This window comes from Aethalodelphis obliquidens, unplaced genomic scaffold, assembly GCF_003676395.1.
Source record: "Aethalodelphis obliquidens isolate GAN/ISIS:26980383/991018 unplaced genomic scaffold, ASM367639v1 scaffold33, whole genome shotgun sequence".
Classification (NCBI taxonomy): domain Eukaryota; kingdom Metazoa; phylum Chordata; class Mammalia; order Artiodactyla; family Delphinidae; genus Aethalodelphis; species Aethalodelphis obliquidens.
Window position 1 is genome coordinate 4,616,277 of NW_020837977.1, and position 60,948 is coordinate 4,677,224.

At 43.9% G+C, this 60,948-nt stretch overlaps 1 protein-coding gene across 1 annotated transcript; it reads left to right on the forward strand.

The window, feature by feature from the left end:
• The first annotated feature begins 26,695 nt into the window (after positions 1-26,695).
• Positions 26,696-55,111, forward strand: SBSPON (somatomedin B and thrombospondin type 1 domain containing). Its single transcript, XM_027127915.1, has 5 exons — positions 26,696-26,915; positions 37,620-37,814; positions 46,612-46,702; positions 48,218-48,394; positions 53,398-55,111. Exons 1-5 carry the CDS (start codon positions 26,702-26,704, stop codon positions 53,513-53,515), a joined length of 795 nt encoding a protein of 264 aa, XP_026983716.1. The 5' UTR covers positions 26,696-26,701; the 3' UTR covers positions 53,516-55,111.
• Positions 55,112-60,948: the final 5,837 nt, after the last annotated feature.

A 60,948-nucleotide genomic window follows, 5' to 3' on the forward strand; every position in this document is an offset into this window, starting at 1 on the left:
AAAACTATCCCCAGACATTGCCAAATGTCTCCTGGGACGGGTAAAGTCACCCCGGGTTTGAGAACCATTGCTCTACGCATTGGACTTCTACCCCTCTTTTTGCCAACCCAATACATCACAGAGATGGGGACGATACTTAGCCTGTGTAGATCGATGTTGCATTGAAGGTCTCTAACATCTGCTGACTCAAAACAAAACTTGCTTCAAAGGACAGACCTTGTCAAGGTTATCTGCAGGCTTTCACTCACACTCTTAGCAGCACAATGCTCTTGTTTTTTTTGAGGCCAAGTGCTGCTTCCGGAGCAATCTCACTCTCCAGGCTTTCTGACCCGGGCACACCTCTCTTTCCTGCTCAGGAGTCCGCTCCCTTCTCTGCATTTGTGCATGAGACATTGTGACGCTCTCATCGGGCTCCTTTTCTCTTTTTTCCCAAGCAGACACACTCTTGACCTCTCCCTTGTTCCTCAGGATGTCTCTGTTCTCACCCCAACCCGGGCTGAAAGAGCCTCCCACATCCTTCCTGCCTGATCGCCCTGTCTCTTCCTTACGGATCCTCTTCCAAACCCTACTCTGCAGGGACAGCTTTCCTAACTCTGTCTAGCAATCTCTCTTCCCTCCAGCAACTTTCCCATGGATCATATCTATCCACCCCTCAATGAAACAGACTCTGAAAAGAGCATCATTTGACAACATGCCTAACGGACTAACAAGTGATTTCATGAAATGCAGGGAAATTTCACTGCTCTTTGCGCTTTTCCTGAGCCATATTTGCTCGGCAGTTGTGAATTTCATAGCTGTCTGTAATATTTATCTGGGTCAAACATCCACTTCTTCTAGGTCTACTGATATTTCAAAAATTAATGTCTGTACATTAGACGACTGGCTATTTACAAAGTCCATTCAATATCAGACATGAACCACAGACTCAAACCCTTGGGCAATTTGCACTCAACCTGTTCTTTGCGAATTTTGCTCTCTGCTTTGCTCCAAATCAGTTTTGTTTTCCAAACTCCTCTCTTTTTCCTGGCATTTAGCTCTCTGGTTTATGATAGTTTCTTATAGACCTCAATTCTTGCTATAAAGTTATAAGTATTTTTTTTTTTTTTTTGCGGTACGCGGGCCTCTCACTGTTGTGGCCTCTCCCGTTGCGGAGCACAGGCTCCGGACGCGCAGGCTCAGCGGCCATGGCTCACGGGCCCAGCCGCTCCGCGGCATGTGGGATCTTCCCGGACCGGGGCACGAACCTGTGTCCCCTGCATCGGCAGGCAGACTCCCAACCACTGCGCCACCGGGGAAGCCCATATAAGTAATTTTTAATGAAAGGAAAAGTTAAAAGAAAGGGATAGGAAGGAAATAAAGGGATGGAAGTGGGTGGGAAAATGAAGGCTTTGGGGGGAATAGGCTGTATCTCATGCTCATGACTCACTCATGTTAAAACGTATTAATGTTTTTAGGTTTATTAATGCATTTCATTGAGCCAATAACATCTTCAAAGACTACTTAGCATACTTTTGGGAAGAAGTTTGGGCACATCCTGTGCTTAATGAATGCGGTTACATAAAACCTTACTCAGTGTAATTGGACTGACGTTTTCTTCTGTTAAAATATAGAACAGATCACTGAGGGTTTGTTTGTTTGTTTGTTTTTTTAACTCCCTGGTGAGCAAATTTTGGTGCCCTGGTTTTCTTTAGGTTACACCCGATGACTTTTCTAAGAGGCATTCCGCATATTTTCCTCATGACAAGGGATTGAACAGCCCATGGCTCTCTTTATGGAGTCCAGGGTCTCAGCCCTCCTAAAACTGCTCCAATTCCTCATATGTCCTCTATCTCTGATCCCATTCATTAGTGGAAATTCTTAGTTTTTCACTGCAATTTGTCCATTTTACCCACGGGGTGCTTATTTTTGTCAACATCTTTCTATTTGTGCAGATAAAATTTTAAGACTTTCACATGCTTGCTATTCTCTGGAGAAAGTTTAGTTTTGCACAGAGTAGTTCGTCTTCCTGTCCTCCTAGCTTTCTAGAACTCTGGAGTAAAATAAGAGATATAAAAAGTCAGGATGCTGACCCTCATTGCCCCCCAAAAGTTAGAAAATACCAACTATGAATAGTTCTGTGAAACAATAAACACCACTTTTTTAAAGTGAATTACTCGCAAACAACCCCATTAAAATTTAGGCAAAGAACTTGAACAGACATTTCTCCAAAGAAGATATAGATTTAACTCTTGAAGGACAAGGATTTGAACTGTGGAGTCCACATATAGGTGCATTTTTTTTTTCAATAAATACCTACTACAGTACTACATGATCTGAGGTTAGTGAATCTGCATATGCAGAATCTCAGGGTCAGCTGTACAAATGGGTACATGAAAAGACTTTCAAAATCATTAGTCATTAGGGAAATGCAAATCACAACCACCATGAGCTCACTTCACATTCACTAGGCTGGCTATAACCAAACCAAGCCCAAACTAAACGACACCAACATGAAAGGAAAATAACAAGTATTAGTGAGGCTGGCAAGAAATTGAGACGTGATGGGAATGTAAAATGGTGCAGCTCCTGTGAAAAACCGTTTGACAGTTCCTCAGAAAGTTAAACGTAGAATTACCCTATGATCCTATAATTCCACTCCCAAGGTATATACCCCAAAGAATTGAAAATAGGCATTCATACAAATACATGTACACCCATGTTCATAGTAGTGCTATTCACAATGGCCAGAACAACCCACATGTCCATCAACAGATGAATAAGTAAGCAAAGTGCAGTGTATCCGTACAATGGAATATTATTCAGTCATTAAAAAAGAATGAATTACACACACATACCACAACCTGGATGAACCTTGAAGACATTATGCTAAGTGAAAGAAGCTAGACCCAAAAATTCACACATAGTATGATTCCATTTATATGAAATGATCAGAATAGGTAAATCCGTAGAGACAGAACACAGGTTGGTAGTTGCCGGGAGCTAAGGGTAGGAATATTTAGGAGTAACTGCTTAGTAGGTACAGCGTCTCCTTTTGGAGTTATGAAAATGTTTTGGAACTAGATAGAAGTGATGTTTCACGATATCATGAATGTACTACATACCACTGTGGTCTAGCTTTCATTACCCCGTTATAGCCTTAAATATTCTGGTGACAACTAAATGTTGTTCTTTTTCTTCATTATCTGTTCAGCTCAGTAAAACCAAATTGCGTTGAGTCTGACTTTTGCCAGTTGGCTGAATTGTTCGTGTTAAAATGGTTAATTTTATGTTATGCAAATTTCACCTCAATTAAGAAAAAACTGAGGTGAATTACTCACTTGCGAGTGAGCACGATTTTTCAGGGCATTTAATACTTCATTGAAATGGAAGGTATATTTTCTTTTCTAATGTATTTCGGTCAACCTAAGAAAAGTTTGCAGAAATACCTTCTCTGAAAATTGAAAATCCAAAACAAAACTGGTAGTCCACTTTGGACTTTAAGTTGCTTTGCAATTCTATCTGCTATGGTAGAGCAGTAATGAGTATGTGGCCCCTCTCGCTGTGAGAGCTGTCGTAGCGCTGGAATCTTCCGACGTGTTCTTTTTTTAAAAAAAATAATAAATTTATGTATGTATTTATTTATTTTTGGCTGCTTTGGGTCTTTGTTGCTGCGCACAGGCTTTCTCTAGTTGCGGTGAGCGGGGGCTACTCTTCGTTGCGGTGCGCGGGCTTCTCATTGTGGTGGCTTCTCTTGTTGTGGAGCATGGGCTCTAGGCGCACGGGCTTCAGTAGTTGTGGCATGGAGGCTCAGTAGTTGTGGCTCACGGGCTCCAGAGCACAGGCTCAGTAGTTGCGGCGCTCAGGCTTAGTTGTGCTGTGACATGTGGGATCTTCCCGGGCCAAGGATGGAACCCGTGTCCCCTGCATTGGCAGGCGGATTCTTAACCACTGCACCACCAGGGAAGTCCCCATTCCAACATCTTCTTAAGGTACACATTATAATAGACACCTCGAGGGCTCTGATCCAGAAGGGTAACTAGTGGGGAGAATTTGGTTGTGTATTTGTGAGGGTGGGACTTTCCACTCATTTCCTACTCATTTCATCATGCCTGTGGGTGCAGCCAGCACTACTGGAATAGAACTGATTTCAGAACGATTGTTAGCTAATCCAAATGTCCCTTTTGACTGCCAACATAGAACCTAAAACTCACAGATCAGTGAGATCTGTGGTTTTAACCATATAAAGCCTCTCACTGTGTAAAGGCCACATCATATTTTCCACTATGTCCCACCTCCAACTCATGTGTCTCTTCAGCTTAGCTGTCCTTTGTTCACATTGCTACTTGCAATTTCCTATCTCCTTTCTTTTGTTATTGTCCAGATTTTATCACCCTACTAAAGCCCAAATACTCCGGTGGTGACTAAATGTTCTTTTCTTTATTATTTGTCCAGCTCCATGAAACCAAATTACATTGATTTTGGCTTTGATGCCAGTTGGCTGGCTCCTTTCCAGGTTTAATTATTGAAGAATTTGTCTTATTCTTCAATATTAATTACTCTGTGTGGGCTTCAGTGGAAAAAATAGCCCAGAGATGGAATGTGACATTGGAAACAGGTCCAAATCCTGACTACTCTCCCCACCAGACTAGGATGTGCTGAGCTTAATAACCTGGGAGGAATGATGCAATGCTCAAGGATGCCTTTAGAAGACTTAAGACACATAAAGAAAAGTGGGAAGAGCAAAAAATAGGAGGACCAAGGAGAGCGGATGGGTGTGGAGGACACAGGAAGGCAATGCCTTTTGGGGCACCACATGAACCATAAATGGTCACTTTTCATGGACTTGCTATTAGGAGGCATAATGGTTAATTAAGACCATGAACTTGGGAATCAGAAGAGTGTGGGTTTTAACTGAAACCCTACACGCAGGCTATCTAACACCTTTGATCCCTAGTTTCCTCATCTGTAAAAGGAGGATAAAATTGACTACAGCATATCTTTATTACGAGGAACACTTCAGCTAATGTATGCAGGATCTCACCACACAGTAAGTAATCAATAACTGAAGCCTGTTACCATACTTATTGTAGTAGCTGCTATTTGTGTAGCCCTTTACCTTTTCTCTCCCTCTTTATGGATAACTTTATAGAAAAGGAGCCTTGCTAAGGTACCTAAGATAACCTCCTTTTTTCATTTTGAGCTATTAATACTGAGCTAAGCAAGTATTCTTAAAACAAATGTTTGTTGGTGTATTGGGCTTTTGCTGGTTTTGCACCAGACTCAGGCTGAGTTCTGAGCTGCTGGGCTGGAAAAGAGGAAAGGGATCAAACTGACCCTCAGAGAGTCACTGTGGAGCCGAGAGACCACACAGGAGACTGGGCAGCAGGCAGATGCCAGGGAAGGTGCCATGGAGCAGAAACAAGAGGTAACAGGAGGGGCTGGGCTTCCCTGGTGGCGCAGTGGTTAAGAATCCGCCTGCCAATGCCGGGGACACGGGTTCGAGCCCTGGTCCGGGAAGATCCCACATGCCGCGGAGCAACTAAGCCCGTGCGCCACAACTACTGAGCCTGTGCTCTGGAGCCCGTGAGCCACAACTGCTGAGCCTCCATGCCACAACTACTGAAGCCCGTGCGCCTAGAGCCCGTGCACCACAATGAAGAGTAGCCCGCACTCGCCGCAACTAGAGAAAGTTCGTGTGCAACAACAAAGACCCAGTGCAACCAAAAACATAATAATAATAATGTTTTAATTATTATTATATAATAATATTATATTATATATAATATAATTATATATATATAATTAATAATAAAAATTTAATAATAATTTTTTTTTAAAGGGTAACAGGATAGAGAAGTGTGAGGGATGGTGGAGCCTGAAAGATTCCCCGGGCAGCGGTCTGCAAGCTGGAACACGGTAATGGAAAAACTCCATTTTCCACCTGTGTGTTTCTTCCCTGTGTGTTTCCTTTACTGCTCGCACAGGACACTTCCTTTCTGACACTTTGGTCACCAAATGTGTGGAGGGTTTTCTCCACAACAGCAAGCAAGTCTTCGTGACACCAGCTTGTGTCCTACAATTTAACTCAGCTCTGACACTATCTACCCAGAGATGGCATCATATTCCACAGAGTAAGGGCTTTAGTCCTACAAGACTCTCTCTCCCGCCCCACACCACTGCCCCCAACACACACACACTTCAGACGCCAGTTGCAAGCCCAGGTTGTCACCTGGGCTTCTGACCAACCAGCTGTAGATTGGAGGTTCCAACCACACCCTCCTTGGCTTTGATTACTTTGCTAGAGCAACTCACAGAACCCAGAAAAAAAGTTTACTTACATTCACCAGTTCATTATAAAAGGATAGGATAAAAGATACAGATGAACATGGAGATGGAAGAGGGGCATAGGGCAAGGTATTTGGGAAGGGACATGGAGCACCCATGCTCTGTCTGTGTACCACTCTCCCAACACCAAAACCTGTTCATCAACCCAGAAGCTCTCTGAAACCTGTGCTTTTGGGACATTATGGAAGCTTCATCATAGAGGCATGATCAATCATTAACTTCATTTTCAGACCTTCTCCCTTCTCAAGAGAAAGGGGAGCAGAGCTGAAAATTCCAAACTTCTAATCATGGCTCCAGCCCTCATCCAGGAGCCCACCCAGGGTCGCCTCATCAGAATAAAAGACACTCCTATCACCCAGGAAACTCCTATCTATGCCAGGAACTGGGGGCAGAGACAAATATACATTTTCCATTATTTCACAAACATATTACCCTGGGATACACAAAATCTTTCCAAAAGTTGTGCAGCTTACAGATAGCCTTAAGAGAATCAGATTCAACCATCAACATCCATATATATAATTCTTTATATGTCTTTGCCCAGCAAGGTACCTGTAGGCCAGAAAATGCTCATTTTCCACCTCTGCTTTTATAACTGTCCTTCTTCTATCTTTCAAAAGAAAGATATCATCCATCTCTAATCTAGTTACGTTGCATTGTACTGGGTCTGACAAACCTCTAGAGACCTAACAAAGGACCATTTGACAGATGGCATTGGCAATGATGTGGAGAAAGTGAATGATTCCTTTTCTTTTTTTTTAATATAGTTTAAGGGTCTTTTTAAAAATCTCATTGTTTTTAACTGTGTTCTGTTCTTTTTTTAAAATAAATTATTTAGTTATTTTTGGCTGCAATGGGTCTTTGCTGCTGCATGCAGGCTCTCTCCAGTTACAGCGAGGGGGGCCAGTCTTTGTCACGGTGCACGGGCTTCTCATTGCGGTGGCTTCTCTTGTTGCTGAGCACGGGCTCTAGGTGCGTGGGCTTCAGTAGTTGTGGCACGTGGGCTCAGTAGTTGTGGCTCGCGGGCTCTAGAGCACAGGCTCAGGAGTTGTGGTGCATGGGCTTAGTTGCTCCGTGGCATGTGGGATCTTCCTAGACCAGGACTTGAACCTGTGTCCCCTGCATTGGCAGGCGGACTCTTAACCACTGCACCAACAGGGAAGCCCTTTTTTATTTTTTTATTTTATTTTATTTTATTTTTTCGGTACGCGGGCCTCTCACTGTTGTGGCCTCTCCTGCCGCGGAGCACAGGCTCTGGACGCGCAGGCTCAGCGGCCATGGCTCACGGGCCCAGCCGCTCTGTGGCATGTGGGATCTTCCCGGACCAGGGCACGAACCCGTGTCCCCTGCATCGGCAGGCGGACTCTCAACCACTGCACTGCACCACCAGGGAAGCCTTATTTTTTAATTTATTTTTTAATTTTTTAAAAATTTTATTATTTATTTGGTTGTGCCAGGTCTTAGTTGCAGCTTGTCAGCTCCTTAGTTGCGGCACATGGGCTCCTTAGTTGTGGCATGCGAACTCTTGGTTGCGGCATGCATGTGACATCTAGTTCCCTGACCAGAGATCCAACCCGGGCCCCCTTCATTGGGAGCATGGAGTCTTAACCACTGTGCCACCAGGGAAGTCCCGAAAATGAGTGATTCTAATGATCAAGGAACACATATTTTTGTAACTCAGATGGTTTCCAAATACTTCCAACGAAATTGAAGGATGACCTTTTTAAGTTGTAAACTGATGATCAAAAATAACTTGATTACAGAATGCTCTAAAGGAGTTCAAGGAGTTGAGGGACTGGCTATATCAAAATATCTTTCATTTCCATATACTTATTTATATGAACATTTTCCCAGTGCTCATATAAAAACTGGAATAAAATGTATACCAACCCTATCTCATTATAGCAATAAGTGTATTTATTCATGGCTACATGAATGAATTTTTTAAAATCCCAGCTACCTCATTAAGTGATGTAATTCAGGCTGCCTCAATTTACAGGCAACCCACTGTGGTTCTCCTTAGCCCTTTCACACAGTTCAGCTGCATTAATTAAAGGAAAAGTCCTGTTTATTCAGTGGAAAGATATTATATAAGTGGTTTACTGAACAGTCAGAACTTGGTTAATTACAAACACAAAATAGTTCAATTTTTTTTAAATTCAATTGATGCCTTTAAAAAAATACTCTGTCAAATCCCCGATCCCACAGCTTTTGGGTAACTTTCAGCTTTTAAAAAGTTGGATCTACTTTAGTCCAAAATGAAGTCTCATAACCAAATTGGCATTGATCGGTGTTACTCCATTAAAAGTTTCTCTCGCCCTTTAAATAGTTCATTAAGACACACACCTTTCACTGCTCCTCTCACCCTCAGATGAGGCAACGGGTGCTCTAATGTGTTCGTTTTCAAAATATTTCTTTTCTTTTTTTTTTTTTTTTTTTGCGGTACGCGGGCCTCTCACTGTTGTGGCCTCTCCCGTTGCGGAGCACAGGCTCCGGACGCGCAGGCTCAGCGGCCATGGCTCACGGGCCCAGCCGCTCCGCGGCATGTGGGATCCTCCCGGACCGGGGCACAAACCCGTGTCCCCTGCATCGGCAGGCGGACTCTCAACCACTGCGCCACCAGGGAAGCCCCAAAATTTTTCTTTATGCTCACCCCTTACCCAAAGAATGTTATAAACTTGGGGTAACGCTCATGCTTAAAAAAAATTTGACTTCTAAAATTTTTTATCAGTGATGTAATTTGATGCAATGGATACAATTTCTATTGTAGTATAAATATTGGTACTTAAACATAATGCTATTATATTACTCTCTTAAATACATTCAATAAACTACAGATGCCATAGTTATTTTATAACCACTGTCATCCATTTGTAAAACATGGAAAAACCCTTCTCTAACCGTGGGAAAGTTTGCAATGTTTCTTTGCTTCCTTGAATTTGTATTTCCAACCCACTTCTCCCATAGAATTTTATCCTATTATCTGGTTATGCTTGAAAGTTTAATAACCACCCTATCATAATGTTTTACAATAAAAATATGCATATAAACTTAAATGCCTAGGTTTCCCACGTCTCTAAGACTGTACCTATTAAAATTTTATTCTGGAGTGAGTTTTCAAATATTATAAGGATTGATCAAAATGACATATACATGTTGGGCTTCCCTGGTGGCGCAGTGGTTGAGAGTCCGCCTGCCGATGCAGGGGACATGGGTTCGTGCCCCGATCTGGGAGGATCCCACATGCCTCGGGGTGGCTGGGCCCGTGAGCCATGGCCGCTGAGCCTGCGCGTCCGGAGCCTGTGCTCCGCAAGGGGAGAGGACACAACAGTGAGAGGCCCGCGTACCCGCCCCCCTCCAAAAATGACATATACATGTTAAAACATTTTAATAAATGACGTTATTAAACATAAAACATACAAGTTTATTGGAGATACACTTTATTTATTTTTATTATTTTTCTCCCACTCCCCCCAGCCCAGTATTGCCCCCTCACCCCATACCACTGGTAACCATTAGTTTGTTCTCTACATCTGGAGTCTGCTCTTTTCATTATATTCAGTAGTTTGTTGTATTTTTTAGATTTTGCATATAAGTGAAATCTTTGTCTTTCTCTGTCTGACTGATTTCACTTAGCATAATGCCCTTCAAGTCCATCCCTGTTGCTGCAAATGGCAAAATTTCATTCTTTTTTGTGGCTGAGTAGTATTCCATTATATATATATATATATGTTATATATATATATATATGTAATATATATATATACACCACATCTTAATCCATTCATCTGTTGATGGACACTTAGGTGGCTTCCATATCTTGGCTATTGTAAATAATACTGCTATTAGCATTGGGGTGCATGCATCTTTTTGAATTAGTGTTTTTGTTTTTTTCAGATACCCAGGAGTGGAATAGCTGGGTCATATGGTAGTTCTATTTTAGTGTTTTGAGAACCCTCCATAAGGTTTTCCACAGTGGCTGCACCAATTTACTTTCCCACCAACAGTGTACAAGGGAAATGGTGTCCACATCCTTGCCAACATTTATTATTTGTGTTCTTTTTGATGATAGCCATTCTGACCGGTGTGAGGTGATATCTCATTGTGGTTTTGATTTACATTTCCTTGATGATTAATGATGTTGAGCATCTTTTCATGTGCCTGTTGGCCATCTGCATTTCCTCTTTGGAAAAAATGTGAAACATACAATTTTATTGGAAATCTATTTTAGAGAGCCTCCAAATTCTTCCCCAGCACCATCCTGACCATGCATGCACTGCAGACAGTGAAATAAATTCCAGGAAAGGAGCTTCTGTCTCTTTGAGACCGGACTGAGTGGTGGTAGGCAAGGAAAAATTGTGCCTCAGTCCTGTCCCAGGGGCTACCTTCTTCCAACAGTCACTTAATTTCTTTTAATTTTTGTTTCCCACCTTTGTTAACTGGAGATAATACAATACATGCCCTGTTTCCTGCTCAGGGTTGTAGAAAGGTTCACCTAAGATAATGTAGAAATGCCTTGTGTGCATTACAAACAAAATACAATGGTTAATTACTGTTATTAGTAAAGGAGGGAAATGCCCATCTCTGAAATGTTGGCCTCTGAGGCCTGGAATTTTAATTGCAGTTTTGATAATTATAAAGCTCATTTAATCTTGACCTGTCTGATATTGCTTTAGGCTTATTGGTATCCAAGATATTAAAATAAATTTATCTTTCTAAAGAAAAATACAAGAGCCATTTAGGGATCCTCCAAATAATCTTAAAAATAAAATTAAAAGGATTCCTGTAAGCTGAAATGACGCAATGTTCACGCTAGTGAGAAGTTAGCTCTGGGTTAGCCCCCAGCTAGGGCCTGGGACCCAGGAAGGCAAACCACCCACTCGTCAACCAGGAATGAACTGTGAGTCACAGACTCAACACCCTGTGTGCACACAGCCAGGCAGCTTCTGGTTTTAAGGACCTTTCATCCTAGGCTCTTGGATAAGAGAGAAAGAAAGAGAGAGAGAGAGGTCTCTAAAGAGTAAACAGACACAAGGAAATAAGCAAGTGAGGAAAAAAGGAAAAGAAAAATACAGAAGAGCAGCATGGGTGAAGTCTCCCATCTTGATTCCATCAGTTAAATCCCCTGGAGAACCTACAATGTGAGTGGGCAGGTGGGGCAAGGAGGTGGAAGTGAGGTGAGGCCAGCTCTCCACTGATAGATCTCCCGTCTCAGCTCCGCTTTGAAGTTGACTTGAAAGATCCTTTCATCGGGTTCTCAATATCGCTGTGGCTATAATTTAAACTTGAAACAGGAACAAAGTGTTTTTACTATTGAGTAAATCCTCTGTCCGAAGAGCAGCTTCCCCCCATGCAGATGGTTTGTCTCTGCTCCCCTCTTCTTGGGGGTGCATTTCGCCTCCACACTTCACACACACAGTTTGGGAAAGCATCACTTTGTAGAGCAAGTGGACACATACATCAGGACTGAGCATGGGTCCAAACAATAACATTACATTTTCTGAAGTTTTTCTTCCTCCTCCCGCCCCGTCTCCCCTCCTTCCTTCCTTTCTTTCTTGCCTTTTTTCTTTTCTTTTTTTCTTAGAAAAAAATTTTTTTAGTCTTCTGGTTTCTTTCCATACTAGTACAGTACTATTGCAAATGTAATGCTCATTACAAAACATTAAGACAAATACAAATAAGCAAACACACACAAAAATCAAAACAAAGCCATGGACTGCCTCATCCAAAAATAACCTCAATTAACATTCTGGTGGAAATTCTTCCAGACTACCCATCTCCCTCTCTCTCTCTAACTTTGTGTGTGTTTGTATGTGTGTATACACATATTAAGAATTACTTGACTAGAAATAGAGTTTCTTGAGGTTGATAACTCTTCTTCCCCTCAATTTGACCCATTTTTGAATAGAAGCTTCCACTTGTCTTCCTCCGTGGTAGTACCTTTAGTTTTATCTACAAGGAGCTCCTTCTTGGACCACGTAATACAACATGATTTTCAGATTGGAGCTATCTGAGGAGGTCAGGACTAAAGTTTCTGTTCATGAGGGTGGGTGACATGGGGTTGAATTTTAAACAGTCTGAGTAGATGCTGAAATCAGAGCTTCCTGGGCAGGCTTGTCTGATCTCAATCACATGGTGTGATTGAAAACTGGGAAGAAAGGATCCCCCAGCATGTCCATCATAAGTAGCCTCCTCCACAGCCCTCTCTGGTCCCTACACTTTCCAAAAACCCATCATTCTTTGTGCTACAGGAATCCTGAGAAGATTCTCAAATAGAAATGTGCTTGCTTATAGGCATCACACCAAACGCTTATCAGGCTTTTAGTAACATCATCAGTTTCTGGGAAGAGAGGAAGGCTTTGACCAAGGTCTGGGTTGGGGTGGAGGAAATGAGGAAGAATAGAAAGTTAAGGGAAGAAAAGGTTAGGGAAGATTCTGAGCCTAGGGACCTCCTCCAACGTGATGGATGTTCCAATAGCAAGCACACACACACACACACACACACACACAGGACAGAGGAAGGAAGGATTAGTGTGAAGATCCAATGTTATTAGATGTTATGGGAATATGAAATGAAGTATAGAAGATCCCTCTCTTTCTTCTCTGCCTCTCTTGTTCCTCTACCCCTCAGGCAATGTCTTCTAAGCACTCAGTCAGCATTTGGCCCCAAAGGGTCTCAAGCTCCAACATCACAAGGATCCTGGTTCAGTACCCACCACAGCCAACAGTTGTTTCTGTGTCTCTTAACTCAAATTCCCTAGAGTAGTGGCCCCAAATCTGGCTGATGATTGAAATCACTTGCGGCTTTCTAAACACAGATTCCTGGGGGTCCATCCCAGGGACTCAATCAGCATCTCTGGCGAGAGAGTAGTAGGCCAATATCTCTCTCTTTGGGTGGACTCTGTTAGAGCTGCTGATTGGTTGCCCTGGGATCAGGTGTCCATCCAAGGACACTGAGCTGTGGCTGGGGTCGGTGGAATCCAAGACACACATGTGGGGTCATTTCAGGGGTGGGATGGGGACAAACACAGTAACACATCTTTGTAACAATGCTCCTTCCAACCCATCCTCTACTGGCCACTGGAAGTTTTAAAAATTTTTACCTCTCAGATCATGCTCACTCAGTGGATTCCCTATCTTTTTTTGGATAAGGATAAAAATCCTTAACATGGTTCACATAAGAGAGAGAGGTGAGGGCTGGAACAGAAACAAACAAAAACACACAGGAAACACTAATTGCAAAACTGAGTATCTAAGGACCTGGATTATGGTTTGGATTCTGCATCATCTTGTCAGTCCTATAACGTCTCTGGCCTTAGTTTTCTCACTGTAAAAGTATGTGGTTGGATAAGATAATCTCTAATTCGCTCAGCTTTAACATTTTGATATTTCTTGGATCTGCACCACGGTTTGGGCGATAAGAAGCCATTCTGGGGTCGGTGGAAGGAGTTGGTTGGAGCAACATGGGTCATGAGTACTTCCACCTCATATTAACTGGGGAGAAGTAACAGTGAGAAGTCAGTGGTAATAAGGGACTCTGTTTGCAAGATCCTGATCAAATCTTGGCATCAAAGACAACAAACAAACAAAACATATTCCTTCTGGCTTTTAAGGACACAATCAAATGATGCAAGTGAAAATCGGGGTTCTGAGACTGTTCTTGCAAAAGACTCATTCTAAAGCCTGCTTATGAGTGTGTCCAGGTTTCAGCTTGGAGAGTATATGGCAAATGCTGAAATAATTTAGTCCCAAACAAACTGAAGAATTGATACAAGAGAAATGATATGAAAATAACTACCAAGAGAAAATTGAAAATTACTGTGGATGACTGGTCACGTTGCAGCTCATAATAGTCATCTGAGGGTAGATGAAATAGCATGTCAACAATTCATTGGTTGGATGAGTATAGTGACTCTTGTAAGTTGATGAAGAGGCTTGAGTTGCAATGTTTTAAGGAAGTTCAGAAATACTTCACTCATTTCCACTGATCAATGTGTGTGTCCCTGAGGTCAAAGATGGCATCCATCACTTTAACTTGCTTGGACCTTTAACAATTTCCAACTAATCCATAGCAGTAGATGGAGGCCAGTGGTTGGATGGAAGATGCTCAAAGACTCTTTCATCCATTATCCCACTTGCATCTTCCGTCTACTTTGGAATTTGCCCCCAGTGTACCAGAATGCCCTTCTCTTCTGCAGGCCAGCCTTTCTCTCTCATCATTCAACCTATTATGAAATTTTATCTTCACCAAGAATGCTGTCTTTTACTAGATGGATCGGGGCTGATGACTTTTGATTCCTAATGCTTAATTAATCACTCCATCTTCTGTGCTGCCACATCATTTTATAAATACTACCATTATAAGACTTAGAGTATTAGTTATGTCTATCTGCCCATCTAGGTTGTATGTTTCTTTATAGCAGACCTCATGACCACTTGTGTTTGTATCTCCCACACCTACTGTAGTGGCCAGCACACAAATACTTAGAGAAAGAGAATTATATCAATGATGGGGACGGGGGGATGGGGAAGGGGAGTTGCCATCTCAGAGGGACTTTTACTCCAATATATTTTATAACAGTTAAAATGCTACACATCAACAATAAAAATATAGCAGAACACAATGCGGTTTGAATATTAGTGATTCAAACAGAAAAAATGCTGTGTAGGAAATATTTATTTATATTTATTTATTTATTTATTTATATTTTTATTTATTTATTTTTTTTTTTTGCGGTACGCGGGCCTCTCACTGTTGTGGCCTCTCCCGTTGCGGAGCACAGGCTCCTGATGCGCAGGCTCAGCGGCCATGGCTCACGGGCCCAGCCGCTCCGTGGCATGTGGGCATGTGGGATCTTCCCGGACCGGGGCACGAACTCGCGTCCCCTGTATCGGCAGGCGGACTCCCAACCACTGCGCCACCAGGGAAACCCGGAAATATTTATTTTGAATGGTGGTGCTTAAGGAAAAGAGAACAAGCTAGTTTAAATAAAGGAGGGTGATCTGCGGGGGTGTTCATATCTCCACCCAGGTCAGGTTTCACAGCACATGGCCTTCTTTTTCCTAGACATGCCCATGCTTACGAGTTTCCGTCATATAAGATAATGTGCAGGCTAATGAGGTAGGAGCAGAAGCAGAGGAGAGAATGAGAATTAAAAAACACCTGGAGGGATCTGAGCAAGTTGGAAGGAAAGAGGAGGGAAGTTGCTGTGGGTTGAATTGTGTCTGCCTCCCCCAGATTTATGTGTTGAAGTCCTAGTCCCCAGAAACTCAGCATGTGTCTTTATTTGGAAATATGGTTATTGCAGATATAGTCGTTAAGATAAGGTCATGAGGGTGGGCCCTGATCCAATAGGACTGGTGTCCTTATAAAAAGCAGAAATTTGGACACAGAGACTGCATGCAGGAAGAACAGCATGTGACTATGAAGACGACCATCCACAAGCCAAGGAGAGAGGCGTGGAACAGATCTTTCCTTCACAGCCCTCAGAAGGAACCAACCGACAAGCTTGATTTCTGACTTTTGGCCTCCAGAACTGTGAGACAATAAATTTCAGTTGTTTGGGCTTCCCTGGGGGGCGCAGTGGTTAAGAATCCGCCTGCCAATGCAGGGGACACAGGTTCGAGCCCTGGTCCAGGAAGATCCCACATGCCGCGGAGCAACTAAGCCCGTGAGCCACAACTACTGAGCCCGTGTGCCACAACTACTGAAGCCCACACGCCTAGAGCCCATGCTCTGCAATGAAAAGCAGCCCCCGCTTGCCGCAACTGGAGAAAGCCCGCGCGCAGCAACGAAGACCCAACGCAGCCAAAAATTAAAAAAAAAAAAAGTCAGTTGTTTAAGCCACACAGTTTGTGGTACTTTGTTACAGCAGCCTTAGCAAATTAATCTAGGAATGAAAGAGAACGTGTGTATACACGTATAAGAATGATTTCTTACGAGGGAATGAACTGAATTGTGAACTGTGAAATACAGAGGTCTGAGGGGGATGACTGGCGAAAGCCCCGTCCGATGAAGAAAAAGAATCAGTTCCCAGGTCCAGCCAGAAGATGGCGCTGTTGATAGGAACAGCTCGCAGAGGCGGGAAGAAGAAGCCGGTGGGTCTTTCCAATTTGTCAGATATTTGCAGGTGGAGTAGCCCGGACACAGTAATTGCTGGACATGCAGTCTACTGTCAAGCTGTGTCCAGCATCCTCGGTGATTCTTGGAAGGCTGTGAACAGAGACTGGTGGGAAATTTTTCTGATGGTTATAATCTAGACAGGCGCACAGGGTGGTATGCGGTCATGGAATTTAAACTTTTGCTGCATCTGAGTGAAATGCAAACTCCTAGAGGGTTTGTGAAGTGGCTGTACCATTCTCTTTGCACAGCATCTTACACAAAATTAGAAGATGGCTGTTCGTTGTGGTAATAATTTTATCCTTTTGAGCTTACTAAAGAGAGATCATTTTTTTCTTAAAAAATTACATTTTTAGATAAATAGTATTTATATCTATTTGTATTTACCTCTACTTAAATCTCTGAAGCATGCTCCCGTTTACTTCTTAGAATATTAACAGCTAAAATTTTAATGTAAAAATTATATATATGAAGAATCCAAGAGTGACCAAGTAATAACGATACGTGCTTACAAAGCATTTTCACATAACAGCCCTGTTATCAAGGTAGATCTTACTGTTCCTGTTTTACAGGTGAGGAAAACTGAGTCTCGTGGAGTTTAAGCAAGCAGGGAGTAGCAAAACAAAAACACACTAAAACCCAGTTCTTCCGACCCCAAATGGAACATTCTCTATCATTAATTAAATGTTTGAGAATTTTAGGAACTGTTGGAAATACAAATCAAACCACAATGAGATATCACCTCACACCTGTCAGAATGGCTACGATCAAAAAACAAGAAATAATAAGTGTGGGTGAGAATGTGGAGAAAAGGGAGCCCTTGTGCACTGTTGGTGGGAATGTAAATTGGTGCAGTCACCATGAAAAACAGTATGGAGGTTTTTCAAGAAATTAAAAATAGAATGATCATATAATCCAGCAATTCCACTTCTGGGTATTTAGCCAAAGGAAATGGAAACACTAACTTGAAAAGAAATCTGTAGTCCCATGTTCATTGCAGCATTATTCACAATAGCCAAGACATGGAAGCATCCTAGGTGTCCATCAATGGATGAATGAATAAAGAATACACACACACACACACACACACACACACAGTGGAATACTACTCAGACATAAAAAAGAGGAAATCTCACCATTTGAGATAACATGGTTGGACTTGAGGGCATTATGCTAAGTGAAATAAGTTAGACAGAGAAAGACAAATACTGTACAATCTCACTTACATGTAGAATCTTTAAAACAAAAAACAAATGAGCTCATAGCTGCAGATGGTGGTTGCTAGAGGTGGAGGGTGGGAGGTGGGCAAAACGAGTAAAGGTGGTCAAAAGATATAAACTTCCAGTTATAAAATAAATGTCATGTAAATAAGGGATGGAATGTACAGCAGCATGACTGTAATTAATAATACTGTACATGGGACTTCCCTGGTGGCACAGTGGTTAAGAATCCACCTGCCAATGCAGGGGACACGGGTTCAAGCCCTGATCTGGGAAGATCCCACATGCCGCGGAGCAACTAAGCCCGTGCGCCACAACTACTGAGCCTGCGCTCTACAGCCCGCGAGCACAACTACTGAGCCCATGAGCCACAACTACTGAAGCCCGCGCACCTAGAGCCCAAGCTCCACAACAAGAGAAGCCACCGCACTAAGACCACGCACGGCAACGAAGAGTAGCCCCTGCTCGCCGCAACTAGAGAAAGCCTGCGCGCAGCAACGAAGACCCAATACAGCCAAAAATAATTAATTAATTAATTAATTAAAAAGAAAAAATATCCCATTTAAAAAATAATAATAAAAATAATACTGTATGTGCACTTGAAAACTGCTAAAAGAGTAAATCTTAAAAGTTCTCATCCCAAGAAAAAAAAATTGTAACTAAAAAAAAAATTTAAGGAACTGATAATAGGAAATGATACCACAGGGTTCAACGACTTCAGTTATTTAATAGTCTATGTGCCATTTGTCGAGCTATTTATCCTAAAAAGCCTATGAAATTTTAATAGAAATCCAGTGTTGATTATATACTTCTCAGAATAGAAAAAAATGTAGACACCTGAAATTGCACAGATTGAATGTCTCTAGTTTGGGCAAATTTTTCAATGTCATCAAACTTCAATTTCCTTAACTGTCAAAAATAGGTAGTAATAGGGCTTCCCTGGTGGCGCAGTGGTTGAGAGTCTGCCTGCCGATGCAGGGGACACGGGTTCGTGCCCCGGTCCGGGAAGATCCCACATGCCGCGGAGCGGCTGGGCCCGTGAGCCATGGCCGCTGAGCCCGCACGTCCGGAGCCTGTGCTCCGCAACAGGAGAGGCCACAACAGTGAGAGGCCCGCGTACCGCAAAAAAAAAAAAAAAAGGTAGTAATAGGTGCCTCATAAGCTTCAACAAACTAAAATACATTCAGAATGTAATATAGTTCACAGTACCAAATAGGCCTGGCTAAATGGTAACTCCCTTATTCTCCATAAATAAGAGAGTATCTGGAGACTTAGCATGCAAAGAACATGTTTTCTCTCAAGCAAATGTCTAGGATGAAAGTCAAAGTCCTAACCTGCAGCGTGGACTGCCTCACAGCCACACAGGGCTGCCAGGCAACCAGCAAGCGCACTGCTTTCCCACTTGCTTCTTAGAACGAAGTGAGTAGGAACATTCCTCTTTCTCGAAGAGGCACATTTCTCCCTGGTTTGTGGGACAGGCAGTTCTGAGCGCTTCACGCCCTCCGCTTAGTGGGAGTTTTGCGCATAGGAAGAAAGAACAGTCTGCTATAAAGATCCCTGCTGTGGCTCGAAGAAGGTGATTTTACCGTAAAAGGAGTAAATTACATGACTTCTTTAACGTCATCCAGATGATTTTTCTCCTTTCCATTTTTTAAGCTTAGCTTACAATTCCACAGTATTTCCTCACAACTCGGGCCCAACTAGGCACAAGCCAGAGCTTCCACGGTCCTAAACAAGGACTGCAAGGCAGAAGTTTTCTGACTGTGCCTTTTTTAATTTCAGAATTCCACTTTACATGAACCCCTTCCATGCAGAGGAATGTTTATGTAGTTTACAAAATGTTTAAGGTGTTTTAGTTCATGAATTTTAGAGCTGGTCATATTGACTAGGGGTCAGCCAGACATTTTCTGTGAATATCCAGATAGTAAATATTTTAGGCTTTGTGGACTGTATAGCTTCTATCTTCTGCAACTACTCAGCTCTGCCCTTGAGAGTGAAAAAAGCCAGAGACAACATGTAAACAAATGGTTATGGTTGTGTTCCAATAAAATTTTTATGGACACTGAAACATGAGAGTCATTTAATTTTCACATGATACCAGAAAACTCTCTAAAAACTTTTTTCCCTTAGTTTACAAGTTATACAAAAATCGTCATAATTTGTCTAGACCGGAACTAGATGATTATAGTCATAGAATCAGTGGTGGATCCATCGAAGATCTTAGCTTCTCAAAGCCCTTCATTTGACAGCTGAGATTCTGGAACACAGAGAACTTAAATACTTTCCTCAGAGTCATACAGCTAGAAGAGTTATGGGTCAAAATATCCATCTCCTGATTCTTAAATCAGATTTTTTCAAACCGTGTCATTCTACCATAATCTCCATGCAAGCATCTATGATGAATTTGTAATTAATCTGTGGACATAAATGTCTGTCTCCAAATAAGCCCTTTTGATCTCAACTTGGAGAGACTTGGACTCTGCAAAAGGACTTCTTCAACTGTGTTACTTGCAGCCTAATGTTAGGGTCAAAGAAAGCATGCAAGACCTCTCTGTCATGACTTATATCGCTACTAAAGTTGAATATTAGAATCTTTGAGCTAAAAGGGTCATTGGAGATCGTCTTGGCTCACACCTTCAAATTATATAAGAGAAATCAAGGTCTGGAGAGCCTAAATGAACTGCCCAAGGTCACTCATTGGCAAGATCTAGAAGACAGGTCTTTGGATCCCTAGTGCAGAGCTGTTGCAATTGTACCTTACGGTCTGACAGTTTATGATTATGAACATGAATAGTTTATGAAAAGGAATTTTATTGCTTATAATTAAAGCATGTCTTTTGCGTTAAAGTCCAGAGAAGAAGTATAATAATTATCATTAATTCCCAACTTGTTCTAATCTATCAGGAACTAAACTAGGCATTGCTTAATCCTTTCCTTCTGTATCTCCATTTTACAGATCAGGAAACTGAGGCTTGAAGGATTTACGATAATTTATTCCATGTTACGTAGCTAGTAAGTGATAGAACCATAGTTCAAATTTACTTTTCTCTTTAAAACCTGAGCTCTTCACTTTCCACGTCACCTCTGTTGGGTGCTTTTGTTTTAAGCCACAGAAATTTTTGCAACAAACTGGTATAAATTATAAGAGGGATTTCTTGGGGCAGGGAATTGAAAGATGGAAATGTGATTTCAAGTGTCTTTCAATCAGAGCCCTGTGGGTGGTGGTGGGATGAACTGGGAGATTGGGATTGACATATATACACTAAGATGTATACAATGGATAACTAATAAGAACCTTTTGTATAAAAAAATAAATAAAATAAAATTCAAAAAAAAAATCAGAGCCCTGTGACCCCTGGCTCTGCCTTCCCTGGCTTGTTAGCTAGTATCTCAGGTGGCTTCACATAGGCCACATGTGTCCTCATGCACATCCAGTGAGGGCAAAGGTGAAACTGAGTCATCTATGGAACGAACAAACATCCCGATCCTGGGGCTCTGATTGGACTAATCCCTGGACTGGTCCATAGGCTGAGGATGGAATTAATCCTCAGAGCTCATCACTGGCACTTGAGGTGAGGTTTATCCACCCAAAATGAACTGCTGTCACGTAATAGAGGGAAAGGGTTCTCCCTCTGAAAAGGAAATTTTAGGGGCTGTTAGTAAAGGAGGGAAGAATGAAATTTTATTTTATTTTTTATCTTTCAGCCATGCCGCGCGGCATGAGGGATCTTAATGCCCCGACCAGGGATGGAACCCATGCCCCCTGCAGTGGAAGCACGGAGTTCTAACCACTGGACCGCCAGGGAATTCCGAGAATGAATATTTTATGGGCAACAAATGAATTTACTTTACCACCTTCATACCCACCCCATTGTATTGATAGGGTCAAAGACACAAAATTGGCACCATAAACCTTGATGATGGTGTCCTTGACTGCTTGCTATAAGGTGGTAGGGGAGGAATTGCTCAAGGTCCGTGAGACACACCAATCATTAACAAGCAGATTTGGATTCTTGCCTGCACTTTAGGCATTATTAGACGAATAAGTATCAGCCTATCAAGGCAGGACCTTCCTAAAAGGTGTGCAAGCTTTTCCTGGGGGCTAAATCTGCACTTTGCAGGGAGAAAGTAAAGGACTGATAGTGACCCAATCTTCTAGAACCCAAATTCAATCTCCCATTGCCTGCCCAGCTCCCGTGTCAGTCATCTCAGACACCCCCATCACCCCCTTTTAGAATAGCTCTCATCACAAAACACTGTGATGACCGTCACATGTCTAGTGTCTCCATGAGACCTCAGTCTCCTTAGGGAAGGACCAGTTTTTACCCATCTTTGGCCCTCAGCATGCAGTAGCATCTCACCCACAGAAAGGGGATGACTATAACCAGATAAGCAATGCCAGCCATGAAGGGGGGACTCGGCTTGAGCCCTGGAGTGCTGGAGTGGTCACTTAGCTCCTTTGAACCTCCCCTCCAATGAAATGAGAAAATAATGTCTGCCCCATGGGATCTCCTGAAAAGCACATTATAAAATGTAAAGTGATGAAAGTGTTATTCCTTTCAATTTTTCACTAATTCTTAGATCCACATTTTCATGCGTTTTAACATCTCTGAAACTGAGATCCATTCTTGCAATGGACTGAATGCTTATGTTTCCCCCAGATTCGTGTGTTGAAAACTAATGCTCAAGGTGATGATATTAGAAGGTGGGGCCTTTGGGAGGTGCTTAGGTTATGAGCCCCTGTGAAGGAGACTAGTGCTCTCGTGAAAGAGACCTCACAGAGGTCCTAGCCCTCTTGCCATGTGAGGTTACAGCTAGAAGGCACTGTCTGTAAACCAGAAAGCAAGCCCTCACCATACACCGATCTGCCAGCACCTTGGTCTTGGACTCTGAACATTTGAGGGATACATTCCTGTTGTTAATAAGCCATGTGGTCAATGGTATTTTGTTATAGCAGCCCGAACAGACTAAGACAATACTGCCATCCACCTATGAGTACGCACCATACTTTAATCAACAGTGTTTTGTCTTACGTAGTATCTCTTAGTATTACAATAAAATAATGGTGAATCTTACAGTTAAAGGTGTCTGAGCGTCAACAAAATATGATGTTATCGATTTCCATGCATTATTTTGCCTCTGACAAATGCCCCAAAACCTGCCTAAGAATCAATTATTCTATTGGATGTGAAACCAAAAAAAAACCCAAAACAAATGAATAAACATAATTAAATAGAAACAGAGTCATAGATACAGAGAACAAATAGGTGGTTGCCAGAGGGGAGGGGGCTTTGGGGAGGAGATGAATAGGTGAGGGAGATTACGAGGTGCAAATTTTCAGTTACAAAATAAAGGAGTCACAGGTATAAAATGTACAGTGTGGGGAATATAGTCAATAATTATGTAATATCTTTGCAGGGTGACAGATGACAGCTAGACTTATGGCGATTATTTTGAAATGTATAGAAATATTGAATCATTATGTTGTGTACTAAGAACTATCAGAGTGTTGAGGTCAATTATACTTCAAAAATAAACAAACTCGGGGCTTCCCTGGTGGCGCAGTGGTTGAGGGTCCGCCTGCCGATGCAGGGGATGTGGGTTCGTGCCCCGGTCTGGGAAGATCCCACATGCCGCGGAGCGGCTGGGCCCGTGAGCCATGGCCGCTGAGCCTGCGCGTCCGGAGCCTGTGCTCCGCAACGGGAGAGGCCGCAACAGTGAGAGGCCCGCGTACAGGAAAAATAAATAAATAAACAAACTCATAGAAAAAGAGATCAGATTTGTGGCTACCAGAGGCAGGGGGTGGAGGGATGGGGACTTGGGTGAAGAGAGTCAAAAGGTACAAACTTCCAGTTATAAGATAAGTAAGGATTAGGGATGATAATGGATGATAAGGATTAGGGATGATAATGATAAAGGTATTGAACACTGCTGTACATTATATATGAAAGTTGTTAAGATTGTAAATCCTAGAGTCCTCATCACAAGGAAAGAAACTTTTTTCTATTTTTTTAATGTTGCATCTATATGAGAGGATGGATGTTCACTAAACCTACTATGGTCATCATTTCATGATGCATGTAAGTCAAATCATTATGCTGTACGCCTTAAACGTATCCAGTGCTGTATGTCAATTATATCTCAATACAATTGGAAGGAAGGAAAAGAGAATCAACTCTTCTATTTGTCAATCTCAAGAGATTGCCTCGACAGCCCTCAGAGCATCCCGGATGCCTTTTATAACTCCCTATCCATCTGACGTGTATCCAAACCTTTTGGGAAATGATTTATATTTTCACTTCCGCATATGCTAGTTACAGTGTTTAGTACAGCACTTAATCTTACTTGTCCTTACTTTCCATTACCATCTTATCACCACTGCTACCAAGCTTTAAGTAATGGGAAGAATTCTGCAACATCTTGGAAGGAATACTTTTAGTTCTGCTCTGGTTTTGTCACTAATTAGCTGCATGTCTAATCTCTGTCATCTGCAAAATGGGGGTGCCAACATTTTCCTCACTGTTATGCAAGGTCGAATGAGATCATATATGTGGACGTCCTTTAAAATTACTGCATTCTGAAAGCTGGTGAACAGAAAAGCCTCTCTTCCCCTCGGTATATTTACCAATCTTGGGCAGCTTTCAAAAACCACACTTCAGAAGAAAGGGTGTCTTGTCTCTGTTGTTTTGTTTTTTTTTTCTTTAGCGGTACGCGGGCCTCTCACTGTTGTGGCCTCTCCCATTGCGGAGCACAAGCTCCGGACGTGCAGACTCAGCGGCCATGGCTCACGGGCCCAGCTGCTCCGCGGCACGTGGGATCTTCCCAGACCGGGGCACGAACCCGTGTCCCCTGCATCGGCAGGCGGACTCTCAACCACTGCGCCACCAGGGAAGCCCTATGTCATTTTATATAAGGGACTTGAATACCTGCAGGTTTTGGTATCTGTGGGGAAGGAGGGAGGGAAGGGGGCTTCCCCCCTCCACTGCCACCCCCATACTGAGGGCCTACTGTGTTTGCAGTTTCTTCTTTTTAACTTTGTGCTTTCCCCTACTTTGCACACTATTAAAACTGAGTTTGTCTGTTACTTGGCTCAGGCTTAAATTATGAAGTGGGAGTGGGGTGGGCATGAGGGCAGTACCTAATAGATATTTAGTGCCCACTTTGTGCTCAATTTACCCACATCACCTTGTCTCTATAGACAGCTCACAGCAATCTGAAAAAGTTCAGTGTTCTATATTTGAGACGAAGGCACTGAGGCAATTCGTCCAAGATCATAGAATCAGAACTGGACCCAACCTCCCTGATCACAGACCCCCAACATTTTGTTTTTGATTTTAGGTTTTGGTTTTGTCTGGGTATAAGGGGGAAAAGGGGGTGAATAAAAAAGTATTTGAGCAAGCATTTGGCATTATGTGTTTAATTCTCTTAAACCGGAGGTCAGCTTCTACTTTCCGTATGTGAAAATGAATTTGTCAGTGATCATTTTCCTTTCCATTTTCCTAGATTCTTAAGGCATTACAGAACAAGTCTCTAGCTAAAGGCATTCCATAAAGCAGACAGCCTTAGGGGAGGAGTGGGGCATAAATGACATGAATGAGTTAGTACAAAGCTGCTAATAAAACCTACAACACAGGTCAAGGCAGAGGGTATAATTTTCTGACAAAGCTATTTAGTACCAACTACAGAGAACTAAAAATATAAAAAAGTAAATATCTTTAAATTAAATTGCAAAAAGAGAGATTTACCTAAAGAGGAAAACGAAAGTGTTTCCAAACCTGAGATTTATTAGTATAAATGATCACAAAGAAAGGATTTCTTTTTGATTTTAGAGTATGTTTTCCTCGGACAGTGGAAAAAAAAGAATTGCATTGTGCACTTGTCAAACTTCACTTGTGATTACAGTTCATAAGATACAATTCTTATAATGTATTCAATCTTTTTCATTTCACAACTTTTTTGCTTATTTTTAATGTGTGATTATTGTATTGTTTTACTACTTTCATAGCAAAGTTTTTTTTTTTCTTTTGTTACTTTCCTAGTCTCTAAAGAGTAAAGGGAATTCCTCTTTGAGAAGTCTTTACATGAGAAAGGAAAAAAATTAGCTCTGAAATTAATTAGATTTCTCAGGCTCACAGATACAGACAACTTTATGTTCCTGGTTTCTTACAAAACCATTAATAGTTTAAATGATTTAAGAACGTAAAATAAAATGAGACTTCCAGGATTTTCGGTTAACAAAAAAGTACGGAAAATACAATATATTTGGAGAGGAAGGTGGAAGAGAATGTCTATGGAAAGTTAGGCTGGCACCTGATTAAAGCGGAAATTATTTCTAAAATACCATCAAGCAGAATTTCTTTGGGGAAATCTGCAGTAACAGAAAGCGAGCACCGTTTATATTCGATGTATCATTAATTGGCTCTTCTGTGAAGCAAAGTGGCATCTTCCTGGGGCAGGAAAATCCCATTATAAAATGCTGCAGGAATAAAGCATGCTTCTTCAGTCTTAGCTCTCGATTGCGTGGCCCGGGGGCGGGGGACTGGTGTCCCGGGAAAAGCGCAGCGTGGGCTTCCTGGGCGAAGCCTGGGTGACCCGCGCGCACGGTGCGGCTGAGCCCCGCACGGGCACATCAAGCGCTATTCGGCTCTTGGCCTTGGAGTCAAAGTGCCCCGCGGGCTAACGTGTCCGCAGACGTCAGGAAGCAGAGTTGGGAACCAGGAGATGTGGTGGCCGCCCTGACGGGGCTGCGGGGGGGCCGGCACCTCGCTGGGCCGCTGGGATCCCAGAGCACCTGCTCTTCCGCTGCCTCGTGGCGGGGTCGCCGCGGGGAGGGGGCCGGGGCCTGGAGCGTCGATCGCGGGCGCCCTGGGGTGAGGCGCCCTCCCCGCCCGGCTCAGGACGGGCGCGCCGCCAGGGCTGGGGAGGGGCGGCGGGAAGGGCGGGGGCCGGCGCGGGGCAGGGCCAGGCCGGGCTGCTCCGGGGCCGGCGCTCTCCGAGAAGCCCAGCGCTCGCCCCGAAGGTGTGCGGAGCGCGTGCCATGAGGACCCTGTGGATGGCGCTGTGCGCGCTGGCGCGGCTGTGGCCCGGGACCCTGGCCGGCTGCGCCGACGCGGGGCGCTGCTGCCCCGGCCGGGACCCCGCCTGCTTCGCCCACGGCTGGAGGCAGGACAGGGTCTACGGGACGTGCTTCTGCGACCAAGCCTGCCGCCTCACCGGGGACTGCTGCTTCGACTACGCCAGGGCGTGCCCAGGTAGGTGGCGGGCCCGAGGGTGGGCAACCGGCCGTTCGCCCGCAGCGGAGGGGCACAGGGTCCCACGCCAGGGGCCGCAGCCCGACAGGCAGGTGTCCCGGTGCCGTCTATCCCGGCCCACCCCGGATGCCTCCATCCAGGGTCCTCCAGCACCCCCCTCTCTAGGTGCACCCCAGACTCTCCATCCTAGGGTCCCCAGCCCCCTCCATCTCGGGATCTCCCCGTCCTCTCCATCTAGACCTACGGCTCCAATGCCCCCCTTCCCACCAGAGCCTGGGTGGAAGGGGCTGGAGCCCTGTTGTCTGGAAGGGCGCTGGCCACCTCTGCCGAATGAATCCCTCCGCCTGGGAGCTGCGGCTTGGTAGGGCCACCTCCCACCTGGAGAGATGGCGCTGACAGGTCCCAGAGGCACGCCCCTGTGCTGGTTCTGCTGCGTGCAATCTGTTAACCCTGGAGAGGGGTGATGAGCGGGGGAGACGTGTAATTATCCCACTTGGCGCCAAGGTCTTGTCCTGGGAGGGTACTTTCTTCTGAAGAACAAGTTCCTGGAGGACCACAGTTGTCCTCACCTGCACTCCAGCGTGTAGCACAGCCCCTTCCTCCTAGGAGGTGTTCCATATATTCGTTGAATTCAATTTTACCCATATAGCATGATAAAGATTTTTATCTCAAAGTTCCTAGTATGTTTTTAATCTTGCCGGTTTTCCTTTAGGGTCAATCTTTTTCATCTTTAAATCTCCCACAATATCACAGCCCCTGATATAGGCTCAACAAATGCTGATTTAATTAAATTAAAAGGTAAAGGAAGACATGGTGAGTACAGTCCTGAAAAACAAGGCGTACCTGAGAAAAGCCAGCTCTGGAAATAAAAGTAGCCCTGATCCCTGATAATCACATCACCCCAAAAGCCACACATGCATTAGGGTTTGACCTCAAGGAGCCCAGCGTTGTGGGACCTTCAGCATCTTCCTGGTAACCTGCAGGGCTGTGTCATTTCCCGGCAAACTGGATGCCTGGTGGAGACTAGCACCCCTTCTGCCTCTTTTCTGCCGGGAGAGGCCACCAGCCCACCGCAGGACGGTCACCCAGGCCTGCTGCTGAAAGAACACAGTTGAAAAACATTAAGATTTTTAAAATCTTGACTGAAAGCTAATGATTTACCTGAGAATATTGATCTTTTTGATAAGCTTCTTTCCCTCTTCTGCTCCAAGGCCAGGGTACTTTACTACTAAAGTAAGGTGAAGAGTCAGTTACTTAGGGAATGTAGTACCCTTGGGCCAGGCGTCCCCTACTCCCTCCCCACAGAATCCTCCCTAAACTCCTGTTGGCCTCAGTTACCTCTCTCAGTAACCTTTTCTCTCAAGGGATCTGCCTACATTTTAAAGGTAAATACAGAATTCCTGCAGTTCAGATAATGGGCCCCGGTCTGTGGTAAGCACAGCAAGACAAAAACAATGAAGACACAATCTCTGCCCCCTGGAAGTTCAGAGCGGAGCAGGGAAACACACACAAAACCATTTGCAATATGCTAAGTGCCAAAATAATGGATCCGGGAAGCCAGAGAGGAAAAACTCAGAAGACCAGAGGAATTCAAGGAAGACTTCCCAGAGGAAGCCTGGTCCCAGAGAATGAGGGAGACGCCTCTAGAAGGGGAAGGGGGGTTCTAAGAGGAAAGCATCTCATGACTGTTCAGTGTTCCCTGTGGGCGTCAGCGTTTTGTGACAGCGCTAGGCTAGGCCCTAAGGCTCACCTGGGGAGCAAGACAGACAGTGAACGCCCGCTAGACAGGTGAGTGTCAGGAGGAAAACTGGCTTTTTCGTGTACCCTAACAGCGCTATGAGGAGTTGCAGAATCCTCCAAGTCTCTATTTGGTCAAAAATTAAACCCTCATTTTCAGTCCAGAGATATTAAAACAAAGAGCCTATCATTTCGGACTGAGGATTTATTGGGGAAGTAATGGCAGAAGAGAGAAGACCTTACCATCTCCGGGGGAACTCAGAAAGAAATCCCAGGACCTTTGTGGCTAGGAGGAGGCTGTGAGCTGTGGGCAAAGAAGCCAAAGCCAGAAAAGGAAATGGTGCCTGCTAGGATTTTTTTTTTTTTTTTTTGCGGTACGTGGCCCTCTCACTGTTGTGGCCTCTCCCGTTGCGGAGCACAGGCTCCGGACGCGCAGGCTCAGCGGCCATGGCTCACGGGCCCAGCTGCTCCGCGGCACGTGGGATCTTCCTGGACCGGGGCACGAACCCGCGTTCCCTGCATCGGCAGGCAGACCCTCAACCACTGCCCCACCAGGGAAGCCCCCCTGCTAGGATTTTTAAAGGAGCATTTTCAGGAGCCTTAAATGCCCTTCCCCAGGGAGTTAAGAGAGGCTCTTGCAGGTCTAGGCAGAAAGCAGACTCGGGATGGAAAAGGCTCCTCGTTGGTAGATTCTCTGTGCCTGGAGTTTTGCGGCAAGGCAGTAAGAAAATAGAGACAATTGGAAGGTGGCCCACTTGGCGAGCCCAAGCCTGCTCTGTCCTCAGAGCTGAGGGCACGAGTGCAGGGCAGGACACAGCCGAGATGCTGGGTCTCCTCAGCCCTGGACCAGCATCACAACTGTGCTGACTTGGGGATCTGGGGAAAGGGGAGGTGGGCCTGCATTATTAACGTTTTCCAGCCGCAGGAGCTGGGGCTTTCAGAGGGCTCTCCTGTCACAGCGTTACCACAGGTGGGCAGCAGAGTGAGATCTGAACCCACGCTGCCTGCTTTCAAGTTGCCATCCACCCCATCTGTTTGTGGCAACTCATAGCTGTAACTGATCATAACAGATAAGGTGCAGCGGCGCAGAGCCTCCAGTTACTCTATGTACATAGAGCCATTCGGCCTCTTAGAGTCCACTTCCTTCTTACCTAATGTTAGGTTAACTATTGATGCTGCCCGAAGCAGTTTTGACTGAAATGACATTAAACGTGAATGAAAAATGTAACTGTGTCAGTGGAACTTACTTCTAGCACTTCTGATTTTTTCATCTTGAGAAACACATTATTTTTTTGACGTGGCTAAGAGATGACCGTACTGGAACTTTTTCTTTTTCCTAAATAGAAAGTTGTTGTTTTTTAAAATTTATTTATTTTTGGCTGCGCTGGGTCTTCGTTGTGGTGCGCGGGCTTCTCATCGCCGGCAGCTTCTCTTGTTGCAGAGCACGGGCTCTAGGCACACGGGCTTCAGTAGTTGTGGCACGCGGGCTCAGTAGTTGTGGCTCGCAGGCTCTAGAGCGCAGGCTCAGTAGTTGTGGTGCGCGGGCTTAGTTGCTCCGCGGCATGTGGGATCTTCCCGGACCAAGGCTCGAACCTGTGTCCCTTGCATTGGCAGGTGGATTCTTAACCACCGCGCCGCCAGGGAAGTCTGAAAGTTATTTTTTTACTCAGTAAAATATAAAAAGAAGTTGAATCTGAAGAATTACTAAACTGCCCAAGAAAGTCAATTCTGAAATTAATCATCTCAGAAAAATCTAATTATGTTGATGGTATGGGTTTCAACACCAATAACGTATCTTCATAACCACCCCCCACCCCCCAGAGGATAAAGGATAGAGAATTCTCCACTGGCTGAGCCTGATCAGGGATGGGGAGAGACTGAGGAGGGGACAGGTCTGAGTTACCCTGCCCTGAAGAACTTGCTGGAAGGCTTGCCTATCAGGCTCGTAACACGCAGTCTCTAACTCATCAGATGGGTTCATGGAGCCTGCATTCTAAGACCGTAGAAGCAGTAGGTTGCATTGGATCTTGGATGAGCAACTTAAGGACAGAGTAATCATTAACCCAAGTGGAGCAGGACAAAAATTGAGTCATCTCTATAGCCCAGTGTCTTCTCCTAGATTTATGGGGAATCCAAGAAACCAACTGGCCGTGCTCTCCAGGTACCTCCCAGCTCTCAGTCTCCTTAGGTCTCACCACCCACCCAAGTATTCTTCATTTTGATCTCACTTTATGGACGAGGCAACCAGAGCACAGAAAGGTCAAATAGTGTGTCCAAAGTCACACAGCTAATAAGTGATGAAGTGAGATTTGAACCCAGGAGCTCTGGGTCCAGAGCCCACACGTTTAAACGTTACGTTTTCACGGCCTCGGAGAAACTAGCCTTTATGAGAAGCTGTGGACTTTGCGGGTAGGCTCCATATAAATACTGGGAAAGTGAGTGAGTCTTCTTTCTCCATCAACTATGCCCCTCAAGGGTGAAAAAACGTGTCCCACTCCTCTTTGCAATCCCATAAGAGCTATCGCAGTGTCGTTTACAAACATTTGTCCGAAAACATATGACCACCGGTTTCCACCTGGAGGATGTTAACTGTGACTTCAGAAGGCCGTACCATCTGAGGCATATCCACATGTCCTTTTTAAAAATAACATTCTCTGGGAATTCCCTGGCGGTCCAGTGGTTAGGACTCTGCGCTTTCACTGCGGAGGGCGTGGGATCGATCCCTGGTTGGAGCACTAAGATCCTACAAGCCACCCGGCGCGGCCAAAAAAAAAAAAATTTCCTTCCTGATCACAAAATATATGTTTGTTGCAGAAAGTGTAGAAATGCACAAAAGAATTTACCTGGAAACTTACTACCCAGAAAGTAGTAAGCATCATTATCTTTTTGATTTTGATTCCCTTTTTTCTCCCAGGCTTGCATGGGGTCTAAAATTCTGTTTTTCTAAGGTGACAGTTCATGTCACTTTCTTGTTACCATTTCATAAACTTGTCCAGTTAACGTCTCAAAAGAAAAAAAAACGAAACAACCTACCAGGGGCCAGATAACATAAGTTTCTGCAAGAGGAAACAAATACTTGATCATTTTATTGGTGCTTTTTGAGGGGGTCCATAGGCACTTGGGCAATATTTATGCTCTCATTCGTCTTTCAGAGAAGTTGTGACAGGGTTCCTGGGAAAGGGTACACATACATAAGGAGAGGGAAAAAGGCAGATGACATACAGTTAAAACTGTGTCACCATGAGATGTGTGTGTGCGTGCGTGTGTGTGTGTGTGTGTGTGTGTGTATAAAGGGACGGTTTTATTTTTCCTCTGTAGATGGTCGAGAAACAGAAGTTACGCATCAATGGTACTGCTGCGGGTAAAGTGTGAAAAGAATATTTCCTTAGGAATGATAACGACTAGACCTGATTAGAACTTAACAATGTGAGGGAGAAAGTGCTTGATTGTGGGTGGCCTTCAACTTTTAGGTGGCAAAGAGCCAGGCCGGCAGGGCCAGATTGCAAAGAGGAAGGCTTGAGTGTCTGTGATTAACCAAGGTGAGGCTACACGAAGATAAGCAAGGCCTTACATTAAGAAGAAATAATCCAGACTATATTTAGGAAATGAAGGAGCCTGGCTTTCAGCTCAGTTTGCTGCCGTGTGTGTGTGTGTGTGTGTGTGTGTGTGTGTGTGTGTGTGTGTGTGTGTGTGTGTGTATTTGGCATCATCAAGAAAGGCATTAGAAAACAAAAGTTTTTTTTAAAATTACCCTATGGTACCTGCATACTGAGAATAGTGTGTCTAGTTGCCACCACTCACCGGGCTGTGAATGGGTATGGGGAAAGTCCAGCGGTAATTCTGAGAGGGGAAACGTCTATAGAGAGATGTGTCCAAAGGCTGCAGGGAAGGGGGTCTACTGAAACAGTAAGTCCACCAGTGGAACAGGTAAGATAAAAGGGGGTCTACTGAAACAGTAAGTCCCCAAGTGGAACAGATAAGATAAAAGGGGGTCTACTGAAACAGTAAGTCCACCAGTGGAACAGATAAGATAAACACAGATTTTTTTCCACCATATTCTGAAATTCTCAAGTGAGGGAAATTGGACTCAAATAAAAGGAAATACCACTTCACGCCATAGATGTCAATATTAAAAGAGCTTGTCACTTTCAAGAGGTGGTACTGGCAGGGGCTAGACATGGATTAAGAAGGCCTTGACAGGGTGTGGCCGCCAGGAGAAGCTGGGCTCTACCTGACCTTAAGGCGTGGAAAGCAATGCTCCTTCCAGTGGACACCCTGTGGGGCCACCATCGCCAGGAGAGCCCAGACAGCGCTCGCCCGGTTGAGGAGTGTCTTCTGTGTCTGGCTCTGGGAGTTTCTGACTTTGTCCCTTTCCTTCTACCGGCTTTCCTTCCCACCCTAGAGCCTCGGACAGTGCTTTGGCTTCTTACTTTCATAGTCTGTTTGGATGTAGAATGTAATTCAGAAAGGAGGAGCAACTCACCCAACGCCGTTTCATTCATTCATTCACTCACTGATTAGACAAATATTTGCTGAGCGCCTGCCATGTGCCAAGTGCTAGGCATGAAATAAAAAACTCGGCAATAAACAAAATAAATAACTGTGTAATTTGAATTATGGAGATATTAGAAGGCAAGGAGCACAGAGCTCTGAGAGGAAATAATTTTGTGGGGGGTGTGTGTGTGTGTTTGTGTGTGTCTAATTAGATGCGTTGGCCAGGAAAGGACTCCCTGAAAATAAAATAATTCAGCTGGACCTCAAGGATGAGCCGAACCCAGCCATGCCCAGTGTGGGAGGAACATTCCAGCAGAGGGAGAATACAGACAAAGGTCCCAGAGTGTGAAAGAGCCTGGGTGGGTGTGGCAGACGGGTGAAGAGGCCAGAGTGGGTGGAGCCTGGGGCAGAGGGGGCACTGGGGGTGCCTCTGGGTGGGAGCAACGGGGAGGCACAGACAGGTCACCCAGGACTTTGTGGGCCATGCAGGGAGGTTGGATTTTATTCCAAATTCAATGGCAAAGCCATGGAAGGAGGTTAAAAAATCATTAAAAAAGAAAGAAAAAAAAGATTAGTGGTACATCTTTTAAGGTAATTGTACTTGGATATGACTGGATATCCTTGTTAAGACATGGAAAAATGTACCCTACTCTTGTGTGCAGATTCGTTACTGAACTGTGTGACTTACTTTTCTGCTCTTGGCTGTTCTCCTTGTGGCCGTAGTGGGGACGTCTGATAAACAGAAAGCTCCAGAGGAAAGGGTACTAGCTGGTATGTCATGAAGGGCTTGATGATTCCTTGCGCTCTGGGTCTATCCACTGTCTCACTGCCCAGTGAGCCCAGAGCCAGAGGTGCCCAGTGGACCCAAAGTAGAAGCTTAGGAGTCTACTTCCTACCTCTACTCTCTTCTATGTCCTCTTCTCTGTCTCTGTTCCCCATTCCCTTATTATATTTCCTGGGATCACCTCCCCAAATAAATTGCTTGCCTTCAGATCCATGTCTCAGGGTCTGCTTCTGGGGAAACTCAACCTGAATGTTATGTTGATTTGAAACAAAGGAGAAAAAAGGAGCTTTTGCCGCTCTTCCAGGCTCCCATTAAATCTGGGCTTCTTCAGCCGCATAGCACAGGGAGATCAGCTCGGTGCTTTGTGACCGCCTGAAGGGGTGGGATAGGGAGGATGGGAGGGAGGGAGACGCAAGGGGGAAGAGATATGGGAACATATGTATATGTATAACTGATTCACTTTGTTATAAAGCAGAAACCAGCACACCATTGTAAAGCAATTATACCCCAATAAAGATGGTAAACAAAAAAAATCTGGGCTTCTTTCCGCTAAAAGGGGTGGGAGGGTGTCATCAAATCCCAAGTATTAAGACACAGGGAAGCTGGGGCAGACTTGGAGTGAGGAGATGATTGTGCTCACTGGGTAACAGTCTGCCAGCCCCCAGTGACAGCCAGGGAAACGAGAAGGATGAGAAAGTCAGATTTGAAGACAGAATATTTTGATATGCTAAGTATAGATGTGAGTTAGGTAAGATTTAGTGGAAAGGGAACACTAATGGAAGAGTTCAAAAGGAAATCTGTGTCATGCAGTTGAGATATATGACTTGTGGTAATAAATCTGTCAGAAGTTTCTGTACTTCTCCCAAGCTCCGTGACAAAAGATCACCCGTGACAAACTGTAATCCAAATAATCAAAAGTTCACAAGTTAATTAATAATAGAATTTTTTGTGCAGAATAGGAATAAATACTTCAGACTCATCTTCCAGCTCAAAATATTTTGTGGAACCCCTTTCCACTGCTGAAAGTCTATGTGAACTTTTTTCACTTTCTCCGACAATAAAGTCCCCGAGATGTGATTGTTCAGGGCCCCAGAACTTTCTGATTCTCTTTAAAGTCATGAATTGGAAAGACAGGGCATAGTATTTTGCCAAGGACAAACCTTAACCCATAGGAACAACAGTTGATTCAATGACTCTGTGATGTGAGGACTTTGCCTATTGGTCAAACCAAATAAAATAAACATTTATGAGACATGAGACACAAATATTGAAGAAATACTGAGAGACTGAATTCATCCCCCCATGTCAACGTTTACCATATGGGTAGGGTGTAACCCAAGGCCGTATTACTAAGTTCTGAGTTAAAGCCATGGCAAAGTTGTGTTTTTTTAAAAAGTGCTCCCAGGACTTGCCTGGTAGTCCAGGGGTTAAGAATCAGCCCTACAGTGCAGGGGATGCCACTAAGCCCACGCGCTGCAGCTAAGACCTGATGCAGCCAAAAATAAATAAATAAATAGTTAAATAAAAAAATAAAGTGCTCCCTACTTAGGCTATAACTTTTTTTTTTTTTTTTTTTTTGGCTGTGCCACACAGCATGTGGAATCTTAGTTCCCCAACCAGGTATCAAACCCGTGCTCCCTGCTGTGGAAGCATGGAGTCCTAACCATTGGACCACCAGGGAAATCCCACAAAGCTGTATTTTATAGTGATGTCTAAATGTTTAATCTTTGAATTAAGTGTATTATTATTTTTTTTATTTTATTATTATTTTTTTTGTGGTACGCGGACCTCTCACTGTTGTGGCCTCTCCCGTTGCAGAGCACAGGCTCCGGATGCGCAGGCTCAGCGGCCATGGCTCACGGGCCCAGCCGCTCCGCGGCATGTGGGATCTTCCCGGACCGGGGCACGAACCCGTGTCCCCTGCATCGGCAGGCAGACTCTCAACCACTGCACCACCAGGGAAGCCCTAAGTGTATTATTAAGTGTAGTTCAAGTCCAACATACCAGGGCAGGACTAGCTGGACTCAGGGATGAAGAGATTTGGGGGAGAAAGAGTTATTAAAGGAATTAAGGACAGAAGGTGTCTTTCTCAACCAGCTCCTAATCTGGCAGCCTCTTTAAATGCCTTCTGGTTCTATGGGCCAATTAAATCAGGGGACTGCGAAAATAAAATGGGAAGGTCAACAAGAGATGAAGAGCAGGAAGTGACCTGTTATTGATTTTCCAAAGGATGTGTGCGTGGCAGATACTGGGAACCAAGTCTCACGTGGCTCGTTCTTGCTTCGTTAGGTAGCTGACATGTGATGCCTATGAGTTTTTAGATGATTAGTAAAAGCATCTTTTAAAGCAGTCTGAAATTTGTGGATTACTGACCGAGCTTTATGTTGTATGTGACCCTTTTCATGTCAGGTGTAGATATGTGCTACCAAAGGATACAGCTTCCAAACGCCATGAACCCTAAACTAGAGTTTGCTGAGAGGCAAAATGAGTTTTTTCAGGTACAAACTGTTGGAAGTCCAATCAGATTTCAAAGAAGTTCAGGTGTTTTCGTGGTGAAGACTCTGGAAACTTGAAAGTATGAGGGTGATTGGGAAAAGTGGGTCACATTTTGTGGGAAAGAAAGAGTTTTGGCATCCGGTTCAGGGTACATCTTCTGTCTCTTTGTCCTTATATCCAATTTCAAGTCCTCAAGTAATTCAATTTAAAAACTCATTACGGTCCTTTTAAAAGACTCCTTGGGATTTTAAATGAAAAAGTTAAATGTGCAACCGATTGATTTTACAGTCTTGGACAGAGCATTGAGAGCCAGATTCTCACCCCGACTCCGCCTCTTCATGCCTGACCCTGGGTATTCTTACCCTCTGTGGGCCCTGGTTGCTGGTCTCTAAACTTCGCCTCTTACAGTGTATGAGCCTCTGAGCCATGGAGGATGGGACTAGAGCACCCAGGAGAAACCTACTGGGTAGGGGGTCCTTCGTGCGGCCTAAGTCATGTTTTATGGAGGCACATTTCCAGATAAGAATTGGGCTTACCTGGTGGCGCAGTGGTTGAGAGTCCGCCTTCGAATGTAGAGGACGCGGGTTCGTGCCCCGGTCCGCGAAGATCCCACGTGCCAGGGAGCGTCTGGGTCCGTGAGCCATGGCCACTGAGCCTGCGCATCCGGAGCCTGTGTTCCACGGCTGGAGAGGCCGTGGTGGTGAGAGGCACGTTTACCGCCAAAAAAAAAAAAAAAAAATTGACCTCGGTAAGTGGTAGGAGAAATACCTTTTCTTTTTTATATATTTTTTTTCTTTATGTTTTCTACAATGAATGTGTGTTATTGTTATCATAAAAATGTTCTGGCCAGAGGAGGACAAAGTTACACTCAAAGGAAAACAAGAGCAAAGACCTGATCTAAGCCCGGGGAGTAAGAGGAAGTACCCTGAAGACATCTGTCTCTTTTACGCGGGTGTGTCCTGGCTCAGACCCATCTTCATGATCCTGGAACATCCGCCTGCCTCTAAGAGATACTCATTTATCAGTTCACCATCAGGGCGGGTGGCATCAATGTCAACTTGGGGTGTTCCCCCGATCCAGGGCCGGGTCCAGGCGCAATGTACGCGGGCTGAACTTGACTGTGTGCGTTGGCAGGAACGGCCGGGCAGGCGCTAGGTTTGCTCAGGTGTGCGTCCCGTCGTGCTGTTTTTCAGCTCGCCCGTGCATCGTGGGGGAGTGGAGCCCCTGGAGCGGCTGTGCGGACCAGTGCAGGCCCACGGCCCGCGTGCGGAGGCGCGCGGTACGGCAGGAGCCCCGGAACGGCGGCGAGCCCTGCCCGGCCCTGGAGGAGAGAGCCGGCTGCTTGGAGTACGCGACGCACCAGGGCCAGGACTGCGGGCACGCCTTCGGTACTGCGCTTTCCCTGATCGCTGCCCCTGGGGTCTCTGGTGACTTTCCATCCCTTCGTCTCATAGAAGGCCATGTGCCAGGCCAGGAAAGTTCCATGAGCTGCAGGGAATGGGATGGGCCAGTCTGCCCAGAGGAGATAGGAAGCTCAGGAAATACTTGATCAAGGCATTATACGTCAGCTGTGTAAAGGCCTCCTCCCACCGCCTCCCAGTTACAATCCGGCGGTGGCCCCTTGCCGCTGTGCGTGCGCCCGGTGTACCGGACGCGCACTGTGGTTTCTGAGCAAACTCAGTCAAGCTGACCACAGAGGACTTCAGGTAGGATGAGAGTATTTCACTCAGGCTAGGATGTGTCCAGTAAGGATAACCCTGTTTCACCTTTCAAGGTCATTCCTGTTGAATCACACATGCTTGCATACATGTGAAACTAGTAGAAAACATAGAAATTCTGAAAGGATGATAAAATGATTAAAACACCTGCCTCTCCTCTCAAGCCGTCTGGACTGGAGCTGATCGGATCTATGATTCGGGAGGATCGTTCTGGCTGTGGCGTGGCCAAGGAGACCAGGAGGCGGCTTGATCATGAGTCAGGAGCCACAGGAAACTCACACAGACGCAAACAAAAAGGCCAAAACAGGGGTGTTCATAGGGATTGAATCTGATAGAGCGAAACACTGATTTCTCAGGGTAGCAAAGATCCCATGTTTTTCATAGGAACCTGGAAAATTCCATGTCAGCGTGACCCTCACTAAGCCATTTTTTCCCTTTTTTCCTTCCACACACAAATATTTATTGAGAGTCTACTTGATGCCAGGCACTGGGCTGAGTGCCAGTTACAACGGGGGAAAAATGTTGACATGGAGTCTGCTTGTCAGGGAGATCACAGTCTAGTGGGAGCGGGAGATGATACGCAGATAATCCTAGGACACCAATCCCAGGAAATTACAGCTTCAGTGTGGTACCCCAGGTACTGCACAGGGGAGAGGTGTCGGGAGCTGTGAGTGTGTGTCGGAAGCAGATTCCCCCAGGCCTTGGTGGAGGAGGGCACCCCCAGAGGCCAGGAGGGGAGCGACTTCCCTGAGGATGTGGAGATGAGGCTGAGAACTGCAGAGCTACGTAGGCAGAGAGACCAGTGTGGCGAACCAGACAGTCAGGTGTAGGGCGTTTGAGGGATTTGGGGACTGATCTAGGAAAAACGTATGACCACGAGAGTCAGTAACACACAACCACCTTACAGGGTTGCGTGAGAGGGGATGTCCAGAAGCTCTGATATGGCGACCCCCATACAGAAGGGGAAGAGAGGAAGCTGCCAGGAGCTTGTGTGTCTAGGTGACGTTAGCCAAGCAGCGTGGTTTGGAGTCTCTGGGGGCTTCAGAGGGCAGGTGCCATGACGGCTTGGGGTCTTGTAACCATAAGGCTTTACCTTATCAACGGCCGGCAGATGTTGGGTGTAATTTCACAGGGTATGCAAAACAGGCAGGACCTAAAGGACTAAAAATCTGCTTGTTTGGTTATTTTAAAAACAAACTGGGGCTTCCCTGGTGTCACAGTGGTTAAGAATCCGCCTGCCAATGCAGGAGACGGGTTCGAGCCCTGGTCCGGGAAGATCCCACATGCCCTGTAGCAACTAAGCCCGTGCGCCACAACTATTGAGCCTGTGCTCTAGAGCCCGCGAGCCACAACTATTGAGTCCGCGTGCCACAACTACTGAAGCCCGCACGCCTAAAGCCCGTGCTCCGCAACAAGAGAAGCCACCACAATGAGAAGCCCACGTACTGCAACCAAGAGTAGTCCCCACTCGCTGCAACTAGAAAAAGCCCCTGCACGGCCACGAAGACACAGTGCAGCCAAAAATAAACAAATTAAATAAATAAAATTTTTTAAAAAATTGGATGTATAAAAGTTTGAGTTTGGTGCCAGTAGCATTTTTTTTTTTTTTTTTTTTTTTGCTGTACACGGGCCTCTCCCATTGTGGAGCACAGGCTCCGGACCCGCAGGCTCAGCGGCCATGGCTCACGGGCCCAGCCGCTCCGCGGCATGTGGGATCCTCCCAGACCGGGGCACAAACCCGTGTCCCCTGCATCGGCAGGCGGACTCTCAACCACTGCGCCACCAGGGAAGCCCGGTGCCAGTAGCTTTTGAGGCTAACAGGTCTCAGCCTGCTGTGAGAAAATAAACCACCTAGGGCCCATCTTTGGCTGATTTATATAACACGGGGGGAGGCACAAGGCCCATTTGAGAAGCCGAAGGAAGGCCAGTGTGTGGGGAGCAGAGAGGGAGGCTTCTGGGCTGACACCCCCCTGGATGCAGGGCCTTGGGGTCCCTGTTTAGGATTCTGGTCTTTCTCTTAAAAGCCGTGGAAAACCACTGGGGTGTTTTCTGCAGGTGCCAATGTGATCAGATCTGTGATCTGAAAAGATCTCTTGGGGAGTGGAGTGGGTAGTGGCAGGGCCAGGGCAGAGGCCCTTCATGGATAGGGCAGTCAAATTAAGCTCGCAGGGAAATAATTTAGGGCTCACAACAACGGTCACAGAACGAGCTCTCATTCAGCTCAGGCACTCTGCAGAAACACTACAGAAAGGCTGAGGGAGGAAGTCGCTGTGGGACATTATTGATTTTTTGGATGGCTGTCACAGCCTATAGCAGATCTATCAGAAAAAGCAACTGCACCGTTCAGTTATAGGGATTGGCTGCTAGACCGTATTCCTGCAGCATATCTGAATCTTCATTGTGGCTCCAGGATGCCCAGGCCCCTTCCCCTTCCCAGCCCTGGATCTCTTCAGAGAAGGATGATGCAGGTCACAGGAAAGGGAACAGGAAGCATGAAAATGCATATCTTCCATTTATTTGTATTTTCTTCAGTTTCTTTCATCAGTGTCTTATAGTTTTCAAAGTAGTGGTCTTTCCCCTCCTGGTTAAATTTATTCCTAGGTATTTTATTCTTTTCCATGCAAGTGCAAATGGGATTGTTCTGTTAATTTCTCTTTCTCATAGTGTGTTCCTATGAGAAACCGAATTCTTTTATTTGTTCTAACCGTTTTTTGGTGTAGGCTTTAGGGTTCTCTCTATATAGCATCATGTCATTTGCAAATAGTAGCAGTTTTATTTCTTCCTTTTCAATTTGGATGCCTTTTATTTCTTTTCTCTTACCTAATTGCTGTGGCTAGGACTTCCAATACTATGTTGAATAAAAGTGGCAAGAGCGCCCATCCTTGTCTTACTCCTCTTAGAAGAAAAGTTTTCAGCTGTTCACCATTGAGTATGTTAGCTGTGGGTTTGTCAATAAGGCCTTTATTATGTTGAGATACGTTCCTGCTATTCCCAGTTTGTTGACATCAACAACATAAATGGATGTTGAATTTTGTCAAATGCTTTTTCTGCAACTTTTGAGATGATCATGTGATTTTTATCCTTCGTTTTGTAAATGTATCACATTGATTGATCTGCAAATCAATATAACCATCCTTGCATCCGTGGAATAAATCCCACTTGATTGTGGTGTATGATCCTTTTAATGTATAGTTGGATTCAGTTTGTTAATATTTTGTTGAGGATTTTTGCATCTATGTTCATCAAGGGTATTGGACTGTAATTTTCTTTTTTTGTAGGGTCCTTGTCTGGTTTGGGTATCAGGGTAATTCAGGCTTCATAAAATTTGTTTAGAAGGTTTTCCTCCTCTTCAATTTTTTGGAAAAGTTTGAGAAGGTTATTAAATGTTTTTGAATGTTTTGTAGAATTCTCCAGTGAAGCCGTCTGGTCCCGGGCTTTTGTCTGTTGGGAGATTCTTTTATTACTGTTTCAATTTCTCTACTAGTAATCAGTCTATTCAGATTCTCTATTTCTTCGTGATTCAGTCTTGTATGTTTCTAGGAATTTATTCATTTCTTCTAGGTTGTCCAATTTGTTGGTGTATAATTATTCATAATAGTCTCTTATGATCCTTTGTATTTCTGTGGCATTGGTTGTAACTTCTCCTTTTTCATTTCTGATTTTATTTATTTGAGTCCTCTTTTTTTCCTTGGTGAGTCTAGCTAAAGATTTGTCAACTTTGTTTATCTTTTCAAAGAACCTGCTCTTAGTTTCATTGATATATTCTACGTTTTTTAGTCTCTATTTCATTTATTTTCATTCTGATCTTTATTATTTCAGGAAGAACTGAAATAATATTTTTAATCCTCATGAAACCAGGACTTGATTAGCTGTGAAATTCTCAGCCTACCAAAATGGTGAAGGACAGTAAAATGAAGAGATTCACTCACAGGAAAACATGTTCTAGAGGAACGCACACAGGGTGTGGTTGTATTTCTGAAGTCAATACTTCAGAAAGCTGGAGGTAACAAATTATCACAAACTTAGTGACTTAAACAACACAAATGTATTATCTTGGAGTTTTATAGTCAGAAGTCAGACAGGTCTCACTGGGCTCAAATCAAGGTGTAGGTGCGGCTGAATTCCTTTCTGATGGCTCTGGGAGAGAATCGGTTTCTTTGCATTTTCCATCATCCAGAAACTTCCTTGTCCCATGGCCTCCTTCCTCCATCTTCACAGCCAGAAACATTGCATCTTTCTGTGCCTTTCTTCCATGGTAACATCTTCCTCTGACTCTTTGAAGGACCCTTGTGCTTCCATTCAGCCCGTCTGGATAATCCAGGATGATCTCCTTATTTTAAGGTAAACTGAGTAACAACTTGAATTCCCCTTTGCCTTGTACCATAACATATTCACAGCTTCTGGGGATTAGGACACGGACGTCTTGGGGAGGGGCCATTATTCTGCCTGTCATGGAGGTAGGACAGTGTCACATTCTTGGTTTACACATGAAGACATTGGAGTTCAGTAAGATGACAGCATTTGTAAAGGGACCAGAATTTAAACCTGGATCTCATGGCTCTAAATCCTGTGGGTTTTCCCCCCATTGATAGTTTTGCTGTTAAGTGTTATCATTAGTTATTATTATTATTATATTGCAAATTAATATTGATATTGTAAACTCATTACTATTCATATATTAGTAGTATTATTATATTTTAAAATCACAGTTACAGAATCTGGTAACTAAGTAGAAATATAAAGGCCGTGCAAGGCCAGTGAACGAAACATGATCACTGAGACACGCTTATTAATGATCAAGTAGCCATTGCATTCTTTCTGTTTCATTTAACGTGTATCATGAGTCTACTTCTATCATAAAAACAAATGCAAAAGCCCATATTATATATTTGTTGCCCATCCTGACAGTTGTTTATATGCGTTTTCCTCTTGCGAGATTGCCTTGCATATCATGAACCGTCTACTTCCAGGCTGGTGTTATTTGTCAAATTTTCACTCTGTCGTCTTCTACACCATATGCTACAGACTAGTGGTTCTAAGCCTGCTTTTGTGGCACCCCATTGTGTCAGAGGGCTTTATGAAATTCTCAAAGCAAATTTAATTTACTTTCATGTTCAAAGTAAGCAGGTGCAGTGCCACGCTTTTAGAAGTGGAAGTTGTTGTAAAAGCGAACAGTGGTAGGTGGAAGGGATGCCAGAAAAGCTGGCAGATAGTCTGTTAACAGAGAATCTATTACATTGAATATTGTTGCCAGGAAGGGGAAAGGAGGGGTAGCTGACGTTTATTGAGAGCCTGGGGCACCGGTTACGTGCTTCCACACAGAGGCAAAAGCGGGGCTGGAGGCAAAAATCATTTCTGAATTACTTACTGCTCTTAAGTAATGAAAAATTGAATTTCTGGGGGATGTTGAAAAGTGGTGCTGGTTCAGAGCTCGCCAGGAGATCTGGATCGTTTACTCTAGACTCTTGCCAGAGGGAAGGACGCCCCCCTCGATAGAATGTGCCACCGAACCAAGCCCGGGCTGGAGGAGGCAGGAAACGAAGGAGACAAGGTCCAGGGTTACTGGCTTGCTTCTCTGATGGGTCATAAGCACCGAGGCTTGACACTGGGCATGGATAGGAAGTCTTAAAGAAGCTAGTGTCTGTACTGGGGCTCCTGCTTGGTCATTTACTAGTTATTTTCCCTTCACTTAACCTCGAGGAGCCTCAGTCTTCTGATGAGAAAACCTGCTCAGAACACCTCTTGACAAAGCTTTGGTGAAGATCGGTAACATACGACGTGAAAGCACCTTGTAAACGAGCAGGCGAAGGCTGCACACGTTCAAGGAGCCATGCTGCTCCAGGCGTTAATCTGCGCCCACCATGAGCCCTCCGCCACCTCCTGGACCACACTTCCCGCCCCTCCCCCATGCCTGAGGGAAATCCGAGGGTCAGGGCTACCATCTCCCTCTCTCCTCTCTCAAATCTCACTTCTCATTAAGGGCAGCGATCAGGCACAGAAAGGGAAAACACAGCCGAATTTAAGCAATTCATCGGTAATATGCTGCAATATTGAAACTTAAAAGAGTGAAACTTTGTCATCTGCATTGCAATAGAGGCAGCCTGCCACATTTCGACATGAGCCTTGAATACGTTTCTTAACCTCTCTGGGCCACAGTTTCCTCATCTATGAAATGGGGAAATAATAGGGTCTATCTCAGAGCAGGGTTATGAGAATTAAATGAGTTAACACATGAAAAACACTTAGCATCATGCCTGGAAACTTAGAGGTGCATCACTGTTAGCTTTTATTTTTATTATCTTAGAACTTCTTCTTCAGATTTTGTATCAGAAACTATAGTCATACACTTGCCCTCTACTTCCTAACCAAGTTTCCCACCCACCCTCCGAGTTACACATTAAGTGCATTGCCTTTGAACTTTTGTAATAATACCTGCAGTATCAATTAGGAGCTCAGATAAATGTTTCGCACTAAAGAAACACATCCTGAAAATGTTATAGTTTGACTGATATAATGCTACGTGGATGTAGCAGTAAATGCATTCCTCACTTAGTGAATAAGCCTATAAATGCGTCAGAAGAACAGAAATGAAAACAATACATGAGAAAATGAAAAGCCTTTCGCTGTTTGTGTTTCTGATAATTAGGTCTAAGAGAAACAGAGAAGGATCCTAACGTACATGCATTCACTTGTCCTTTTTGATTCCGTCCGTGGATTTTGGAAGTGCAAAAGCTACAGTCACATTTAGAAAGAATGACATGTTCTCTTTGGAAAACAAACATGTTAGCACAGCGAGGAAGAGCCACTCGGCTGGGAGTCTGTAGTTTACAATAGATGTGGGTAGCGTTCAGACTCCAGAGATTAGGTGCTCAGACACACGGGGCAAAAGCTATGCCTGCGACGCTTAGGATCAAGTGGCTACACTTGTCTTATATTCCCATGCCGTAGAAAAATGACTCCTCATTCAGAAAATCTAAAGAAGAATTAAGGCTGCCATCTTGTGGCAGGAAGGAGCTTAGCAAGATGAGCATGCGGGCTTGAAGCCTCTATTTTGCTGCTGGTACCCGCACACCCTTGTGCTCTTGTTGATGATGGGGAATCGCAGACGTCAACCTGAGCTGGTATCTCCCCTTCCTGGGATGGTCCAGTTTCTGAAAGGAGAGCTAAGAAGGATGGTTGAGCCATCTCAGCTGCAAGGCTCAGTATAGGAACAGAAGACCTCAGGGAAGTAGGACCCGTGAACCTTGGTGGCAATTTCATTCATTCATCCATTCATTCATTCCTTCATCGACCCATTCATTCCTCGCACACATATTTACTGAGCATGTAAATGTGTGAAGCCTCCCGTGATGAACAAGGCAAAACCCTGCCTTTCTTGAATTGACAGCAGGGTGGAATCAAAAGGTTATCTCCAGGTGCTACACAAAGCAACAGATGCCCCCCCCCCCCAGACTAAGAGATGAAATAGGAGGTAGACAAACAAAAGAAGAGAGCAGAGGTGGGAGGGAAGGATTTCTGGCTGTTTTCTTTTCTCCCACCCAGAGTGTCAGAGGTGGGAGTGGAGAGAGGGGCAAGGAGAGATGCTTTAGGACCTTTCTTCTCTGAGTTTGGTGTAGAGAGAGTGCTATGCTGGCCGGCACCTGGTGGTCACACCCTGGGCTCTAGGGTTGATGGTGAAACTTCCAGGCTGTGGTTATCAGAATACCTGGGAACATTGACCCTTTCCTCCTTTTGTTTTTTCCCTTTCTCATTTCCTGTTTCTGGTTGTCTTTTTTTTTTTTTTCTCCTTTTACCCCCTTTTCTCTCTTACCTTCCTTCCTTCCTTCTCTGTCTCCTTTTCCTTTATTCTTTCTATCTTTCCCTTTTCTTCTCTGTGTCTCTTCTTTCCATTAAAAAAAAAAATTCCCCGGGCTTCCCTGGTGGCGCAGTGGTTGAGAGTCCGTCTGCCGATGAAGGGGACATGGGTTCGTGCCCCGGTCCGGGAAGATCCCAGCCGCGGCTGGGCGCGTGAGCCATGGCCACTGAGCCTGCGCGTCCGGAGCCTGTGCTCCACAAGGGGAGAGGCCACAGCAGTGAGAGGCCCGCGTACCACAAAAAAAGAAAAAAAAAAATTCTCTCCCTTTCTCTAGTACCTTAATTTTTTTCCTCGGTTCCCCCGACCTGCCCATCTTTTTATCATTCCCTCTGGGCTGTGCGTCCTGGCCCCTCTCCTGCCTTTCCACGCGGTGTTATCACTGCAGACAAGCGTGCTTATCAAAAGCCTGCTGTTCCCTTCCCTACCCAGCTACACTGCACAAAGCTTTATGGAATTCGTTTCTGGGGACTCTGACTTCACCTCCTTGCACTCCTTGACGGTGTCCCATAGATTTAGGGATGGAAGGCTTTAGACGGGTTTGAAACCAAGTTTGGGAAATGTCGCTCTGGGTACTTCAGGCTTCACGTGTTCAAGGTCATTCTCCTTTTCCAGTCCCCGCCTTTATAACTACCTCTGCGTTCAACAAGCAACGAACAAGACAAGCGGCCTCCCCACAGTGGTCCACAGACACAGAGGATGCTGGGTAACTTGCTGTTTTTTTTACTTATGTTTTTCCGGTTAGTCGGTCAAGTCAGCCCACAAAGGTAACTTGCTACATGGGTTTTCTTCTGTTATTTGTTCATTGACAAATGTGACTCTTTATCACAGAATTGGGAAGTACTTGTCCCTCCCCTGTTTTACGTTTAAAAAAGATTTGTTTCTGGGGTCTGATCCCTAAGAAGAAACATGCTGTATAAAAATGAGGTGATACTATTTTGCCAGTCCCACTAAGGCTGCTTATCTTATAGTCCTTAGGGGACTGTGGACTCCAGCACCTCCTCCATCTGGTGAATTTGAACGTGGCCTCCACCTGAGCTCTGAGGACTTTATCAAGACCTAATGGCTCAGGCTGGGAGGAACCTCTGATCTCATTAGAAATCCACCCTTCTGCGGTCAGAATAGAGACGCCAGACGCACTGCATGTTCTAATCCCCACACTACCTCTCACTGCTCCTTAGTTTTCCTTCTTGTAAAATGAGAATATTAATTCCTACCCTGTGGGTTGCTATGAGAATTTAATGAGAAAATATCATTGAAAAGATGTCAGAGTTAAGCTGTCTGAAATTGACTCAAGCTGTATCAAGAGAATTTCCTCCCTTAATACCTTAAGGTGTCTAATAAATAATACTTACCGTCATTAAAGATCTCCTTTGAAGCAGATTCTCCAGACACTTTCCATCTAACTTTTTACAGCTCATAATTGTATGGATTTTAAAAAAACTAGCCCATTTTAGCATAGTTAGGACCTAAAATGCCACATTGTTTTGTTTCCCTGAAGAATTGCAAAATTGTGTTGCTTTTAAGTACAAGACTCTAAAATATTCACCCATGTCTGGCTGCGCCCCCAGAGCCTTCAGAGTCTAGTCACATAATAGAGTGTTTCCTGCAGCTCAGTATAAGGTGACACTAGTCTGTTACAGGAAAACATGTCTCAGCTTCCCATGTCCTTTTATCTGTGATGCCCAGTGTAACTTTGATGCTTGACTTCAAGTCAAAACTCATCTGCCAGGTGGGGAGAACAGGGAAGGCCCCAGGAATGTTTGTGGGGCAGAAAAACACAAGTGCTGGCCTGGAAATCCAGGACTAGCCGTCCTGGGGCTCACATGTTCTCAGGCTCAAGCAAGGTCTTGTTCACTTTCTGTAGTTCATTAAAATCTCAGCAAAGTTATCAAGGGCAATTTTCCTGCTGACATGTGCTTTTAGACACAATTTCGTGGTCAGACTAGACAGAATATGAAAACAAGTTTCTGCAAATTCGTGTTGACCAGATAATTCAACCGTGGACTGAAAAACAGCAAAAACGTTCAGTTGTCAGTCAGACATCATAGCTCAGCGAATGAGAAACTTGGCATTCTGTGACCTGTGACCATGCAACGCCCTACCGTCTCCAGGCTGTCCCGTGTCCTCGGGGAGTTCCGGCTTCCTAAGCCTTTCTCCAGCGTTAGGCCATTTCTAATTAACAGCAAGTGAACTCGCTCCTTTTTTTTTTTTGCCCTAGATACTGTATGGAGTTCAAGACAGAGTCATTGACTCACCACTGCGCCACGGAAAACCGGCCCCTGACCCGATGGATGCAGTATCTCCGAGAGGGCTACACGGTGTGCGTAGATTGTCAGCCTCCAGCTATGAACTCTGCGAGCCTTCGATGTTCTGGAGACGGCCTGGACTCTGACGGGTAAGGGAGGGAAACTGGTTGGAGGATGTTTATTGGGACTCATTTGGGGAGATCTGTCCTCTCCATGTCTTGAACAGCGGACCAGGATGTAGCAGATCAAGGCATGATTTGGGGAATCAAAACAGTGAGGAGAACATTCCATCTGGCAATTCCAGAGTCCAGGACCCAGTTCATACTCTGGGACTTAGAGGCTCTGTATCAGAGATGCGTGAGTGAATTTGGACATTGGGGTTCAGGCCGAGCTCACAAGTGACTACCGAAGACCTGCCCAGTAGCAGCCGTAGACACTATATAAACCGATGAGTTTGTCTTTGCTCTAATAATACTGTATTAATGGACACTAAAATTTCAATTTTATATAATTTTCATGTATCATGAAATATCCTTTTGATTTTCTTTCAACTCTTTAAAAACATAAAAATCATTCTTTTCTATTACTATTTTTTTTCATTGAGGTATAGTTGATTTACAATATTATATTAGTTTCAGGTATACAACATAGTGATTCAAAATTTTTACAGATTCTACTCCATTTATAGTTATTATAAAATATTGACTATATTCCCTGTGCTGAACAATATATCCCTGTGACTTATTTATTTTTACACACAGTAGTTTGTACCCCTTAATCCCCTCCCCTTAGTTGCCCCTCCCCCATCCCTCTCCCCACCTGGTAACCACCAGTTTGTTCTCTGTATCTGTGAGTCTGTTTCTTTTTTGTTATATTCACTAGTTTGTTTTATTTTCTTAGGTTCCACATATAAGTGATAACATACAGTATTTGTCTTCCTCTGTCTGACTTATCTCAATAAGCCTAATACCCTCCAGGTCCACCCATGTTATTGTAAATGGCAGAATTCCATTCTATGTCTGAGTAGTAGTATATATACCACATATCCATTTCAACCATTGATAAACACTTAGGTTGCTTCCATGTCTTGGCTATCGTACATAATGCTGCTATGAGCATTGGGGTGCGTGTATCTTTTCGAATTAGTGTTTTCGTTTTGTTTGGATATATACCCAGGAGTGGAATTGCTGGGTCATAAGTAAACATCATTCTTAACTCATAGACTACACAAGGGGGTGGGCTGGATTTGGCCCATGGGTCACAGTCAGCTGAACCCTGCCCAGGTGATTCGTACCCACTGCAAAATTTCAGAATCACTGCTCAGTGGGGTAGTCATAAAATCATGACTGAGATAGTAGCCGTGTGCCCAGCTCTGCAGGGTCAGAAACTCTTTTGATGTTCGGAGGCCCCATTTCCCAGTGTGGGGGGCAGGGGGTTCTCCTCGCACAACATGAAGCCATTCGTGGGACGCCAGCTGGGCATCCAACAGTTTAGCTCAGTTCTGACACTATCTACCCAGAGATGGCATCAGATTCCACAAGGTGAGGGGCTCAGCCCTACAAGACCGTTCCCTTCCGCAGCCCCCTTCCAATCCCATTCTCAAGCTCAGGCTGTTCCCTGTGCTTCTGACCAGCTGGCTATAAATCGGAGATTCCCATGACCTTCTCCTCAGGTTTGATTAATTTGCTAGAGCGCCTCACAGAACTCAGAGATACATTTACTTACTAGATGACCAGTTTATTGTAAAAGGATATAACTCAGGAACAACCAGATGGGAGAGATGCACAGGGTGTGGGAAGGGGTGTCATTCTCCCCACATCTCCACGTGTTCACCGGCCTAGAAGCCCTCTGAACCCTGTCCTTTTGGCTTTTACGGAGGCCTCATTACGTAGGCATCATTGATTAAATCATTGGCTATTGATTGATTCAACCTCCGGCCCCTCTCCCCTCCCTGGAGGTTGGGGATGGGAGGTGGGACTGAAAGTTGCAACCCTCTAACCACCTGGTTAGTTCTCCTGGCAACCAACTCTCAACTTCAGGTGCTTCCAAAAATCACCTCATTCACATAAACAAGACATTTGCGTCACTCTCAACATTTAGGAAATTCCAACGGCTTTGGGAGCTGTCAGCCAGGAATGGTGAACAAAGGCCAAATATACGTGAAAAATATATTTTGGTCATTTGAATGACCAAATATATATTCCTTGTAAATCATCGTATCACAGAAGTCTACAGAAATCTATAGATTTTCCAAAAGAATTGACCCTTGAAAACATTTTACCACCCTAAAAATCCATGCCAGTCCTGTACTTATCTACCAGTTAAATCCGATAACACTATTCATAACCAAAAGAAGTGTAGAATTTGTGATGGGCATGGGTTATGGTTTTAAATATGTCAGACAGAACTGGGAAAAATACAGATTTGAAAGAAAAATACGGACCTTCCCAGTTAATCATTATTCCCATAGTATATTTTAATATTTAATAACTTGAATTTATGTTTATTAGTCTCCTGTGCCCAACAGCCTCTGTACTGAGTACACATACGAACAGTAAAGTGGGTAAGGAATTCACATGAAATAGAAACTTAATATTTAGACTTAATATTTTCCTGACTACCTCATCCATATTTTAACTTTAAATGAATATTATAATTTAATTTGTACCTGTAAAGCACCTTCAACCCAGGCTGAAATTCCAGTGACTTTAAAAATAATAATTTCAATACTATGGCTTTTTTCTTTTCACTGCTCCCATTTTTCATTATGGAATCAAAGAGCTGGAAAGGATTTCAAGGGATCGTTTGGTTCAGACCCCTCTAATTTATTTTTATTTATTTATTGTGCGGTACGCGGGCCTCTCACTGTTGTGGCCTCTCCCGTTGTGGAGCACAGGCTCCGGACGCGCAGGCCCAGCGGCCATGGCTCACGGGCCCAGCCGCTCTGCGGCATGTGGGATCCTCCTGGACCGGGGCACGAACCCGTGTCCCCTGCATTGGCAGGCGGACTCTCAACCACTGCTCCACCAGGGAAGCCCTATTTTTTTTTTTAAGAGGGTATTAAATCGTTTATTGATTACACATGATAATGCATGATACACTAGCTTCATTCCCATCTCTAACTTTATCTGGTACCATAATTCAACTTAGATATATTGCATAGGATGTACCAACAATCATATTAATAACCAAAAACTCCATGACTTTGCTTGGGTGACCCTCTTCACGGTGAACTCCAGGTCACAACACAATAACTGTCAGTTCAACTACATCAAGGTTTCAGAAGACAATAGCTTCTCCACCAAAGCAGGTTGTAAATAAATGTTAACGGAACCTGGCATCACCCTGAAGGAGTTCTAACTTCGCACTGTTGGGGCAGTTTACCAAAATGGCTTCAGAGGAGATTCAGTTTACACAGCACATTTAAAAAAAGACACATTTATTCAAGCGTCATGATAAGACTATTACATTCAGCAATCAACAGCATGGGTGCAAAAAAGAAAAAAAAATACTACATTAAAACTCTTTGTTGGGATGTTTTACACTTTCCACAGAACAGAAACTAAAATAACCTGTTATACAATTAGTCATAAATATGGTCCTCAAGTTTTTTTGCCCATACACATGAGTATTGTCAAAACGTGTCTTCTTTGTAGCAGCGAGGCCCTGCCACCACTGTGCTCGGCTGAGTTCACACATCTGTTGTAGCCTGGAGCTTCCCTGTCACTTCTCTGGCTCTCCTCTCCTGCAAAGCTCTGTTTCCTGGCAGTCATCAAAACCTCCTCCCACGGCCATAGCTGCTGCTGGAACCGCCATAGCCACCTTGGTTTCATGGTTCGGCAAAGTATTGGCCTCCACCACCATAGGGGAGAACTTGTGCCTCCAAAGTTTCCTCCTTTCATGGGTCCAAAATTTGAAGACTGATGGTTGTAACTGCCAAAATCGTAGCTTCCACCACCTCCAAAATGGCTTCCACCGTTACCAAACCCATTATAGCCATTTCCACTGCCACCATATCCCCCATCACCGCGGCTGCCACCAAAGGCACCTGGGCCACTGACGTTTCCTCCACGACCAAAGCTGTCATCGCCACCAAAACCCCCTCCAAGACCACCACCAAAGTTTCCAGAACCACTTCGACCTCTTTGGCTGGATGAGGCGCTAGCCATCTCTCGCTTAGATAGGGCTTTCCTTAGTTCACAGTTGTGGCCATTCACAGTGTGGTATTTCTGAATGACAATCTTGTCTACGGAGTCACGGTCATCAAAGGTTACGAAAGCAAAGCCTCTCTTTTTGCCACCGCCTCTGTCAGTTGTGATTTCAATGACTTCGATTTTCCCATACTGTTCAAAATAATCTCTTAGGTGACGTTCTTCAGTGTCTTCCTTAACGCCACCAACAAAAATCTTTTTCACAGTGAAGTGGGCACCAGGTCTTTGAGAATCTTCTCTTGAGACGGCCCTCTTTGGTTCCACCACTCTGCCAGCCACCTCGTGTGGCCTTGCATTCATGGCCGCCTCCACCTGCTCCACAGTGGCGTACGTGACAACCCCGAAGCCTCTGGAACGCCTGGTGTTTGGATCCCTCACTACCACACAGTCTGTGAGCGCTCCCCGCTGCTCACAATGGCACAGTGTCTGTCTGAGGACAGACACTCATAGGTTATTTGAAAGCGCAAGCCTCCGAGGAAGAGCTTCCGCAGCTGTTCGGGCTCTTTGGGTGACTCTGATATAGACATGACAGCAGCGGAGGGGGCAGGCGTCGACGATGCTTACTCAGCGGCGCCCACAGGCAGAAAGGCCAGACCCCTCTAATTTAAATGTACACAAAACAGAAAGCCATTTTCCCTTACGTAGCGCTTCACATACTCAGAGCAAGTGAGAGACACGAATGCAGTAACCTCAAACTACAATCTCAACAGGGGGTGTTCTCAAATAGGGATTAATTGGTAACTTGTTGTGACAGAGCCTGAAGAAGGGAAACTCAGTTTTGTGACCATTTTTTTTTTAATTTCAATTTGTAATACACTTCAAAACTCAAGGTGTGATCATTTTCTAAAAAAATCCCAAAAAACCTCAATTTATAATTCTGTAAATTAGAATTTTCTTTGGTATGCTTTAGCATAACTCACATTTTCAAAATATCATTTCAGAAATCAGACCCTCCACTGGCAAGCAATTGGCAATCCTCGATGTCAAGGAACTTGGAAAAAAGTCCGGCGAGTAGAACAATGTTCCTGTCCAGCTGTTCACAGTTTTATTTTTATATAGATCGTGATATAAGTATTTCAAAATGTGCTTGTAAACATGCTAAATACTAGCAAGTCATGTTCAGCGCTTCATAATTCTTTAAAAACCCTTTGGCCAAAGTTCCTGAATATATGTCGTTGCCACACTCTGAAGTAGAGAAGGGAAATTTGGGGGCCAGTTCTCAAGAAACACAGTGCCTTTATTTTCATTTTTACTAAGTTGAGGACCCACCCTAAAGTCTCCTGTGGTTTCCTGTCCTCGATCTGTCACCTGGAGTCTCCTCATTCAATAGGTGGCCCATTGGACACAGTGTTCATCTGTTTGCACTAAACTTACTACATTTTAATGGTCCATTTATTGCTAAGTTGTCGTTTAAGGGTATCCACGATTTGAATCTTGCATTCTTTCTTTCTATTCTGTAATCTCTTAAAAACTTCTTTCTTTAAAAAATGTCTACAGATATATGTACACTCACACATACATTTCCCATGTATTATTCCATAAATTCCGAAATAATAAGTTCAAGCAAATTGTCACAAATAATTTTCCACAGGACAAGTTGTCTGAGATTTAGTAAGCATTTTGTTATGCGAAACCAACAGTTCTGCTAACACTACTTTCTTTTTCGTTTTTTTTTTTTTTTTTTTTTTTTGGCCGCGCTGCTCGGCATGCGGGATCTTGGTTCCCCGACCAGGGATAGAACCCGTGTCCCCTGCAGTGGAAGCACAGAGTCCTAACCACTGGACCACCAGGGAATTCCCTAAAATACCTTTTTTTTGAAATAGAAGAAATTTTCTTCGGTTAATTGAAAAGCATCAATCAAACGTTCGTTCTAGGTCAGCACAAGTTCCTTTAAATGTTATAATTTCCATGAAGTGAAATTTTGGCACCAATGAGTGAAACAATTGCTTTAATTATGGACATTCTACCATCATTAATATCCAAAATTATCTCCAAGGCTTAGAGCCTGAAGTTGACTAAAATAATTTTGGAGTCCAACTTCAAGTTTAATTGAAGTAAACTTACTACTTTTTATTTTTTCCCCTACAGCACGTATTTTCTTTTGTTTGGAGTAGAAGGCAGAGGTATAGATTATGGAAGGCAAAGATTTATTACGAATGCTATGATCCCCGCCCCCCCATGCCCCTCCCCGCCATACACACACAGAGAAGTATTAGTCTCCTTATTTTATGATTGGAAAATCAATGGACCAGCGTCAAAGTGCCTCGTTGCAGGATCTGGGCTGCAGTCAGAGCCATATCTCAGCTTCTCAGCTAGAACTCAGCTTCGATGGAAACCCTGTTGTTGCCAAAGACTGTGCTGTAAAAGCGAAGCCCTTTTCATTTCTGAAACAAATTTTAAATTCAGGATATTTTCTTCGGAGAATTGAATCTCGAGATTTAAACTACAGGCAAACTTCAGAGGTATTTGGGTTCGGTTCCAGACCACCAAAATAAAACAAGTAACAAGAAAGTTTTGGTTTCCCAGTGCATATGAAAGTTATGTTTACACTATACCGAAGTCTGTTAAGTGCGCAATAGCATTATTTCTTAAAAAACCAGGTATATACCTTAATTGAAAAATACTTTATTGCCAAAAAAAAGCTAACCATCATCTGAGCCTGTGAGAAGCACAATTAAACAATGTATGCCTGTATATGAAATTCCTTTGGTTTCATTTGTATAAAATATTATTTACTAACAAATGATTTACTAAAATACGTATTTCTTGGTACTTATCATGTAATGACAAAAGCAAGTTTAACAGGGATGGAAAAGCCCCCAATATTTAATGCTGAGAGTAGCAATATTTCTGACTATATGTTCATTTAACTGTCAGAATTGTCTTTGTGGTAAATTAAATTCTTCAGAGATTAATAATTAAAATTTGAGTCTCATCAGCGTTGGGAACTTCAACTATAAGTTCATTATTAACATTTTAAGACCATTTGTAAGATCTGTAAAGCAAAACATTTGAAGGCATACTTGGGTAATTTTCAATGTTACTTAAAAGTTTATACCAGTAAATAAACTTTCTGTTCACATTTTTAAAAGCTCTTTCTTTATTTGACTAGAAAATACCTAAATCTTCTGGACTGGTCAGAGAATAAACAAAAATTTCACCAAAACCAAAACAAAACACTTCAGAATTGAGAGGCATAGTTACGATGATTAACAGCAATAAAGCTATGATGTATTTATGGTTCCAACATGTGTTATAATAGTTAGCATATTTGAGTTGTATAAAATCAATTTTTCAAATTACATATTTAGCTTTCAGTACTTGGCCATTAATTACTTTCATATTAAAGCATATTTTTATTTCTATTCTTGAGAAGAATTTCATGGGCTAGAAGACATAGTATTAAATAACGGCCTTGAAAAGCTTGTTATTAGTTCTAGCAAAGGAAACAGTACAGAACTGAAACATGTAGTCCAAGTGATTAATGAAGAACCAAAAGTTCTATTTTCAGAGATAAAGATCAAAGAATTTAAGACTGCTTTGATATTTCTTTTTAACAAGTATCTTAGAGTTGGGATCCTTTCCACGGACACTCTACAATGATTTACGGGCCCTAGCATTACTTAATAGGTTGCTTTTCAAAAGTGCACGAGAAAAGTAATTTGAACAAAAATAAATATAACCACTCAGGAAAGAAGGGGAAAGGAATTAGAGATGTTGATCACTTAGAAGAGAAAAGTGGAAAAAGAAAAAAAGTAGAGAAGGGAAAAGAAAAGAGTAGAAAAAGGAACAAGGTGAACTATAATCTCACTATTCTTTTTTTAGGGCCTTTCTTGCAATGTTTTTATTCAAGAATGTTGCCATTATGCATAAAAAGTCATAGTAATAATTTAAGTTGTTTAGTTCTGCTCTGGCATGAGAATCTTAATTACCCATCTTTTCTAGGTATGCACCAAAATGATGTAAACCAAAACTGGTTCTGCCCTCTAAGAATATTCTAGTGAAGTTTCATACAAATAACTGTAAGTTGATTTAGACAACCTGAGCATTCTGAAGTATAAGCAACCAGGTAATGAGTATATTGAAAGAGAAGTGAAACTTCTAGGTTAAGGTGACAGATGGATATACATGTTTACCTTCTTCCTCAAATCTCATGGAGATTACAGAATTCACGGAAGAGAATAAGTCTATAACATAGATGAGAAGGCAAGAGTGGGAATCAGCCCAGAGATTTTGAAGATTTTTTTTGAAGATTGAAAGCACATGGGATTCTACTGATGGATAAACCAGAATGAAGGGACCATACTCTTTATTTATTTTTTTATAAATTCATTTATATTTTTGGCTGCGTTGGGTCTTCGTTGCTGCGCGTTTTCTCTAGTTGTGGCGAGCGGGGGCTACTCTTTGTTGCAGTGCGCAGGCTTCTCATTGCGGTGGCTTCTCTTGTCGCAGAGCATGGGCTCTAGGCACATGGGCTTCAGTAGTTGTGGCACGCCGGCTCAGTAGTTGTGGAGCGCAGGCTCAGTAGTTGTGGCGCAAGGGCTTAGTTGCTCCGTGGCATGTGGGATCTTCCCGGACGAGGGCTTGAACCCATGTCCCCTGCATTGGCAGGCGGATTCTTAACCACTATGCCACCAGGGAAGCCCAACAATACCCTTTAAAACATGTAGAAAAGAAGGTGGAATCAGAGGTAAGAGCCATTCTTCTTGGGGTGGGGAGGTCCCACTCAGCACAAACAAGATGAATTTTTTAAATCCCCACCCCTAGAGACAAACTTGTGAACTTTAAAATCAAGGATAAAGAATAGACTAAAACCTTCCAGAGAGAGAGAAAAACAGATTACCTACAAAGGAACAAGAATCCCCATGAGAGACTGCAGTCTTCTCATCAGCATCAGTGGATACTTGAAGTCTAATAGAGCAGGGGTCCCCAACCCCGGGTATCGGTCCGCACCCTGTTAGGAACAGTGCCGCACAGCAGGAGGCAAGCGAGGCCTCAGCTGCCACTCCCCGTCGCTCCCCATAGCTCGCATTACTGCCTGAACCATCCCCCACCACACCCAACCCCGTCCGTAGAAAAATTGTCTTCCACGAAATCAGTCCCTGGTCCCAAAATGTTGGGGACCACTGTCATAAAGTAAAGCCTCCAAGTTCTGGGTGAGAATAATTTCGAAACTAGCATTTCTATGTAAGTCAAGCTACTAATAAAGTGTGAAGGCAAGATTCAGCCTTTCAGGGGTATAGAGTTCAGAAGCCTCATGAGATGGTCCTAAATAGGGTATTTTTTTTTTTCAATTAAACATGGCAGGTTGAACATATATTTACTTCCTTTACCTTCAAATAAAATTACAGTTAAAGGATTTTTTTAAAAGACAAAAAATATAATGATAAGGAGATTGAGAGAAAAAGGCTGAAAAGAGATGGTCACAAAATTTCAGGACCGGTAAAGCAGAAGATAGGAGAAAGCCAAATGTCTATAGGAGGGAATTTCAGCGGCCAAGGTCATTTACAGCACCCTGGAAAGGCTCAGGAACTTAAGGATCCAGATGCTTCCGTCAATGGAATGGTTGACAGTTGGTATAAGAAACAGTTAGAGCCTTAGATGGCTCTGCAGCCAGGCAACAACTCTCTGCAGGGGGCTCCAGGCTGGAAACACCAGCAACAACTGAGAATGGAGACTATCTATTCTGAATGGGGACCACCCCCTCCCCAGATCCCTCGTCCATGTGCTCTGAGAAAACTACTCTCACGCATTCAGAACAGTTTGCTAGATTCCTCTCTGAGGAAATAGATCATCCAAGAAAATGGCTGCAGGTACCAGCAGCTGCGATAGCCAAGTCCCTGTCCAATCACTACCTTGACCTGTGAGTGCCCATCAGTGCTCACAGAGCTTCCAACCAGCTTCTTCATACTCACTCATAAATAGAAATGCACAGCCCAGTTCAACCAAACATTTGAGGAAAACCATTGACAAAGCAAGAGGGAAACCAAAATTAAACAGAAACGAGCAACATAACAAAACTCAGGCCATAAACACTGCCAGGGTCAGAAGAGATACAATGATATCAATCATGAAATAAGAACACAATGTCCTAAAAAAGAACACTCAGAGAATTAAAAGCTCTTGTAAATTAAAAAGTTTGATAGTAGATATATGGTATGAAAACTTGGAAGGTAAAGTTTTGTGACATTTTCCCCAGAAAGTAAACAAAAAAATTAAAGATACAGAAATTTGGAGACAAAAGATAGGAAATTAGAGGATCAGGCAAAGAGATCCAACATCTGACATCCAACATCTGGGAGTTCCAGAAAGAAAGTGCAAAAAAAACCAGAAGGGAGAAAATAAGCAAAGAAATAACACAATAATATTTTTTAGAACTTAGCACAGGGATTTCAGAAGTCACTGAGTGCCTGGCTCATTAGTTGAAAAAGAAAAGAAGACTCACAACAAAGCATGTTACCATGAAATTCTAGATCACTGAATACATGGACGAATCTACAAGCTTCCAGAGAGGAAAAAAAAAAAAAAGTAGGTGACATGAAAAGTCTCCGTAATCAGAACGGTATCAGACTACCTAAAGCAACATCTTGACACTGATGATGACAAGAGCAATGCCTTTGAAATCCTGAGACAAAATGTTTTCCAAATGAAAATTCTATATCCAATAAAATTATTAATCAAATATGAGGCTAGAAAAAGGATATTTTCAGACATGCATGATAGAAACATTTTTCACTCTATGCATATTTTCTCAGGAGGTACAGGATGAGATGCTCTAGATAAACGAGAGTTAAAACCAAGAGAGAGGATCCAGGAAGTGGGGAATTCAAACCAGGAGAGAGATGACTGGGATGCCCAGAGCCAAGATAAGGGAGATGTAAGCTTGACAGCTGCGTAGCAAGCCTGGAGGGCAAGGAGTAGGAGGGCTGTCACCAAAACAAAACAACCAAAGAAAAAAAATAATAACAGTGAAATTGGGAATTCCCTGGCGGTCCAGTGGTGAGGACGCAGCGTTCTCACTGCCGTGGCCCAGGGTTCGATCCCTGGTCGGGGAACTAAGATTCCTCAAGCTGCACAGCGTGGCCAGAAAAAAGAATGTCAATAGAATGACATATTTCAATGTATTCAGAGGTCTTCAAATTGGTCAGAGAATTTGGAGATAAATAAATGATGAGTACACACAGCTCAGGTGTAAAAAACAGTTACAGAGATATAAGACAAACCCTGAATATTGGTTTAACCAAAAACCGATGCAAATACGCTCGAAGAACCGGGGAGAAGCATCTGTATGGGTGTAAGTTGTGTACTTATTGAGGGTGGAGGGGGAACGTGCAAGAGACCTAAAATGTCATCCTATATAGTGGGGGATCACTAATATAATACCTCACACTGAAAAATAACAAACAGCAGCATAAGCATATCTTAAGTAAGTATAAAAATCAGTACTCGAGAAAAGAGATGAGAATCGCCTTTAGGGAGCAGTGTAATATTATCATTCCTAATTTTACACTTCATGTAAATTGGAAAAGCCTTGCAGCCATTCACTGGAAACAACTCAGGGACTGAATATAAAAACTGACAATGGGCAGACCTTATAGGACAACTCCGAGCCACAACCTCTGCAGCAATGAGTTTAGAACACCGAACTAAATCCCCGCAGTTATCTACCCAGAATGGGTAGGACTTGGTCGATGATTGCCAACATCCCTATTTTTGGTCCCTACTTCCAACTCAGGACCAACCAGAGAAAGCCAAATATGTTCTCCCAAACAATCACATAAGATGCCCGCTGCTGGGCTTCCCTGGTGGTGCAGTGGTTAAGAATCCGTCTGCCAATGCAGGGGACACAGGTTCGAGCCCTGGTCCGGGAAGATCCCACATGCCACGGAGCAACTAAGCCGGTGCACCAGTGCTACTGAGCCTGCGCTCTAGAGCCCACGAGCCACAACTACCGAAGCCAGCACACCTGGAGCCCGTGCTCTGCAACGAGAGAAGCCACCGCAATGAGAAGCCAGCGCACTGCAACTGCGCTGAAAGTGCAGTTGAAACTGCGCAAAAAAGAGTAGCCCCCGCTCGCCGCAACTAGGGAAAGCCCGCGCGCAGCAGCGAAGACCCAATGCAGCCAAAAATTAAATGAATAAATTTATTAAAAAAAAAAAAAGGATGCCTGCTGCTAGTTGGCCAGCCTCAGCTTCCTCATGCCAACAATGCCCAACCAGAGAGCACCTGAAGCCTTAGTTTTTCACTAGAAAGCTTTCCCACTATGAACGTCTGCCTGCACCTCTGCCAAACACAAGTGATGGTGGCTGACTCCCTTGCTATAGCAAGCGCTGAATAAACAGCCTGTTTGTTTTTCTCTTTTGAGTGGTCTTCGTTCATTTCCACAACAACAGCACAATGAATGGCTGTGATAGAATTATATATTACTGTATAGAAACGCAAATGAACAAGTACAGCTACGTACACGAACATGTTGAAAGAAAAAATGGCAA

Excerpts from the sequence above, each read along its gene's own strand:
- SBSPON (XM_027127915.1), top strand. The coding sequence starts at position 26,702 with ATGAGGACCCTGTGGATGGCGCTGTGCGCGCTGGCGCGGCTGTGGCCC. Across the intron at positions 46,703-48,217 it reads ACAGACACAGAGGATGCTGG|ATACTGTATGGAGTTCAAGA; the intron begins GTAACTTGCTGT and ends TTTTTGCCCTAG. Across the intron at positions 48,395-53,397 it reads GACGGCCTGGACTCTGACGG|AAATCAGACCCTCCACTGGC; the intron begins GTAAGGGAGGGA and ends ATATCATTTCAG.